Source organism: Thalassophryne amazonica, chromosome 11 (genome assembly GCF_902500255.1).
Source record: "Thalassophryne amazonica chromosome 11, fThaAma1.1, whole genome shotgun sequence".
NCBI classification, from domain to species: domain Eukaryota; kingdom Metazoa; phylum Chordata; class Actinopteri; order Batrachoidiformes; family Batrachoididae; genus Thalassophryne; species Thalassophryne amazonica.
The window spans coordinates 82029405-82101493 of record NC_047113.1 but is presented as its reverse complement, the minus strand read 5'-3'; positions in this window follow the sequence as shown (position 1 = coordinate 82101493).

Below are 72089 nucleotides of genomic sequence, written 5' to 3'. Positions count from 1 at the left end.
TCACCTGCATTCACACCTACGGACAATTTAAAGTTTCCAATTCAACCTAACCTGCCTTTCAATGTGGGAGGAAGCCGGAGCACCTGGAGGGAACCCACACAAACATGGGGAGAACACACAAATTCCACACAGAAAGGACACAAGTGGGAATTGATCCCATGATGTTTTTGCTGTGAGGCAGTGCTAAGCATGAAGCCACTGTGCTGCCTGCTCAAGAAAACACCAAACATAATAGTCGTGATCTGCTTTCAGCTCTGGTCACCCAGCAATCAAAGAGGAAAACATTTAGACTTCTATTCAACTGCATCAGTGCAACTTGTTGGTTGGTTAACAGAAAAGTCACATAGCTTAGTTAAAGTCTGCAGGGGGGACTCAGATGTCAAAGCTTTCATTCAGATTCACCTCATCCTTTAACAGCTGTATCTCTCTAATAGGAAACAGCTCCTTTCCCCTTCAGTCCTCATCTTATGACCAAGAAAAGTGCACATCCTCTAAAAACGCTTTTTCTAACCCACATCTCTGCTGCTTTCAGCTGCTGACATGAATGCTACCTCCTCTACTCCACCACCACCAGTTGCTGCCTTTCTATCACCTGGGGTAGTCTCTGCCCTTTACTCCTTCTGATGGCAGGATTCAAGATCAATATGCCCTTCCATTGATGTGACTAGGACATCCCCAAAAGACTGCTCTATCATTTTGTGCAATATCACTACAGTCTCCTGAGACTTAATGGTAAAATAATCACACAACAGCACTTCAGCAAATCATGTCAGCCAGCCAGTTTATTTACCACTTCATATAAAGGTCATGGGTTTCATCCTGATTGGATGAAGGTGTCAGCAGTAAAGGTCATTTCAACAATTAGGGTCTGTTTTTTCTCTCGCTATTTTTCATCAGCATAATTCAGCTGATAAAAAAGACCACACAGTGATCTCCTCAAAGATTCAGCCAGGGACCGTACCCACGAAGCAACTCAAAGCCCTCTCAAAGAGCTCCTAACTTATCCTAAAAATTCCTGGCAAGGAATCTTTACCTAAAAGTAGTCCAGGTGTCTGAGAGCAACTCTGAGAAAGGAGGGAACAGAAACTTTTATCTTTGTGAGGAGGTGGGCTTGACCCTTTTGCTAGGTATGACACAGTCCTCTCAGAAAGAGCTGCGATTGGTTGTCACAAAAAGGGAAGGAGAAATAAAATAGTTATTAATTAAAATAGTTATAAATGGAAGGTGAAATCAAACGATCAAATAACCTGAACTAAGAAATGAACTGTATTAAGAAATGTGTGATCGTGAAAATAATTTAATGTCATGATGATGAAACTCAGCAAAAGCAAATGAATTGTTACACAGCTTGAAAATGTTTGAACGTATCTCATTCACGTGCCGATTATCTATATAGTAAAAGTGTGCATGCATGTGTGCGTTTATTTAGTAAGTTCAATGTAGTTACATAATATAATTGTGAATACATTAAAATACATGCATGTTATGAATTTTATAGAGTTTAGAATAGAATAGAATGTCCTTTGTTGCCATTATACAAAATGTACAATGACACTAGAGAGAGATTCTCCTGTGTCAATGCAAGCAAATGAAGCAGGTGATATTCATGAACAGGATATCGAGGTGTAGTTGGGGGGAGGAGGGTTTCCAGTTTGGTGGGCACAGGGTCTCATCACTCCTTTTTGCCGATGAAGTGGTCCTGTTGGTTTCATCAGACTGTGACATCCAACACTCACTTGATTAGTTCGCAGCCAAGTGTGAAGTGGCTGGGATGAGGATCAGCACCTCTAAATCTGAGGCCATGGTTCTCAGCAGGAAATTGATGGATTGCCTACTCCGGGTAGGGAATACGGTCTTGCCCCAAGTGAAGTAGTTCAAGTACCTCGGGGTCTTGTTCATGAGTGAGGGGACAATGGTGCATGAGATTGGCTGGAGAATCAGTGCAGCAGGTGTCATGTTGCATTTGCTCTACCATACTGTTGTGACAAAAAGGGAGCTGAGCCAAAAGGCAAAGCTCTCGATCTACTGGTCAGTCTCTGTTCCTACTCTCACCTATGGTCATGAGGGTTGGGTCATGACCGATAGAACTAGCTCGCGGGCACAAGTGGCTGAAATGGGCTTCCTTAGGAGGGTGGCTGGTGTCTCCCTTAGAGATAGGATGAGAAGTTCCGTCATCCATGGGGAGCACGGAGTAGAGTCGCTGCTCCTTTGCGTTGAAAGGAGCCAGCTGAGGTGGTTTGGGCATCTGGTAAGGATGCCTCCTGGGCGCCTCCCTAGGGAGGTGTTCCAGGATCATACATCTGGGAGAAGACCCCGAGGAAGACCCAGAACTAGGTGGAGAGATTATACCTCCACACTGGTCTGGAAACGCTTTGGGATCCCCCAGTCAGAGGTGGTCAATGTGGCCCGGGAAAGGGAAGTCTGGGGTCCCCTGCTGGAGCTGTTGCCCCCGTGACCTTAACACGGAAAAGCGGTTGAAGACGAGTGTGTAACATTATCCCTGCACCATCAAGCCGGCAATGTGTTACTAAATCACTGCCATCCTACATACAGTGCATACTTCTACTGTGTTTAAGACACTTTTTGGCTTCTTAAAATTCCTCCTCCTTCCTCTTACCAGTTTGGCACCTTAGTAGTTCTCTTAAGGCCTAAGGTGGTTTGTGGACAACTTTTACCAAGGGAAAATTCTAAGAAATATCTAAGAATATGAGGAATTCTAAGATTTTTCTTAGAATAACATCATTAGGAGCTATTTTTAGCTTTAGGCTGCTTACGAGCCCAGATCTTTATCTGGATCTGGATTATTTAATTAATGAAGTAACACCATCTTCAACATCACAAAATAAAGCTTGGTAGTTACTTCAGAGGTGATTGCAAAATATGATAATTGCAAAAATAAAGAAACTTCCAAGAAACATCTTCCAAACTTTGAGAAGAAGAGGACACACTAAGCACACTAGTGGAGAGAAGTAGAATCTCTGAACAACAGCAAGCTGGCAGCTGTTTGGTTCCCATTGCCTGAAAATAAACACACTGAGACAACAGGAGACGGCCGTTCTGTGCATGCAGAAGCCCTCCTTGTCATGAGGTGGTGCTTCTCCGTGTGTGTCCTTCAAGAGGTCATGAAGATTTGTAAACAAAACAGCATTTGCTCCTCAATTCTACCGTTCTCCCGCTTGTCATTCAGCTTTGTGACAGATCAAACAGGATCTTGAGGAAGCTGCAGTTGGCACTGATCTTGCTAGCTCTGAACTTTAGAAAGTTGAAACAACAGAGAAAGTGCAAACGATAAACCGCACCAACTAGGTGAGATTGTGGACAGCTCAGTGGGGCCTACCCAAACTTCTGCCAGGAGCTGGAGCAGAACCAAACTTCTAATTTTAAAAAGTTCTCTGTGCTTTTGTCTGATCAGTTCCACAGGATGGAGGAACTTCTGACTCTGAAAGTTTAGAGGTAAAACACAGACTACCGGAATTGGACCCCTGTTGGGTCGCAGCTGAAGTTGACACTGTGATTCTTGGCAGCAGATGAACATTCAAATATCTATCCATTGTCAAACCAAGGCTGGGCTGATGGACAGCACAGAGGTTCTGATCCAGATACAAGAGAATTTGGCCTGATGTGAACTCTGCCTCGGGTGTGAACTGGGTGTGTGACTAACCCTACCCCTAACTCTGGGCGAGGTTTTACCCAGGCAAGGTTTTACTCCCAAGGGCTGAGTTCTCTTGTCACCGCTCTTGATCGTGGTTGGAAAATAAGAGGCTCTGAGCACAAGTTCCTTAGAGTCACAGGTCAACCACAGTAGACACGACCCCATGGTGCCCCTGAGCCACTGCAGCACATTATGGCAAGGTGCAGGCACCCTAGGGACTGACTGCACTGCTAGATTCTCACAGAAAAATGACTAATTATCTGTTTGGCCTTTCATCCACACTAATCACACACTTTCCCGGCCCTCCAGAGTGGATCAAAATGAAAATGGCAGAGTTGGTTCTCTTTCTTTCCTCGAGTTTCCCAGAAATGCCCAGGATCCAAGTGGGAGGCAGATTCCCCCCCCCCAACACACACACACACACACACACACTCACACAAAATAAGTATGCATGTGTGTGGGGGCTCGTTGGCCTGCAGGGAGGCACTCTAATCACTGCTGCTTTTTTTTTCATTAACATGGATGCAGACGTGGGGACTAAACGCCAGAAACCACATTTTGTTTGTTCGCCTACCAGGCAATTAATGGAACAGTATGGACGGTCGCTGAAGTAAAACGTGTTCCAGTAGAAGATTTGACAAACAAAGAGGAGGAGGAGGAGGAAGTGGGTGATTTTCCAACTACTGGCAAAAGCATCTTCTGCATTTATTTTCGTGGTTGTGAATGTGAGAATAATTTCTCCCGTGAAAAACAAACAGCAAAACAAAAGCATTTGCTGCAGAACCAGCAAAGAGAAATCACCAGAATGATTCTGTTTGTGTGTGTGTGAAGTTTATGTGTGAGAGTCACAACACGCCGCAGAAAGTTTGCACGTGAAAGTTTCATCCTGATGCATGACTGCAGGAACGATGAAGGTCCAAGTCTCACAGATTCTTCTTCACCTTCCTCTGCTGCGTGCAGGTCCATTGTCTTCTCCTGCACTCCCGTCACTGCCCACATCTCATGTCTCAGCTCCAACACACACACACATATCTGCTGTCTTCAGCCTGTAGGTTCTGAGCAGGTCGTCTTTGTTCTTTTTGTATTTGTCTGGCCTTGTTTACATACTGTGGTGTATTTTTTTATTGTGAGATTACTTTTTGAGTTTTATTGTTAATGTTTTGTACTGTGTTTGTCTAATTTATATTTATTTTTACTTTATGTTACTGTCTATTAAAGCACTATGAATTACTCCTTGGTCCTAAAACATGCTACATAAATATAAGAATTATTATTATTGTTATTTTCCTTTATTTTCTCCATTGTCATTATTGTTGTTGCTATTATGATTATTACATTTGCATGTGAAGTATCAAAGTCCAGCTGAGACAGATGCATGTTACGTGCACAGCCGTGCAAGGTGGACAATAACTGCATCAGACATTAAAATAATTTGCATGTGTTAATTCAACACTTCTTAGCAAATTTCAGAATGAAGGCACATTTCTGTGTGTAAATGTATCATTTCCTTACACAGTACCTCACAGTACCTTACACAGCCCTCAGTACCACAGTGCACAGGTCTTGGTCTCAAGACAGGTATTAAAATCACTTTTTGAAGGTTCCAGTCTCATCTTATCTCAAATTTACTGTCTCTGACATGTCCTCCAAAACATGCACTCTGGTCTTGGTAATGCCTTGGCCTCAGTTTTGTGCACGGCACCAGAAAACAGATACAAGCAGCAAACTGAGCATGAAACACAGGGTTTCTCTCAATACTGACTCATTGAAATATGTGACAAATATTTTGCAATTGTCCCAAATTTTGAGCATGTTTTGTTTTTCCTGATTCAAGTACCATCTGTACTTATCTAAAGGTCCGTCCAGTACTTTCAGACACACACAGGAGCTTCCACGTGTCTGTGAACTGGCAGCGATAACAAGTTTGAGGACTCCTGGACTCGTGTGAAAAGCTTTTGCACAGCTTCGATAATAAAGTCCACTCACATTCTGAGCTCAAACAATCATCGACATGCGGTGGAAAAGACAAGGTAAATGAGGTTGGAGGTCACGGTGTGGACATGTTTGAGCGTGGGGTTTGATGAAGGTGCCGCTGCCTCCTCACTTCACTTCTCCGCTCACTCTGTAGAACTGTGAAAGTCCGGCTTCATCTGGTATGAGCTCAGCCAGCATGATTATCTGTCCGACAGGGTGGAACTTCATTTCTGCAGAGAAGCTTCACTGGTGCGCCCAGTTTAACCAGTCTGGTTCCACTGGGTGGTTCCACCAGCGCTGCTGCTCCTCCCGCTCGGCCCGTCTGTCCTAGTTTCTATAGATTTGAACTTTTCAGGTGAAGGGATGCACATTCTTCGACTCGCTGTTCAGCAGCAGCACACACTCTTTCTGCAGTTTTATTGATTATAAACAGCTAAAATTCTACTTTGCAGTTTAAAAAAAAACAAACAAAAAAACAAAAAGTTGCTCTAGAGACAGACTTATTTTATTTTTGCAGTTATTAATCACAAAAACGCCTCCATTGTACTCAGCAGCCACAGTTATTTATCTTCCTTCTCTGAGTGCACAGCGCTTTGAACAGAGCCTCAAAAGGTGCATTTTGCTGCAGGTTAATTGCAGTCCCACGGTGATTACGCTGGTTATTTGTGTGTGTGTGTGTGTGTGTGTTTGTCAAATAATGATCAAGTACATTGGAAAACTTTATGCATTCACTTAGAACTTTCCCTCACAGACGCATTTTCGTTCATTCAAGCAAACATGGTGGAAAGATGAGAACAGAACCAACAACATTCCAAAGCGTGCAACACACATGAAGAATTTTACATTTTTAATCATAAAAATGATCCACATCAACAATACGGGTCAAAAACAGTTACATGACAACTGCAAGTGTCCAGCTGAGTCACATGCCCAAAGCTGGCACACTGCCGTGTGCATGCCTGCATTTTGCACGCTAGCATGCACACTTTTTGCACATTCGATTGTTGCCTGTTTGCAAATTAGAAAGCCAACAGTTAACATGTTATCATGCTCAGAATTTGCACATTAACATGGTCGGAATTTGCACATTTGAATACCGGCAGGCTGCACTTTTATGTACTGACATTTAGAGCATTCGAATGAAAACAGTTAGCACGTTACAATGTTTAGACTAATACGCATTCCCATTGTTAGCATGCTCACAGTTTCCACATTGGCATGCCCACACTTTGCATGTTAGCATGCTTGCGGTTTGCACATTTGAATACTGACAGGTTGCACTTTTATATACTGACATTTAATGCATTTGAATGCAAACAGCACGTTACAATGCTCAGACTTTGCACATCGCCATGCTCACAGTTTGCAGGGTAGAATACAACAGCACATTAGCGTACCCACAGTTAGCACAACAGTATGTTCACAGTCAATATGCTAACAGTTAGCATGCTAAGAACATGTGGACATTGTGACCTGGTTCACTGTCTAAAAGGTATGTTAATTTTATAACCACCTCTTTAAACATGAAAGAAAGAGTTAAATGAACTTTTCACAAACGTTGGCTCTTTTACAGAAGGCAAACCTGTAAACATCTGTGCAGATCAACACAAAAGGTTTAAATCCAGAACTCATCAGACTAAATCACAGATGATGCTCATAAAACTCAGCACCATATTTTATGAAGAATTATTTTTTTCTGTCCTTTTTTTGTACTCCACAAAATCTTTAATTTGTCCCCTTTAACCTCTTGATGCAGACTCACACTTGTTGATGCAGAGCAGCTCAGCCGCGGTTACACACAACGACAACAGGAATACTTTATATTGTTTCTTCTGACTTGAATTTAATCTGATGCTAAAAAACAATAATCATAGTGCAAGCCATGAATTCTGTTTTATTGACAGCCATTGTAACATTTCAGCTGTGTCTCTATGAAATTTCCATTCAAGAATTGAATTAAATGCTATACTTTTAACAGCACATTAAAGTAGAATTTGTACCAGCTTTTTCCCACCCTCAGCTTGTGTCCCTGAACTCATCCATTTTAAATCCACCTGTATCTGTATTGATTTTTAGCACCATGCACGCTGCTGGAGTTACTGTTTCCATATAAAAAACTAACTGCTTTTGTGTTTTTGCTGCATTTAATTTGCACTTTTGTGCCTGTGAGTATCAGTGAAGTTTGAACAGCAATGCAGTCCGTTAGCGGATCGTCTGGAGAGGATCTGCAGGTCAGCAGGTCTTGTTTCTGCAAATCTGCCTAAAGCAAAACAAGAACAAAAAACTTTACCTGGACAAATAAGCAACAGAAAAACTTCTGGCAATAAAACCTCAACCTGCAAAAGTAGAAATCCAATAGACTGCAGTTTGTAAGACAATAAAAGAGAATCTAAACTCCTCAGGAGTCAACCCAGTACAGAAACTGAGCAAAAAATAAAATTGATAAAAGTGCTCATTAAACTATTAATTATTAAGACTAATCAGTGCTATTAGCCAGCTGTGGGTGCTTTTGAATGATTCACACTGACTTCTGACCTCTGGCATCAGAAGGATTTTTTTTTTTTCCCCACCAGCACCTGGTGCTTATGTCTAACATGAGGGCCCTATCTGTGCGTACAGCTCAGCACATCACGCTTCCAGCTGATGCGGTTAAATAGCACGTGCCTCCGCTCATCTATCCACCCTTTGGCATGTTGGTTTAAAAATGAGTACCAAGTTTTTTCTGCGATTTGTAGGATGTAGTTCTCAGACACACCTTACAGAGGTGATGCGTGTACACTCTGCTTGTACTTACAGTGATTCCCGCTCATCATCAGCTCTCAGGAAATTAAAGCAAAACTGAATGAAGGAGAAAAATTATAAATAAAATTAAGATATGAACTCATTGAAAATACAAAACTTTCATGTGGTTTGTCCTATATTTTCAAGACGAGGCTGTTCTGGAGCGCATGGCGGAACAAAAGGCTGAACTGCTTCATGTCAGGGAGCTGCTCCCATAAATGATCTATTTTATAACAATAGAGTCTGACCTATATAAGCTGACGATAATATCAGCCGATATGAGCATTTCACAAACATATCAGTATCAGTCCAAACTGCAGTCACTTTAAATAAAATATTATTACTTACCTCATCCATGTCCCATGTATGTCGAGTTTGTGTCTCATTATCTAGTTTGTTATAGTACTGTGAGCAAGTGCAAACAGAGTCAAATTCCTGTGTTGACATATTTGGTCAATAAAACTGATACCAATTCTGACCTGTTACTTTTGCCAATATGAAAACATATTTTAAGAAACTAGAAGCACTCAGAGAGTGCAAACCTCCACCAAGGCCATGGGGTCACTGATGCCATAACATCTACATGCCGTGGAATCATTGAACCTAAAAAAGTCTAACAATGATGTTTGCTCAGTAGTAAAAAAAAGTTTCATCTGCTGTGACTGGATAGCATGTATCCTTAGCGCTTGGCATCACAGTTTATTGCAACTTGCACCTTTCCCAGAAGCTACTGTCATCTGAGCACTGATATTGATATTGCATGTGCTTATAGACAAAAAACAAATAAGAGACTAAATTCAATTTATTATTCAACTAAACTGCAAATATATGAATTTTTTAACATTTCTCTAAGCAAGGCCATAGGGTCACTGACCCAAAAGAGATTCCCTCCTTGGCACAGTGATCTATTTTTTTTTTTTGTCTCTTTCTCTAAAATTGTATATAATAATCATTAGATTATTAATATATAAACAAAAATAAATGTAAGAAATATTACAATTTGAAAACAAATGCACCCGAACATGATGACAGCTGCAACTGCTTAATGCTGACTTTTAACATTGAAAATGTATAGACATGCTAACACGTTAGCATCGTGATCCGGATCGTGATCCGGATCACCATTAAAATTTAATCACTTGTTCCTCTTGTCATTTCCAACCTCCTTGGTGGATGTAAAAGTAAATTTAAGAAATATTACAATTTGAAAACAAATGCACCCGAATGTGATGACAGCTGCAACTTCTTAATGCTAACTTTTAACATTGGAAATGCCATAGACATGCTAACGTGTTAGCATTGGGATCCGGATCGTGATCCGGATCACCACTAAAATTTAATCACTTGTTCCTCTTGTCATTTCCAACCACTCCACAAAATTTCAGCAAAATCTGTTCAAAACTTTTTGAGTTATCCTGCTGACAAACAGACAGACAAACAAACAAACCTGACCGAAATCATAACCTCCTTGGCGGAGTATGTAATAACCAATGCAGAAAAGAAATTTGGATGCTGGAAATGATGTCATTACAGAGTGTGTCCAGCAGAGGGCAGTTAAATGGCATTGTTTATAATGCTATCAAGCATGGCTAGGGTCCCCATTACCCCTTGGTCACATTAGCTACAAAAGACAGAGGGAAAGCGACCAGCTGTCATTAATTTTAAATGAAAGTGGATGTTTTACAGCAAAAATAAACACGTGGTTGTGATGCTGACAACTAGTATATTTCATGCAAATGTAGAGTGATGCCACACGGTGACAGCCAATCTGAGTAATGGCAGAGTGATGCACCCTGCTTGGTTGTTGGTTATATTTTAGATATTTATCATAAAATTCAGACAGGGACCAAATGGGGGCAGTGGAGGGGACGTCAAGTGGAGAACTGAAAAATAGCAAGAGATGAGTGAGACATTGAGTCATATTTGAGCCACGACCGTTTAAGCTATGTGTCCTGACCTTGTGCTCTGATTATGGTTAAGGTGAGATTCACAGAGTCCCCACAGCAGCTCAAACCATTTTTGAGAATATCGATGTTCCAAATTTCAAAATGTTACAGCATTGCTTGGTCAGATGACATAAATAAATGCATGATCTGAAATTATCAAGAAACATCAGATGGTTATTGCCCAAGTTAGCTACCTTGGTCTGCCGTTGTAGCATTAGTGTTAGGATAGCTGGTAAAATACACTAAACTTGCACAGACCAACCCAGGTGCAGAATAGGAATGTCTCCACCCAAATCCACCGGTCACCCACCACAGACCTGCTCCTACATCTAGGACCAGTCCTCCAGGACCAGTGCCTGCATCATGCTGCTGTTGGTTGCAATACCTTCACTCTCTAGTTGGTTGGACTGAACACAGGTCGTGTTTTCAGATTTTTAGATATATTCTGTAGCTGTTCTCAGGATCTTCTGGTCCCTCCTAGATTAAGGATCCTGTTTTTATATGGCCTTTTATCTTTTGGAAGGTCTTCTTTAGGTTCCTTTCAGAGCCCGTCCAGATTGTTGTACCCATAAAGAACTTGGGCACGTGCTTGCTCCATTCAAACAGGAAACCTGTGACCTTTACAGGGGTAACAAGAGATCGTAGGAGAACTTGGCCTGGGTTAGTGGTAGGGTCAGGTTTATTGTTGGGTTTGGGTTAATGGTAGGGTTAGTCCTGGGTCCAGTTCACACCTAGGGCCGAGTTCTCTTCTATCCTTCATGAGGAGGGATCACTCCACCTGACGGACAGATTTACTCAAAGTTTGGACTCTGTGAAGAAGTTTTTTGGTCTGGTTCTCTTCTTCTCAAAGCCACACTTAAATCTTAAGGAGACATAAAGTTCTGTCCGTGGATCAGGTCCAGATAGGATCTGTCTCGGTTTGAAGGCGAATATTCACTCCCCCTGCTCTGCTTTCATGTGTTAATCTCATGTTAATTCAATATTAATATTCCAAATTCTTTCAAATTTGACTTAGTTTAATTTAATTTTATCTGCAGTTGATGCAGTTAAACTTGTGGCCCTGACATTTGACTCATTTACATGAATAATAAGAAGAAACTCTGGCCGTGGAAAGACTTTAATCTGGTTATTTTAATGTTGGGAAGGTTAGAATCAGATTAACACAGAGGCACAGCTGTTCTCTGGCTTTCCACATCCACAGAGTGCTTTCGCTCTTTCAGGTCAAAGGTCAGAGGATTCTTGGAGACAATCAGAGGAAATTTACACAGCCGTCTTCAGTTGGATGCCTTGAGCTGGATTAAAACACTTATTGTTTCTCTTCAGCTTCATGTGTTTGTTGATGTGATTTTGTTGGTTGGTTTCTCAGTCTGGACTGACCTTGGACAGGATGGACACACAGTAAAACTCGCCTAAACCATCATCATATAAACCAGATTTTTGCACCCACCGGACCAAAGCAAAAGTCCTCCACACAGTAGCTCAGATACCGTAAAATAAGCGACCAGTCGATCATATACAGTTACTTATATTTCAGTATCAGTCTATCTTTCCCCAGAACTGCCAAACTCCTCACCACCTTTGATTAAACGTAACGTGTAATGTGGGATTTCCAGCTGATTTTGTGGTCCAATATCACACTCAGAAATTTATTTCAGACAGTACACTCACTCAATAATAATTTCGATTTTGATTTGCACCTCTGCATCTATACCACGTTTTGCAAACAACATAAATTTTATTTTGTTTAAATTTAAAGACTTTTTTCAATCAAACTACTTTTGAAATGTATTAATTACTGTTGTGATATCTCTCAAAGCAGCTGTAAATTTGCCCCAGAGCAAAAAATAAATAAATAAATAAATAAATAAATGGTTGTGTCATCAGCAAACATAATAAATGTTAAAGTTCTGGATATGCAGCATATGTTACTTTTGCATATAAGGAACAGTGTTGGACCCAAAACTGATCCCTGAGGTACACCACAGGTGATATTCAAACATGATGTTTTATATTCACCCATCTGTACGAACTGCTGCCTGTTTATGAAATATTTTTTCAACCAGTTTAGTACAGTGCCCCTGATGAAGTACCTTTTCATTTTTTATGAATATTTTGTGGTTAATGGTGTCATTTTTTTATGCTATGACTATTCCGACTGAGTACATTTTGTCTTCAAGCTGTTTGTGTGTGTTTTCATGTGAAGTTGAGCTGTTAGTTCTGAATCCATACTGACCATCTGCTAACAAATTTTGTTTATGAATGAAGTTGCTGAGTTGAGCAAGTAGAGTTTCTCAAATATCTCAGAGAACTGAGAAAGCAGACAAACAGGCCTGTAATTTGTAAAATGGTGTCTGTCCCCAGTTTGTATCATGGAGTTTCTTTAGCGTTCATGTTGTTGAGAAATGTACTGGTTTGAAAAGACAGATTAGAGCTATACAGCACATCCGGAAAGTATTTGCAGCGATTCACTGTTTTTTATAGCCATATTCCATAATAGATTAAATTCATTTTTTCCTCAAAATTCTGCACACAATACCCCATAATAACAATGTAAAAAAAATGAGATTTTTGCAAATGTATTAAAAAAAAAAAAGAAATCACATGTACATAAGCATTGACAGCTTTGACCATGGATCTCAAAATTGAGCTCAGGTGCCTCCTGGTCCACTAATCATCCTTGAGATTTTTCAATAGCTTAATTGGAGTTCACCTGGGGTAAATTCAGTTGATTGGACATGACTTGGAAAGAATTTGGAAGGAATTATTTACTTACTAACATGTTACATACATGATGAAACCATGATGTCTTAAAACAAAATGGAACGTGATTTTAATTACAGGTCAAATTCCTTGTATGGAAGAACTTAATTGGCAATAAATTAAATTCTGATTCTGATAATTTAATATCAGCATTTTTAATATGTACATATTCAATTATGTAAAAATACATAATGTTGTTGCAGAACTCTACGATTGTTAAGAACTGATTTATACTCACATTATTATTCTGTCCTGTTTTAACAGACGGATGGATGGAGTTTAAACGTAACTGCCCCCCGCCTTTTATGGGCTTCACTGACCGGGGGCATAAAAACTCAGGCTTGGAGCAAAGCTTTGCCTGCAGAGCTGCCGATGATGTCATAAAAAGTGAAGGTCTCACTCTTGGAGTCGTAGAGGTTTTGTGTGCGCAGACAGAAGGCTGCAGCTTCATAAACCGTTTACTCCGGTGAGTTTTCAGTGCGCTTCTTCAGATACGACTTCTGGACTCCACACTTAAAATCTCACGGTTAAATATATCACCACTTTTGACATGTTTTAATTACTTTCAGGGACTCCCCTCATTTGCACACCTTTTCTGACCAACTGTTATTGAGCAGTTTCTGCTCATATGACCTACGACCCCCCAATGGATTGAGATGGGCAAGGTCCAAACCAACGAACCAGGTCCAATAAGGTGACTAGTCCTCAGTCCACCCTAACCAACATCTAAAGAGTTCAAATTAAAACATAAAGTATCCATCGATTACTTTTTTTTTTTTTTTGACAAATGGAAATTAGAAATGTGACGTTCATGCGTCTCCAGGTTTGAGGGATTAACCATCAATGGTCTGATTTTCTGGGACTTTGTCCTTGTGACTCGTTCCCTCGTGGACCTTCTGGTGTCGTTTCTTCACTGTTTTCCCTAAAAATAAACACTCCGCAGACACCCACCCTCCACGTCATTTCTTTTAAATTTTTTTGTTCCCTTGAGCTTTCGGCTGAATCATGACGCGGTGATCCGTTAGCGTCACCGCTGCACCCGTCCTCCACACATGGCAGGAAACTGTAGAGATTTTGGCAACACTTATTAATGTTACTTTAATAAAAACACTCACTTTTGTGTCACTTTTGACTTCCTGCAGTTTAGAAACTGTTTTCATTTTTTTGTCAAACTGCACTTTTATTTCCCAGTAGGTTTATAAAAAAGAAAAGATTTGATGGAAATGATGATGAGGTAAATTAAACCTTGTTTATGAGACAGCGGATGCTAAGTGTCAAGGCGAGCGCGCCCGGCTTCGGGTCGTCACCGGCAGATTGTTCCAGAAGTATCGACATGATTGGCTAAGTGAAAACATCTGGCGGGGGGACAGCGGGACGGCCCCGGGGACCTTCAGCGCGCTGGCTGCCGAATACCCACCGTTCTTTTGTCCTTTTACCTTCTCTCCTCCTCCTCCTCTTTTTCCAGCCGAATGGCTCCTAATTGAAGAAGGCGTGGGCTGCGTGTCAGCGGACGTCGATGAGGTCATATATCGTATATGAGCGATCCGGCGTTCCTGCTGCTGCATGGGTGGTGGTCCTGTCCTTTCGTGATTTCAATTTCAGATCATAATTGTACTTTTTACAACATGAAGAACTCCCCTCTGCTGCTGGAAAACCATCTGCTTCAGGGCTCATTAAACGTTTCTTCACCTCCCTCGCTGTTTATTCAAATCACCAGCCAATCATGACGCCTTCCCAGACCAAACCGGACCGACACGGGAGTCTTTTTGTGTCACACAATGAATTCTTCTTGATGGATTTTCAAAATAAACTCGACAACAAACAAAACACATGACACAAGAAATGTTTGTGACATGTGACAACATTCATGTTGATGCACAGCAGAAGCTGTCAGATTTTTGTTACCGAGACATCCAACCATCCATTTTCTATGCCCACTTAATCCAATTAAGAGTCACAGGGGGGCGCTGGAGCAGCAGTAATATGGTGTGAGGCGGGGTACACAGGACGCCAGTCTGTCTCAGGGACACCTACAGGCAGACATCGGGGTGAATGTGAGGCATTATTGTAAAGCGCTTTGAGCATCTGATGCAGATGGAGAAGCACTATATAAATGCAGTCCATTTACCATTTACAAACAAACACATTCACACCTACGGACAATTTAAAGTTTCCAGTCCACCTAACCTGCTATGGGAGGAAGCCGGAACACCCAGCGAGAACCCACGCAAAGTCCACACAGAAAGGCCATAGGTGGGACTCGAACCCATGACCTTCTTGCTGTGAGGCAGCAGTGCTAACCACTAATCCACCGTGCTGCCTTGTTAGAGAGACATAACTCTTTAAATTATATAATGTTGTAATATACTATTTACAAAACTGTACTAATGGTATTCATAGTAATATATCTGTGCTTTCACACACCACAGCCACCAGGGAATTATGTTGTGCATTCATTCATTCATTCATTCATTTATTCATTCAGACAAGCATTCAAAAATGCAGGCATGGCGCACAAGTGGTTAGTGCAGAGGGTTCAAATCCCACCCTGCCACATTTCTCCATGTAATGTGGAGCTGCATCAGGAAGGACATCCGACGTAAAACGTGCCAAATCAATATGCAGTTGCACCTCGGGTCCTCTGTGGCGACCCCTAGTGAAAAACAAGGGAGAAGCCGAAGGGACTTACTAACATGCATTCAAATATGTATTCATCCATTAATTAATTCAAATGCATTTCATCAGACATTTGTTTATTACGTCCACCAAGGACGTAATAAAATCATTGGTGTTTATTTATTTGTCCCTCTGTCTGTTGGCAGGATTATGTCAAAACTACTGCACAGATTTTGACAAAATTTGCACCACAGACAGATATTACTCCATTTGCATAGCAACAGAATGGTTGTTGGTTCTTGAATTGGAATGCTTCCACCTGGTGGACATTTACCATAAATGCAGGTACAATCGGATTTCGCCAAGAGCTCGACTTCAACATATTATTGTAAACGAACGTGTCAAGCAGTGTGAGACTTCCACTGGCCTGTTACAGGTCTTGACTTAGTCTCAACTCCACAATGTTTTGGTCTCATCTCTGTCTCCATAAATTCTCTTCTTGGTCCCACTTTAAGCGGTTTTAACTATAACATTGCTTTCCTGGCATCACTTGGATCCAGTGATCTGGGGGTTTAGCTATACAGAGAGTAGAAAGGATGGATTATGTACTGAATTATAACTATGGAAGAGGTCAAAGGTTACATTTTATTTGCAGTTATGTGCTCAGAGTAGAGTGAGCATCCATTCAAGTCCCAAACCAGTTTAAACATTCAACAGTAGGTGCACCTGGGTCACCTGACCCTCATTGATCCTTTCAGTTTTGTTGCCGTCACCATGTCAGTCTGATTAGTGCTGTTACCAAAGCAGTGAAAGGCATCAGAGGGCTGATGCACATTCTACGTTATCAATCACAAATACCTTGCTGATCAATATAAACTTGAGATCATCTCCTTAGCCCTATTGGTTGTGGATATACAGCAGAAAGTATATTTTTGCATCATGTTTCTTATTGACCTTGACCTTTGTCCAATCCTGCCCAAACGTTTTTCATCTCAAGACGTGATGGAGTAGAATTCGGATCAAGTTTGGTAAAAATCCATCAGCTGTGTTTTTTTAATATCTTGTTCACAGAGAGATGCACAGAGGACAAGCAGGCAAAGACATGAGCCACATGTTCCCATCACATCTCAAGGAAAGCTGAGTAGGTCCTGGATAGTGCTCAACTGGGAGACAGCTTCGGAAGACCAGGGGCCACGTGTGGTTGTTCAGGTAAAACTGGAGTTGCATCAGGAAGTGCCAAAACCTGTGTGCAATACTAATCCAGGTCTGTAATGGATCTGCACCCAGAACAGCTGAAAGACAACAATGAGCAAAATTACTTTATAATGCAAGACCTGGCAATGCTGCCCTTCAGGTTGCTGCTGAATAATTTATTGTTAGCACCTGGCAAAAGTGAGGTGTAAAAATGGGAAGTCTCTATTTTTATTTACACCACAAGGAAGCACTTTAAAAAGAAAAAGAAAAAAAAAACAAAAAAAAACAACGGACTTGCACCTTCCAAATATCCCATGATGCACTTGACACCTCCACAGTTGCTGCATGCACAAACCTGCTAAATGGTGTGAAATGACAGACTGAATGGGATGGTGATTCTGCAGGTGCTTCCACAAAGACGTCCATAAAGACACTTTTTTGTTTGCAGCAAATTTCACTTTATGTGCAGACGGAAGGAAATTAACAGCCGCCACAGCTGTCGGCGAGGCATCGGCGCTGGCAGGAGGCCGGCGGGTTACGGCTCGCGGCCTACAGAGCACAGAGGGAGACACAAGAAGATATGATGAGGAGGATGTGTTGTGTAAACAGATGGCAGTAAACAAAGTAACAAGTAACTAAACTCAACACTCCACAGCCAGCTGACGGCTCCTTTCAGGGTCTCTGAGGAAAATTGCGCTCACATCTTCTGTGTGTCTAAGACTTCTCTTTGAAACTCTCTTGGGGTTCTCCTCCTCTTCTCCTCACGTTTGGGAGGTGACATCGCCCTGTCGCTGTGGCACTAAGAAATAAATAAACCAAGGCTGCTGCCGCCACCGCCGCTGTTGCTTCTTGGGTAGAACTGATCCCTGGCGAAATGTGGACTTTCTTCCATCTGCTCACCGCTAATTAACAGACAAGAGGTTCCCAGAAGATAAACTTGAGAAACTCCTCCTCCTCCTCGACTGCAGATCTGCGGGGAAACAACACGCCTCTGAGGTGAGGCAGCCAATCAACAAGCAGGATCACTTCAATCAGCAGGTACTGCGGAGGCGACGGCGGGTCTACAGGGGGGAAACTGCTGCAGATTCAGTCGTGCATCTCAATGGGATCAACACATGTGACCTCATGAGGTAAAGAGAGCTGCTGCATCTGTGAGCGCCTGCCTGCATGCAAACCAAAGTAACATGGGCCTGATTCACTAAAGGTTTGTGGGTGTTGAAATGTATGCAAACACCACAGCACTCACAACACCACCAAAGAAAACTGCATGTTGATTTTACTAAGAGCACACTGAGGACTGTGTCTTCCAAATGTGCAAAATTACACGTATTGTCCACTTAACACATTTGCTTTCATGTATATACAAGTTGGCAGCACAGTGGCGTAGTGGTTAGCACTGTTTCCTCACAGAGAGAAGGCCATGGGTTCGATTCCCACCTGTGTCCTTTGTGTGTTGGAGTTTGTGTGTTTTCCCCGTGTGTGTGTGAGTTCCCTCCGGGTGCTCCAGCTTCCTCCCACATCCAAAGACAAGCAGGTTAGGTGGATTGGAGACTTCCAGTTGTCCGTAGGTGTGAATGTGTTTGTTTGTCTGTTTGTGGCCCTGTGACAGACTGGCGTCCTGTCCAGGGTGAACCCTGCCTCATGCTCTATGACTGCTGGGATAGGCTCCAGCCCCCCGCGACCCTTAATTGCAGCAAGTAGTTGAAGATGAGTGAGTGAGTGAATATGCACGTTAGTGCACATGCTGTCCATATTCTTGAGCCGCTTAGGTGGGTAGGGAGAGTTCCCATGGACAAACAAGCTTTTCAACCTACCATCCCTGGTACTCAAGACCAGGCATCTAAGTGGCTCTACTTTTTTTAAAAGATATTTAGATGTACCTTAGTATACACTAGTAGAAGTCCACCTTAGATTTAGAATGTACTGTATAATAGAAGTTATTATATGTTATGGGATTTTTGCCAACTTCTGATTGGCCCATTCATCACTTTCTGAGCTGTACCACATGCCGAGTTGACCGCTGGTGGAGCCGAGTAGACCGCGCATGCGAAATAAGTACACTTCGCGTGCAGCTTAGCGCTAGCTAATCGAGCGACGCCTTCTTTCGATAACGACCAATCAGATAACACTATACAACACCGACTTTGGCTGTCAGTTTGTTGACAAGATGGCAGAAAACAGGTTTGCATCTGTTAGCGACGCTGACTTTAAACAAATTTTACACAGAAAAGATGTGAAGAACACCCGCAGAAATACACAGTCAGCAGCCAAACTGTTTCACAAGTACATCACTGAAAAGGGAACTTTGAAAGGGTAACTTTGAAACTTATGACAGACGGATGCTTGACAGAGTACTCGGTCGATTTTACGTGGAAGCTAGACAGGCGAATGGCGAACTTTATAAGAAAACAAGCCTGATGACTCTTCATCATGGACTTAACAGGCATCTCTAGTTGATAAATGGGATGTCAGTTGGTGCAGTATGACAGTAATAATAAAGAGTTGAAACGTGAGATTGATTTTTCAGTTTTAGTATGTTTGACAAACTCCCAATTTTCTTGTTTACCATATAATAAAGCAGTTATATAATTTTGATTTCGGTGTACCCGTGATTATACGGTTCACCTCGGCCAAGGCCTCGGTCAAGGCCTCGGTGAACCCCATCCTGACCAGGTCTACATAATCACAGGTACACCTCATCAACAGTCTATCTCGTCGCTACATCTACAACACACACACACACACACACACACACACACACACACACTCATCTTCAACCGCTTAGTCCAATCAAGGGTCGCAGGGCCTGGAGCCTATTCCAGCAGTCACAGAGCGTGAGGCGGGGTACACCCAGGACAGGACGCCAGTCTGTCACAGGGCCCGCTACATCTACAAGTGCAAGTTAAAACTCTACCATGCAAACTGAAAGCCATATATCAACAACATCCAGAAATGCCGCCACCTTCTCTGGGTCCAAGCTCATTTGAAATGGACAGATGCAAAGTGGAAAAGTGTACTGTGGTCTGATGAGTCCACATTTCAAATTGTTTTTGGAAATCATGGACGTCGTGTCCTCTGGACAAAAGAGGAAAAAAACCATCCAGACTGTTACCAGCGCAAAGTTCAAAAGCCAGCATCAGTGATGGTATGGGTGTGTGTTAGTGCCCATGGCATGTGCAATTTACACATCTGTGATGGCACCATCAATGTTGAAAGGTACATCTAGGTTTTGGAGCAACACATGCTGCCATCCAAGCAGCATCTTTTTCAGGGACGTCCCTGTTTATTTCAGCGAGACAATGCCAAGCTACATTCTGCATGTGTTACAACAGCGTGACTTTGTAGTAAAAGAGTACAGGTACTAGACTGGCCTGCCTGCAGTCCAGACCTGTCACCCATTTGAAAATGTGTGGTGCATTATGAAGCGCAAAATATAACAACGGAGACCCCGGACTGTTGAACAACTGAAGTCGTACATCAAGCAAGAATGGGAAAGAATTCCATCTGCAAAGCTTCAACAGTGTCCTCAGTTCCCAAACGCTTATTGAGTGTTGTTAGAAGGAAAGGTGATGTAACACAGTAGTAAACATACCACTGTCCCAGCTTTTTTGAAACATGTTGCAGGCATCCATTTTAAAATGAGCAAATATTTGCACAAAAACAAAAAAGTCTATCAGTTTGAACATTAAATATCTTGTCTTTGTGGTGTATTTAATTGAATATAGGTTGAAGAGGATTTGCAAATGATTGTATTCTGTTTTTATTTACATTTCACACAACGTCCCAACTTCATTGGAATTGGGGTTGTAACATGTTTCTCATATATTTTGTAAAATTTAGTGACAAACACTTCTAAATCGAAAAACACTGTTTCTGTTAAAAAACACAATACACGTATTTGATGCATTAACACTGTGCATGTGAGTCTTTAAAAAGTAACACAATACATGTGAGTAGCACTAACACCATCAAATTCAAAACCAGGAAATTTAAAAAAAAAACAAAAAAACAAACAAACCCTGGACTCAGGCTGAACGCTGAAGTCATTCAGGGTCTTTGTTCAGGTGTCCAGAGTCACATCAGGCTGGTCTGAGATCAGCGGCTGTGTGAACACACAGCGTCTGTGACAGAGCTGCTGAATCAGGCCGAGCTGGCGTGATTTAAAGTCGGCCTTCATTTGCAAAAATCATGACTGGCGCAATACACGAAAAGGCTGCAGGAGGCGCGCGCGCGCGCGTGTGTGTGTGTCCAAGAAACACACAGGAGAAATGTGGCAGAAATACAACCTCAGAAAACACTCGGATATAAGGAAAAGAAATGTCAAACCAAAGTGCTATTTTTGCCCAAAATAATCCCAATCTGGTGTCACAGAGTGAAGGTCTGAAGTTTTATTAAAATCTTCACTTCTTCAGGGACGGTTTCACGAAGAATTAATCGTACATTTCCATCGCACATCCTCATACACAGTGCAGGACTTCCTGCGGTGACGTCCTGTGGGCTGTGCGGCGATCAGGACTTTATCCAGGGAATCTGGACCATGAAGTGGGTGAGAGGCCCCTGAGGGGACACCAGTCCATCCCAGGTTGCTTCCCCAGCCAAGTCCGGTCTGGAGTGAAGCTGCGCATGAGGTTTACTGTCCGAGCATGTCTGGGACCGGGTCCAGACACAGCGGTTAGCAGAGAGGTGTTAACACGTCCACACAGCTTTACGCTTACGTTTGGAACTTTTGTGGAAATTGTTTAAAAAGGGTTAAAAGAAGTGTAAGTGAGACACTAAATATTGTGAGGCAGATTTCAGGTCACCACCAAATTTTTCACAAACCCTCAACATCTGCACACAAACTTACAGTTAAGCGGTTAAATACACTCAGTGATCTCAGCAGCGACACATACGCATCATGAACTTGTGGTACTTTAACAAGATTCTGCTTGGTACTTTTGGTCTAAGTGCCCCCCCCACGCGCACACACACACACACACACACACACACAATAACAGAGTATTTCTTTGAGAGATTAATGAGTTTAGCTCTATTCTAATTGGGTTAGTTTGGATAAGGAGGTGGAGTTATATGTAATATTTATTATGACCGAAGAGCACGGCATAAGAAAGCTCAATATTAATGACCGAGTGATCAAAAACAGGCTGTCACTCCTCAAATAAATCAATAACCAGCCTTTTTCTGTGTTCTCAGCTTTAACATAAAGGATTTGTGTCTGCAGTCACTTTCGTGTGCTTCAAACTTTCTGTTGGTTGTTTTTTGTTTGTTTTTTGGGCTGTGTGCTTCTTTTGCTCATATCAGAGCTGCTGGTCTGAACATTTCTCATGGAGACACAAAACAAAATTCCACATCACACTAATTTAGATATTGCAGCTGGTCTGCTCTTTGCAAGCCTGATCCTGAACCTGGTCAGTACTTGGATGGGAGACCTCTTCGGAACACCAGCAGCTGTGTGTGTTTCTGTCTGAAAAACTGGAGTTGTGTCAGGAAGGGCATCCGGCGGATCTGGATCTGGCTGTAGCCGCTGTATCCACCCCGAACAAAATGGAAGCAGCCGAAAGGATAACAACAGCTAATATATATATATATATATATATATATATATATATATATATATATATATATATATATATATATATATATATATATATATAATCTGCATGCAGTGCACATTGTGCGTGCACATGAGGGGGAGAGAGAGAGCTGACCCACACACAGGCTCAGCGAAAGGCAGGATTAGTGTTAAGTATCCATCAAAGGCCCTCTCACCTGACGCAGCGCCCTCTGTGTGAACTCTCAGGCTGAGCCGCGCTGCACTTCACCGTCACACAACCACAAAGGAGCCGCAGCGAGCGTTCTGCACGCTCTCTGACATTATTGGATGAAACTGTTTAAGGAAGACAATCTGCTGCCACATTCAGGGAGGCGCTGTTCACAATTACAACCTACATCTGCAGTTTACACACACACACACACACACACACGCACGTTTTGATTGCATATATAGATTCAACTGTTTTTGTTCTTGGTTTGTTTGAATATCGGAATTTTTAATTTTGCAGTTCACTTTAATTACTACAACCCCAATTCCAGTGAAGTTGGGACGTTGTGAAAAATGTGAATAAAAACAGAATACAATGATTTGCAAATCCTCTTCAACCTATATTCAACTGAATATACCACAAAGACAAGATATTTAATGTTCAAACTGATAAACGTTATTGTTTTTGTTCAAATATTTGCTCATTTTGAAATGGATGCCTGCAACACGTTCAAAAAAGCTGGGACAGTGGTATGTTTACCACTGTGTTACATCACCTTTTCTTCTAACAACACTCAATAAGCATTTGGGAACTGAGGACACTAATTGTTGAAGCTTTGTAGGTGGAATTCTTTCCCATTCTTGCTTGATGTACGACTTCAGTTGTTCATCCATTTCAAAATGAGCAAATATTTGCACAAAAACAATAAAGTCTATCAGTTTGAAAATTAAATATCTTGTCTTTGTGGTGTATTCAATAGAATATAGGAGTCAGGAACTGGACTTTGTGTGGATTGTGTTTGGTTTGCTTTTGTTATCTGTCTGTCTCTTGCTCTGTCTTTCTGCTTGGGTTTTCTCTGTCCTGCTTTTTCTGTCCCTCTCTTTTTCTTGGTTCTTCATGGTGGGCGTTTCCCTCTGTCTGGCCACACCCTGGTTCTGGAAGTTTCCTCACACCTGTTCTTGATTTGCTGCTCATCACCTGGGTGATTTATAAGCCTCACCGTTTGCCTTTATTCCTCGCATGATCGATGTGCCTTGTGCCTCTTTCTAGCTCTGTTTTTTCTTGCCTTGCCTCAACTGCCTCATCGTGTTTTTTGACAACCTGCCTGTTGGGAAAGTGTAGTGACACAGACCCACAACAGGGGGCGTAAATGAATGGACAATGGAAATACAAAAGACAACAATTTAATGTTGTGAAATGTGCACAACGGTATACAGATACGATTTTAGACAACAGTCAATTAAACAGTTGGTGACGTGCGGGCAGGCTGGAGGATAGGAGACGCCTGTCCAGAGAAGAGCCGGGTCCCACACGATTTCCACTGCCAGCGGAGACCTGCAAAACACCGGAGCCGCCAGGTCCTGAGTCCCTAGGTGGCCACCGCCTCCAGCTGTCAGATCGGGTACTGCTGGCAGGAAGCACAAACAAATCAAGTGGGTGTGTTCACACCCAGCAAACAGTTCAGCACAGACAGTCAAGTCCCTTCCTGAGGGAATAATCCACCACTCCCAGGTAGCAGGAAAACTGAATATGTGCAGTGCCTAATGTAATACTCAGGAAATTTAGGAGTGGAAACGCCAGCTCCTCCAAATTCCCACAAAACCAGCTCCAAGCTGTAAGTATGCAGAAGAACTGCAAAGAGTTCAGAAGCAAATATGTGCGTACGGCACAGAGACGGCTGAGAGGTTTACCTGTCGGGTAAGACGATTTCTCGGCAGGGATGTGACGTCTCTGCCAGGCTTTTATGGTGGACTGATGAGGGGTGATGAATGACAGCTGATGTGATGACTGACAGCTGTCTGTAGGTGTTCCAGGGAGGCAACTGCGCCCTCTGGTGCCTGAAGCCCGCTTTCAGGCAGGGAGCCCTCTGGTGTTGGGCCAGCAGTACCTCCTCTTCTGGCGGCCCACATATCACTGCCTGTGTACCTGGACCATGCCTTTGCCTGATGATTGTGTTATTGTTGCTCTTTTTGGAATGCCTTTCTGTGTACCAACCCTTGCTTTCGTATCAAGTAAATGCCGCAGTCCTAAAGAGCTGTTTGTCTGCATCTTGCAATTGTGTTCTGTCTGCTCTGCCAATAGAACCTGATAGATTGATCAGGCCAACAATGGACGCAGCAGACGCGGACCCTGATGCTTTTCAGCCGGTGGTATGCCACCACAGCCGACAGCTCGCTCAGCAAGAGGACCAGCTTGCCGCCCTGAGTTCTAGAATCGGTGAGTTAGCCAAACAGCAAGACTCTTTCATGGCCTCTGTGAGCTCACAGATGGAGGAACTCCCATTAAACATCAGGCCTCGACTAGCACGGTTCCCACTGCTACGCTGCTTCCAGGACCGTCGACTGCCCCGCTGGCTTCCGCCCCACCCCTGCAGTTTGTAACCAACTCTCTTGGCCCAAGTGTTTTTCCGGAGAGTCCGGGGACATCCGGTCCTTCATCACACAGTGTGAGCTGCACTTTGAGCTTATGTCAATGTTTCCATCTGAACGAATGAAGATAGCATTTCTGATCTCTCATCTTTCCGGCCATGCAGCTATGTGGGCAACAGCCGAGTGGAGCCACGATGTGCCATCTTGCTCCTCCCTTGTGGCATTCACCAACTCCTTGCAGGAGGTTTTCCAGCACACCTCTCCAGGCCATGAGGCGGCACGCTCCTTGATGAGGCTAAGTCAAGGAAATCGCTGAGTGGCCGATTACGCCATTGACTTCTGTATTCTGGCTGCAAAGAGTGAGTGGAACCCCATGATGCTCTGAGTGACATCATTCAAGATCAACTAGTGGCAGTGGATTTGCCTAAAAATCTTAATGAGCTAATCACACTGGTGATCCAGACCAATCGCTACCTGTCCAACCGTCTGCGCCGGGACACCCATCATCCATCTCCCCGGCCCGTCTTTTCATCCAAAAGCTCCGCCTCCAGTCACTCAGGGAGCCCCGCCTCTACTGGTGATGCTGAGGAGCCCATGCAAGTGGGAAGGGTCTGCCTCTCCAACAAGGAGTGCGAGTGACGGTGTGTGGAGGGACTGTGTTATTATTGTGGACAATCTGGTCATGCTATCACTGTCTGTCCTGTGAGGGGTGCGCCAGTGCAGCCAAAAGCGGTATTACGGGTGAGTCAAAGCTCAATTATTCTTTCTTCCCAGAATGTGTTATCAGCTAAATTCACATCTGAGTGTACCACATTGACCTGCCCTGTGTTTATTGATTCTGGAGCCAACTCTAACTTCATGTTGTCCTCTCTCGACAAGTCCCTCCACATTATATCGGCTTTCATGCCCCCGGTGGTTCATGCTGTGGATGGCAGAGATTTGGGCCAAATTGAATTTCACACCCAGTTGGTTCGCATGAATGTTCCTGATAATCATTCAGAACTAATCAGTTTCCATATTTTAGACAAGATGACTCACTCCGTAATTCTCGGGCACCCCTGGTTACAATGTCACAAACCCAGTCTAGACTGGTCCCTGGGTAGGATAGAGTCCTGGGGACCTGGCTGATTAAGCCTGTTGTCAGTACTAGTGTAAGTAAGTCAGATCTAGAGGGGGTCCCATCCTGTTACCACGATCTTGCAGAAGTCTTCAATAAAGCTAAAGCTAAGTCATTAGCTAAGCTGCCTTTAATGCACCCTCCAACCATTATGAATATTTGGTAACACCGTTCAGACTTACTAACGCACCTGCGGTGTTTCAAAACCTCGTTAATGACATGCTACACACGTTCCTCAATAAGTGTGTCTTTGTGTACCTTGATGATACTCACCTGATCTGGAGACTCACATGCAGCAAGTCTGTGCAGTTCTACAGATTCTGTTACAAAAGTTTATTTGTTAAAGCATAAAAATGCGAGTTCCACCGCTCTGTTGTGTCTTTCTTGGGGTTCGTGATTTCAGAGGGGGAGATCCAGATGGACCCAACCAAGGTTACCGCGGTTCGAGACTGGAAGGTTCCTACCTGTCGAAAAGATGTACAAAGGTTCCTTGGTTTTTCTCATCTTTATCGTAAATTTAAGAACAATTTCAGTACCATCGTGGCTCCTCTGCATAATGTAACATCCTCTCTTCATTCTTTTATTTGGACCCTGGAGTGTGAGGAGGCATTTCTGAACCTAAAACAATGTTTTACAATGGCCCCCGTGTTGCTCCTTCGTGACCCCGCCTGGCAGTTTGTGGTCAAAGTTGATGCATCAGACATTAGTATTGGGGCCATCCTTTCTCAAACTAAACCTGGTGACAATAAACTTCATCCCTGTGCTTACCTCAAGAAATTCACGGCGGCTGAGCAGAATTACAGCATCAGAGACCGCGAACTGCTGGCGGTAAAAGTTGCCATGGAGGAGTGGCGCCACTGGCTGGAGGGGGCACAGTTGCCTTTTTTAGTGTGGACAGACCATAAAAATTTAGCATACCTTTGTACAGCTAAGCGGCTCAACGCCCAATGGGCCATATTCTTTAGCAGGTTTAATTTTGTACTGTCATACCACCCGGGAACTAAAAACGGGAAACCTGAAGCGCTGTCCCGTCTTGGGGACAACTCCATTTCCACTCCGACTCCGGAAACTATTCTCCCCGATACCTGCTTCATTTCTGTTCTTACGTGGGATATAGAGGCCAAAATACAGTCGATGTAAGGGAACACTCCAATTCTGCCCGAATGCCCCGCGGGAAAGTTATTCGTGCCGGTCTCTCTTGGGGGGGAGGTTAACTGATGTAAAGGAGTGTGTTAATGTCTGTACTGTTTGTGCCATGCATAAGTCATCTACACGCCCACCTGTGGGTGCCCTTCTGCCTTTGCCAGTTCCGGTTCAGCCATGGACGCACATCTCCAGAAATTTTGTGACAAGTCTGCCGCCTTCTAGGGGCAACTCGGTAATTGTGACTGTTGTAGACTGATTGCCTAAAATGGTGCATTTTGTGCTGCTGCCCTTCTGCCAGGGAGACTGCTGAAACCCTATTAACTCATGTCTTTAAGTTGCATGGATTACTGTCAGGATACTGTCTCCGGGGTCCTCAGTTCATCTCGCAGTTCTGGAGGGAATTCTGCCGTCTTCTTGGGGTCTCGTCCAGCCTCATGCCAGGATATCACCCATAAGCGAACGGAGTGTTTGGTCATCAGCCGTCTCTTTTTCCCTCCACAGATTTATGTTTCTCCATACCGTCTGCCCTGGGACTCATCTTGCAGTGCCGGCGGGAGTGGGCCCGGAAAGCTCTGTTGCAGTCTTTGAGGGCCTACAAAACAGCTGCGGATCATAGACGGTCGGCAGTGCCCTCCTACGCCCCGGGTCAATGGGTTTGGCTGTCCACATGGCACCTGTCGCTGTGAGGTATGCAGTGGAAGATGGCTCTCAGGTTCGTTGGTCCGTTCCCTGTTTCCAAGATCATTAACCCTGTTTCAGTCGGTCTCCGTCTCCATGAAAATGGTCCATGAAAATACATAGACATTCCATGTCAGCCAACTGAAACCCGTCCTGTCCAGCCCGTTCAATTCACAAATGAATTGAATGGCTATAAAACTGCTGAAAATGCTGACGTTCAGGAATAGAACAAAATAAATATGACTCAGTCTGTTGATCCTTCACACAGAGATTTCTCAAATGATTTGCCATCTAATTCAAGTTTTATTTTAGATATGCATATTTATTCTGCATCATACAACTTTGAACTGGTACAGTTATTATTTGACTGTGTTTATTGCATTTGTCTAAGTAGGTCATGTTTGCAGAATTTTGCAAGACTAATAAAGTTATTTCTGACATTTAAAGTCAGTGTGATTGTATATCAAAAACAAACTGCTTTTACATAAACACACACACACACACACATATATATATATGCATGCACATATTCACTCACATACAAGCATGTATATACAGGGTCTGTTAGAAAACTATCCGACCTTTTTATTTTTTGCAAAAACTATATGGATTTGAATCATGTGCGCTTGCATCAGCCAAGCTTGAACCTTCGTGCGCATGCGTGAGTTTTTTCATGCCTGTCGGTTGCGTCATTCGCCTGTGAGCACGCTTTGAGTGAGCAGTGGTCCACCCCCCTCGTCGGATTTTTATTGTGAGGAAAATGTCTGAACGATTTGGAGCTTTGTTGCATCAAATTTTTCCAGAAACTGTGAGAGACAGCCAGGTGGAAACCATTCGGAAGATTCAGATGGCTTTCAAGGACAATTCTATGGGGATCACACAGATTAAGGAGTGTTGCAACCGCGCTCTGAGCGGCGATCGACAGGCTGAAACGACCAGATCATTTCCAAACTGAACTCTGTGTTAATCCGGGACGTCGTCTGACTACTACAGAAATGGCAGAAGAGGTGGACATACCACTTTTTCGGCACATTCCACTGTTACAGGAGTTTTTGTCATGAAAAGACGTGCAGAAGAATTCGCGGGTCGGGACAGAGCCGCTAATGGCGCTGGACAAAAGCACCTCCGTGTTGGTCTCACAGGACATGTTGTAACATGCCCAGCTCTTGCACCATTCGGAAGATTCTGTTGTGTGGGCCGCTGAAGAGGAGGTACTGCTGGCCCACCACCACAAGATGGCGCCCTGCTTGAAGTGCGGGCTTCAAGCACGAGAGGGCGTCGGAGCGACCGGGAGTGACAGCTGTCACTCATCATCCGTACCAGCTGCCACTCATCCACTACTCACCATCACCATAAAGGCCGGACTGCAACTCCACTTCCCCTCCGAGAAATCATCTACCAAGCAAGGTAATTTTCTCTGCTATGATTATCGTTGTCTAAAAATATTGGTCTGTGTGCAGCCGTGTTCCTGCAGGCTCTATCGGAGGCTGGATTGGCGGACAGTGAGAGGACGATGTTCTTCGCCTCTCACTCCATCCAGGAAAGAGACCAACAGGAGCTGCACGGGTGACGTTGTTTCTGGAGGTGGAGGTTCTCCCTCCCGGAGGAACTACTCAGCGGACGATTACTGGGTGTGTCTTCACACACCCACCCCTAACTGTTTCTGTTTCTGCCAGCAGTACCTGGTCTGACAGCTGGAGACGGTGGCCAACTGGGGCTCAGGACTTGGCGGCTCCGGTGTTCTTCAGATCCGCTGGCAGTGGAAGCCGTGTGGGACCCAGCTCTTCTTTGGACAGATGTCTTCTATCCTCGAGCCTGCCCACATGTCACCTTGTATACAATTGACTGTACTCCTCTAGTTGTTTCTGTCTGTATTCTGTTGCGCAATTCACAACATTAAATTGTTACTTTTTGGCTTATCCATTGTCCGTTCATTAATGCCCCCTGTTGTGGGTCCGTGTCACTACACCTTCCCAACAGGATTTCTCGGCCAACGTCATGGATCCCGAAGGGCGTCAACCATCGCTTGAACAGCCAATGGAAGAGCGAGGTGAACAGGCATCAGCAGGAGGTGTGTTAGGTGAGCTGCAGCAAATCTTAACCGCTTTCACTGCTCGGTTGGACTTAGTCACTGAGCAGAATGTTATTCTCAATCGGAGGATGGAGGCTCTCACCGCCCAGGTGGAAGCGCAGGCTCAGGGCGCTGCTGCAGCACCGCCTCCTGCTGACCGGAGGCCTGAATCAGACAGTCCGCTGGTCGTTCAACGAGCCCCCCCACCATCCCCTGAAGCTTACATAAGCCCTCTGGAGCCGTACGGGGGCTGTGTCGAGATGTGCGCGGACTTCTTAATGCAGTGCTCGCTCGTCTTTTCACAGCGCCCTGTCATGTACGAGTCAGACGCCAGCCGGGTGGCTTACGTAATAAATTTGCTTCGAGGAGAGGTACGCGCCTGGGCTACGGCGCTCTGGGAGCAGAATTCACAGCTCCTAATGACGTATACTGGGTTTGTGAGGGAGTTCAAACAGGTTTTTGATCACCCCCATAGAGGCGAATCTGCTTCTAATTTGCTGCTGACAGTCAGACAGGGGCGTCGGAGCGCAGCTGAGTACGCAGTCGACTTCCGCATCGCGGCAGCGAGGTCCGGCTGGAACAACGTTGCGCTCCGTGCCGCCTTCATAAATGGACTGTCTCCGGTCCTGAAGGAGCATTTACTGTCTAAGGACGAACCGCAGGATTTCGATGGGCTTGTTGATCTGGTTATACGATTAGATAACCGATTAGAAGAACACCGTCGGGAGCAGGCCGGGCATGAGCCGTCCCTCTTCTTTCCAGGTCCGAAAGGGTGCCGCCTTCCCCACGCTCCACAGCCCGTGACTCCCGTGTGGCAACAGCTCCCCCTGCTGATGAAGCTATGGACACGAGCAGGGCCAAAGTTAAATCAAATAACAGACAACGGAGGCTGGCCCGCGGGGAGTGTTTTTTCTGTGGCTCGAGTGAGCATTTACAGAGGAACTGCCCCAAGCGGTTAAACGACAACGCCTGCCCTTAGAAACTGGGCTAAGGGTGGGCCATAACATGCACGCGGGGAAACCCCGTAAATCAGCACGCATCCCAGTTACGATCCTGAGCGGGGATCTGACCCTTCACGCCCCAGCACTGGTAGACACGGGGTCGGAAGGGAATCTGCTGGATAGCAGATGGGCAAGGGAAGTCGGGCTCCCTCTAGTGGCTCTACCTTCACCTTTGAAGGTACGGGCACTAGATGGCACCCTTCTTCCACTAATCACACACCAGACACAGCCAGTGACAATGGTTGTGTCTGGAAATCACAGGGAGGAGATTGTGTTTTATGTAACACCTTCTACCTCCCGAGTGATTTTGGGTTTTCCATGGGTGTTAAAACACAATCGATTGATTGGCCGTCTGGGGTTGTGACGCAGTGGAGTGAAACCTACCACCGGGAGTGTTTAGGATCCTCGGTTCCACCCGGTGTGACAGCTAAGGAGGAGGTTAAAGTCCCCCCCAATCTGACGGCGGTGCCTAAGGAGTACCACGATCTTGCTGACGTCTTCAGCAAAGATCTGGCACTCACGCTGCTCCCGCACCGTCCGTACGATTGTGCCATTGATTTGATACCGGGCGCTGAGTACCCGTCCAGCAGGCTGTACAACCTCTCACGTCCGGAACGCGAATCAATGGAGACCTACATCCGGGACTCATTAGCTGCCAGGCTGATCCGGAACTCCACCTCCCCGATGGGTGCAGGTTTCTTTTTTGTGGGCAAGAAAGACGGCGGACTCCGTCCATGCATTGATTACAGAGGGCTGAACGAGATCACGGTTCGCAATCAATACCTTTGCCTCTGTTGGATTCTGTGTTCACGCCCCTGCATGGAGCCCTAATTTTCACGAAATTGGATCTTAGGAATGCGTACCACCTGGTTCGGATCTGGAAGGGAGATGAGTGGAAGACGGCATTTAACACCCCGTTAGGTCACTTTGAGTACCTGGTCATGCCGTTCGGCCTCACCAATGTGCCCGCGATGTTCCAAGCTTTGGTAAATGACGTCTTGCGGGACTTCCTGCATCGGTTTGTCTTCGTATATCTAGACGATATACTCATCTTCTCCCCAGATCCTGAGACCCATGTCCAGCATGTACGTCAGGTCCTGCAGTGGTTATTGGAGAACCGGCTGTTTGTGAAGGGTGAGACTTGCGAGTTCCACCGTACTTCTTTGTCCTTCCTGGGGTTTATTATCTCCTCCAACTCCGTCGCCCCTGATCCGGCCAAGGTTGCGGCGGTGACAGATTGGCCCCAACCAACAAGCCATAGGAAATTACAGCAGTTCCTCAGTTTTGTTAATTTTTACCAGAGGTTCATCAAGGGCTACAGTCAGGTAGTTAGCCCCCTGACAGCCCTGACCTCCACAAAAGTCCCCTTCACCTGGTCGGATCAGTGCGAAGCCGCGTTTAGGGAGTTGAAACACTAGTTTTCGACTGCGCCAGTTCTGGTGCAGTCCGATCCAAAACGCCAGTTTATAGTTGAAGTGGATGCCTCTGACTCAGGGATAGGAGCCGTGCTATCCCAGAGCGGGGAGTCCGACAAGGTTCTCCACCCATGTGCCTACTTTTCCCGCAGGTTGACCCCGGCTGAAAGGAACTATGATGTCGGCAATCGGGAACTTCTTGCGGTGAAGGAGGCTCTGGAGGAGTGGAGACACCTGTTGGAGGGAGCTTTGGTACCATTCATGGTTTTCACGGACCATCGGAACCTGGAGTACATCCGGACCGCCAAGCGTCTGAATCCCAGGCAAGCCCGCTGGTCACTGTTCTTCGGGCGTTTTGACTTTCAGATCACATACCACCCCGGGACGAAGAACCAACAGTCTGACGCCCTGTCCCGGGTGCACAAGAAGGAAGTCAGGACCGAGCTGTCAGACCCAACGGAAACCATCATCCCCGAGTCCTCTGTCGTGGCCACCTTTAGCTGGGACGTGGAGAAGACCGTCCGGGAGGCCCTGACATGGAACCCGGACCCGGGGACTGGACCCAAGAACAAGATGTACGTCCCACCAGAGGCCAGGGCTGCAGTCCTTGACTTCTGTCACGGTTCCAAACTCTCCTGCCACCCAGGGGTGCGAAGAACCGTGGCAGTGGTCCGGCAGCGCTTCTGGTGGGCATCTCTGGAAGCCGATGTCCGGGAGTACGTCCAGGCCTGCACCACCTGCGCCATGGGCAAGGCCGACCATCACAGGACCCAAGGCCTACTCCAGCCTCTGCCCGTGCCTCATCACCCCTGGTCTCACATCGGCCTGTACTTTGTCACGGGCCTCCCGCCGTCCCAGGGCATGACTGCCATCCTCACGATAGTGGACCGGTTCTCCAAGGCGGCCCACTTCGTGGCCCTCCCGAAGCTCCTGACGGCCCAGGAGACTGCAGACCTCTTGGTCCACCACGTCGTGCATCTGCATGGGATTCCATCGGACATTGTCTCAGATCGTGGTCCTCAGTTCTCCTCCCAGGTCTGGAGGAGTTTCTGCAGGGAACTGGGGTTCACCGTAAGTCTCTCGTCTGGGTACCACCCCCAGATGAACGGGCAGGCAAAGCGGACGAACCAGGAACTGGAGCAGGCCCTCCGCTGCGTGACCTCTGCGCACCCGACGTCCTGGAGTGACCATGTGGCCTGGATCGAGTATGCTCATAATAGCCAAGTTTCATCTGCCACCGGCCTCTCCCCATTTGAGGTGTGTTTGGGGTACCAGCCCCCATTGTTTCCGCTAGTGGAGGGAGAGGTCGGGGTGCCCTCAGTCCAGGCCCATGTGAGGAAGTGCCGTCGGGTGTGGCGTACTGCCCGCTCTGCCCTGCTCAGAGCCCGGACGAGGGCTAAGGCCCATGCAGACCGCCGGCGTTCCCCGGCCCCTGCATACCAGCCTGGGCAGGAGGTTTGGCTATCCACAAAGGACATCCCCCTGCAGGTGGAATCCCAGAAGCTAAAGGACCAGGTACATAGGACCATTTACCATACCATACTCAAAGTCCTCAGTCCGGTGTATCCGCAGTGAAGCTGGCAGCTTCAGCTTCACTGCGGATACACCCCGTTTTTCATGTGTCAAGACTCAAGCCCTGCCATACCTCACCACTGTGTGCCCCTGGACCGGCACCGCCTCCTGCCTGGATCATCGACGGGGAGCCCACGTGGACAGTACGCCAGCTCCTGGACGTCCGTCAAAAGGGCCGGGGGTTCCAGTAACTGGTGGACTGGGAGGGTTATGGACCCGAAGAGCGCTCCTGGGTGAAGAGGAGCTTTATCCTGGACCCGGCCCTCCTGGCCGACTTCTACACCCGTCACCCGGACAAGCCTGGTTGAGGGGGGGGGGGTCCTGTTGTGTGGGCCGCTGAAGAGGAGGTACTGCTGGCCTACCACCACAAGATGGTGCCCTGCTTGAAGTGCGGGCTTCAAGCACGAGAGGGCATCGGAGCGACCGGGAGTGACAGCTGTCACTCATCATCCGTACCAGCTGTCACTCATCCACTACTCACCATCACCATAAAGGCCGGACTGCAACTCCACCTCCCCGCCGAGAAATCAGATACCAAGCAAGGTAATTTTCTCTGCTGTGATTATCGTTGTCTAAAAATATTGGTCTGTGTGCAGCCGTGTTCCTGCGGGCTCTATCGGAGGCTGGATTGGCGGACAGTGAGAGGACAATGTTCTTCGCCTCTCACTCCATCCAGGAAAGAGACCAACAGGAGCTGCACGGGTGATGTTGTTTCTGGAGGTGGAGGTTCTCCCTCCCGGAGGAACTACTCACGGGACGATTACTGGGTGTGTCTTCACACACCCACCCCTAACTGTTTCTGTTTCTGCCAGCAGTACCTGGTCTGACAGCTGGAGATGGTGGCCACCTGGGGCTCGGGACTTGGCGGCTCCGGTGTTCTTCAGATCCGCTGGCGGTGGAAGCCGTGTGGGATCCGGCTCTTCTTTGGACAGATGTCTTCTATCCTCGAGCCTGCCCACACGTCACCTTGTATACAATTGACTGTACTCCTCTAGTTGTTTTTGTCTGTATTCCGTTGTGCAATTCACAACATTAAATTGTTAGTTTTTGGCTTATCCATTGTCCGTTCATTAACGCCCCCTGTTGTGGGTCCGTGTCACTACACCTTCCCAACAGATTCAGACGGCTTTTGGTGGCTTTTCAGTCGTGTGACTATCTGAGAAATTGTGGATGAGCTGGACATGCCAGCTCGTCATTCCATGCAATCTATATATGCATGGAATGACGCAACCGACAGGCGTGAAAAAACTCAAGCATGCGCATGAAGGTCCAAGCTTGGCTGATGCAAGCGCACATGATTCAAATCCATATAGTTTTTCCAAAAAATAAAAAGGTCGGATAGTTTTCTAACAGACCTCGTATGCGTGTGCACACACACACACAAACACATATGCACCAATGCGCATATACACAAACACACATATTATATATAGTTGTAACATTGGTCATCCTATTAAGGTATAGACAGTATCGACATTGGTCATCAGTTATAGACTGGCACACATTTCATTTGAGGCGGGGCTAAAAAAACAGTACTAAACCAGGAATGAATGAATAAATAAATCAATAAACAGCCACTAATTGAATGTGATTTCCTCCATTTACTGTTCAGAATGCAAGATATCTTAAACAGCACTGCAGAGATTCCATCAGCATTTCATGAAGCTGGTTTCTGGGTCAGATATATGTTGATTAATTTTGGGTGGTGATCCAAAACAGTTTCAGAAACTGAGCTCCTCCTTTGATGGGAACAGGAACAAAAATGCAAATTTTTTTTTTTCCTGTTCCCATCAAAGGAGGAGCTCAGAGGTCTGATTGGAACCTCCAAAATAAGATTTAGGACACGAGTGCACAGAGATGGTCTGTGGGTCAGGAAAGAGTCAGACCCCAGTCTGCTACAAAATCCTTTCTTTTACTATATCATGAACCAGCTTTATGACATCACACAGACCTGCACATATGTTAATCTATTTATATATAAAACACATCAAAGGCTGGTCTGCAGGTGGTGCCATCTGCATAAATTGGTGCAGCCAGGAAAACAAATGGATGAATGAATGAGCCATGTATTTTTTGGGGGGAGGGGAGGCTACCTTTTTTTAAATAGACTTCAAATGTGGCCGTGCAACAGACTGGCATCCTGTCCAGGGTGAATCCCGCCTCATGTCCTATGACAGCTGTGATAGGCTCCAGTCCCCCTGTGATCCTTAACTGGAGTGAGCGGTTGAAGATGAGTGAATGAGTGAGACTTCAAAGCCTTGGCAAAGGTATGCACGTTAACGAGTGGCACCTGAAAGACTTTTATTACATTTATCTGCACAACTGGTGCGAGACAAATAAAGACTATATTTCTGATATTTTTATTTATCAGGTGATTACTGAGCTTTAAGCTTTAAATTTGACTCAAAGGAGCAATGTTTTCTTTAAATGTGATGTAAAACTTCATATTTCCAGCTTCTGTCAGAATAAAGCAGGAAAAAGTTTCTTCATAACTAACCTTTTCTTCAGGTTGGAAAGTTTTGGGAGAGAAACAACAGCAGCAAAGTAAATACAAAGAAAATAAAGCACCAAAACAAAACAATAAACAGAACCCAGAGCCAAAAGTGCAGCGGTGAAAGTGTGCATTAAGAAAACAAAGCCTGATAGTTTGAGGAAAAAATGTCATTGAAGCTGCTATGTGCTGAGTTACGTCGACGGCGCGCACTAATTACCGCGGCTACCTGCTAAAACTGTAATTTTCAGAGGTGATCACAACTCTTTTAATCAGCTGTGCATGCATAATGCTGCAGCCGCAGCACTATAATAATAACAATAATACATATCTCAAAACAACGGCTGCTAAAAGTTTCAATGGAATGAATCATTTGTTAATTTTCATGAATAAATTAACTCTTCACTCATTAGAAATGCTCTTAATGTGGAAATCACTTTTGTTCATTTGGGATGGAGTGTGTGTGTGTGTGCGTGCGCTGAATGAGTTGCTTTGTCATTTTACTCTTTAATACACCTACACACAGCAGGTACAAAGGCAGAGTATGCAAATGCAGTGTGCAGTACACACAAAGTACTACAACTGGGTGAAGCTGCAAATCTGCCAATGTCAAACCCAACTTTCATTATCAACACAGACACACACACACACACACACACACACACACACACACACACACACACACACACACACACACACACACACACAAACAAAGCAAACTTCATCATATTTGACTTTGCTGAGCGGCAACACAACTTTCAGCTTGTGTTTGAATTTCTACTCAAATTATTCTCTTTAAAAAATAATAATCCGGAGATGTGACTGAAGCTGCAGTTTCCACCTCACATTGATTATTTCACTGTTTTGTTCTGTACCTCAGATGCTTCACAAAATTGACAGTTAAAAATAAAAAAGAAATGTGAAATCTCACTGTTATAAAGTACTTTTTCTTTAGTATATAAAAAATGACAACACAATTTTTGTTGCGGGAGGGATTTTGTGGAAAATAGTGAGTTTTGAGATTTTGCAAATGAGATGGACTTGCAGACTGATTTGAGAATAACTTGACAGTGACTTTATACCACCTCTGCCACTGTCAGTGTTAATTTAACACTGGTGATTTTACTGTGCACACTTTGAACACTACGGCTTAAACAACGACACAACTATTGTGTGGATTTTTACAGGTTTTCCTGTAATTTACGGATAAGTCAAAATAAGTCCATTAATTCACTGATTGGCAGAGTAAAACACACGGAGTAAATATAAAGTCTTACCTGTTAGTTTCAGTGGGATTCTGAAGAAAAATAATCCACATAAAGCATCCTGATTATCCAAAACAGCATCTAAAAATAAGTCTTTTCACACTCTTGCTCTCTTCTGGGTCTCACACGTGAGGTCAAACAGCAAGAGGTGTAAACTCCAGTCTTGACGCATCATGACTGACTGTGTGGGCAGCGAGAATGACAGAGAACTTAAATATTTTTCCCGCTGGAGCGTTGATTCCTTGAAATATTTTTTTGGAATAATAATGCATGCAATAATAATGAATAATTACGCTGCACACGAATTGACAATTCAGGTTTTGCTTGACTTGTTAACCGTGACCCAGGCAGTGTCTATTCGTAAACACAGAATCAGCTAATCACTGTTTCACTTTGCAGACTTCTACGTGCACAAGTTTCACACTACTTTCACACAACTATTAGTGTGAAATGAATTATTTGTAAAGAATAAAATAAAATTAATCATGGATCTGGTTGGTGAATGGCAGCTGAATGGTGTCTCTTGTAAATACACATGAAGTAACTGGCTGGCCCGTATCCCTGCATATTCTCCAAAAATGACGCATGCTCACTGAAGGCGGGGGGCAATTTTTAAGGGGGTACCGATTGGGGGAGGAATTGGCGGCACCAGCTTGCCAATGACCTCACGAATGAACGAACCGTATCATCAAATCCACCAGGTGTGGAGGCTCACATGTGCTGAATTGAAAATAGAGCAGTCAGGTAGGTGCTATAAAAGGCAGCAGGTGAGTTCACTTGTCTTCAAGAAAAAATGGAATGAGTTAGAAGAAGAAAAAGAAGAGTGAGAATGAGAGGGGGAGCTCAAAGAGGAGAAGAAGGCTGAATCTCAATTCTACCCCTCGGCCCTTCCCCTTACCCCTTCCCCTCCGTTTTGCGTGGGGACGAGAGACAGAGGGGTGTCTCAATTCTCTTTTTGGAGCAAGGCGGAGGGGTAGGCGGAGGGCTACAAACCCCTCCATTTGGAGTGAATCTGGATGCACACTCCATTTGGAGGGGTAGGAGGAGCTTACTGCTGTCGCCGAAAAAACAAACATGGCGCCGAAAGAGCCGCGCAAATGAAGTGGCTTTCATTACAAATTACACTGTTTAGAAAGTTATAACTTACCAAAAAAACTTTACAGGCAGTTGCCTATGACAGCAATGTGTATGCTGCTGGATGCATGTTGCGTATATTGTCGTTCTGAAGAATATCGTAACTACGCTCATGTGCTGAGGCGTTATAATGCATATACACACAAACGCTACGATGAGACACTTTTATATCTCACAATGGAGAAAATCATGATAAAGGATAAGCACGTTAATTTGTATGTTCATAAATCTTTGGATAATAGCGACCCCTGCTGTTGGATTTAAAGGTTTGTAACGTGTGTGTACTTTGTAAACAAACAGGGAGCCCTGAGCACACTCGTCTTCTAATAAGCTTTCAGGTAGAAAATGAGAAGTTTCATCAAAGGGAATAAGTTGGAAAATATATACACACACATGTATATGTGTAACACATAACCTGACGTCCTAATAGACTGATATTATTTTTGTCAAGGAAGTTTCTAAAGGAAATAGGGCTGGATGTAAAAAAAATGGGAGAATTTGAAAAAGAAATATAAGGTTAACAGAACTTGATGCAGCCCATAACATACATACAGGTCGTGGTCATATAATTAGAATATCATGAAAAAGTTCATTTATTCCACACAGACTGATATATTTCAAGTGTTTATTTATTTTCATTACTAATTAATTAATTAATTACTAATCAAAAATTGATTAATCAAACAATATTAATTATTACTATTACTATTATTGATGAATTATTATTAGTATTATTAACATTGATTAATTACTAATTAATTCATGATTAATACTATTAATTATTATTATTATTATTATTATTATTATTATAAATTACAAATTAATTACATTAATTAACATGACATGATAGCGATGTGTCAAAGAAATCTGCGACTTCTTCTATTTCTTTGCATTTACACAGAAAGGCGAGAAAATAAAAAGAGCAAACAGTCTACTGCAACAAGCTGCATTTTGGTTGCCATGTTAACAAACAGTGAAGACGGCAGTTTGAGATGGGCAGTTTTTTTTCCTCCTAAGGCGGAGGGGTGTCTCAGTTCATAGGGCTAGAGGCATACCCCTTCGCCTTACTCCTTGGTTTAAAGGGGTAGGCGTAGGGGTAGGTGTAGGGCCAAGGGGAAGGGGAAGGGTTACAAAAGAGAATTGAGATTGGGGGAAGAGGAGAAGAAGGAGGGAGAAGAAGAAGGTAGAGTAAGAGGAGAGGGACCTGAAAAAGTGGTAGAACCTGAACAAAGAAGACCTCAAGAAAATTTACCTCAAGAAAACTGTGCAACACTTATTGACCACGTATCAATGATGGATCGATACAGAGGGAAGCTGGACCGAGAGTTCAGCCAAGTCTCAGCAGAAATACTGTAGTGACAGAAGTTCAAACATTTCATTGAGAAAACAGGTAAACTAACTGCACAGTCCTTTGAAAGTACAGCTGACTGGACTTGTCATCATTTTGATGTCCTTTCCTGTGACGTGTTTTTTGTCTACATAGGACTGAGGGTCGAGGACACTGGGGTGGGAGGGGCCCCATGTTCACTGGAGTCGACAACTGTATCAGGCTGAGAGAAACTCAAGCCAATGTCATCAATGATCACAATATTTTCAATAACATCCATCAAGTCTCTCTGTCAACATTAGGTTTAATCTTTATAAAAACAAATCAAGTACACATGAAGTAAGTGTATCGAGTAGAATCTGACAGAAATTCAGAGAGAGTGAAACATCTGATGAATGATGTTACTCTGAGTTTGGTAAGAAATAAATATTTTCAGTCTGCAGCGTCAGTGTTATGCGGTACTTGGTAGTACTGCATAATAGTATTTCAGATAGTATTTCTGTACTTTCTTTGTACACGTCATTGTAATAATGAAGAATGCTAAGGGTTTGTCAGTATGTTTTTATAAGCTAAATTAACCCTTAGATAAAAATGTCTGGGAAAAACATGCTATTTTCTAAAATAGGGGTTTTTACAGATGTGTTCTGTATCGATCACAGTTGTGTGTCTGATCATGTGAACACTGTGTTAGTGAGATGAAAACAGCTTTTGTATAAATACATGTATGTTTTTAAACTATGTTTTGACTGAAGTGTGTCATTTTGCAAACAGTCTGGGAGTGATGCAAATTGAGTGTGTGTTTGGATAATTGTGTGAATATTTTTAAAAAAGGAGCACTGTTTTCAAAATTGAATGAAAACAATTGACAAAAAAACTGCAACTACACATGAACACTTCCAATGATTGCTGAGTTTTCACGGTTAACATTGAATACAATCCAGTGCCATTACACGAGTGTGTGTCCAATTACACAACACTACTCTTGTGCTATTTCAACACTTTTCCATAAAGCAACAATCTACGCTTATGTCTTAAAACGGTCTTCTGAAATGTGCAACATGCTTTTCTTGGGATTTATCTCAGCCTATCAGAGAACACAACCTTAAGAATCTCGACCAATCTCCGTCCGAATATTCAAGGTATCCTGGATGACTTTTGGACAACAATTATGGCCCCTTCACACATAGTGCGAAGTTTGGATGACGTTTGGACGAAAACAGCGAAACAGCGCGAAACAGTTTGAAATTAGCACACAAAACATGGCGCACAAACCATCATGCCGATGGTGCTGCTTATGTGGAAGAAATAAAAATCAGCTGGTACATGTGGAACCACATCACGCCACTTATGTGGAATAATTAAAAAAAAAAAAAAAACACCACCCGAAATGCAAACTCATGCCTTTCAAAACCTCAGATCACCAGTCAGAGACTTTACCACTGAGCTACAGAGCTATTCTTTGAAAGCTGCGGGAAGCCGCCTCATATCAGGAAGGACATGGAAGTATTACAAATAAGATTAAAATCCCACACCATATAAAAACACCGCATTTATCAAGCGAGCAATACAAATATGATCCGTCTATTCCTCTGGTGATGACCCATGATCACAGACATACAGTCATGAAATGACATGAATGAGAAGCAGTGTGCTCTGATGTCCACATCTACTGGTCAGGTGCGTCCAGTCAGCTGCGCGCATTCCGCCCAACACGCGTGTCTTGCGGACGGCGTGCCACAGCACAGACACCGCGTCATGTGGAACAGAGCTCATGTGGGTGGCGTGACAGTCAGATCGTCCACTGTGTGTTCTGATCTGACGGTCCGTTTCAACCTGGGGGGCTGTCAATGTCCGCTCCGTGCACGCACTTGCTTGCTGCAGCTTGTTGCTACCTCAGCAATATATGTTTTTATTTATGTCCACGTAAATACAGCAATCAGACACACACGCCTCAAAGTGGAAGGTTGTTATTCCATGTCTGTCCAAATACAGTAGGTGTTGTGTAGCTGGAATATCCAGAATAACAGATCTGTCAGAAGCCATGCCTCCTGTGAGTGGAGCGCACATACCCACGTGTCAGGGCCCCTTCACACATGGCGCAAAGCTTGGATGAAGTGCACACTTAGTGCACATGATGCAGGAATCGTGTGCAAACCGTGTAATGTCGTCCCTGCCACGCATTGTCTAAGTGCCATGTGAGCAGATGTTCATGCGTGCCACCTGGAATTTGGCCGACATCTGCCGCGAGAGAGTGCAATGGGATCACACAGCGCACACTTTGTCTTTCAGGCGCTTGTATGCGCACGTAGTTGTAGCAATAGGCATACGAGGCGTTGGCGGCAGGGATGACATTACACAGTTTGCACACGATTCCTGCCTCATGTGCACTAAGTGTGCACTTTGTCCAAACTTTGCACTATGTGTGAAGGGGGCCTTACTCATGAACTATAATCAAACTTTTTCTTTTCTTGCTTTTCATGTTTGGTATTTCTTTGTCTATTTGACCTTTGTTGTTGTTAGTTTGGTCAAAGTAGTGGGGCATATACAAAGACTTGCGTGGACTTTCTACTAAAAGTTGGCGTTCGCCAAAACCCTGAATTTGGCATAATCACAAATATATTCATGTGTATGAAAGTGTGCGTAGGCATGAATCCATGTACGCTCTGTTTGTACATCCCACTGAATGTGGAATTGAACATGGAACTAAATTCCTCCTTTGCCACGCCCTATTTAAATATCCAATTTCATGTAAATAGGCCCTTTGAGCAGGAATTCCCCACGACGTCACATCAGACAACATGAACACAGAAAAGAAATGATGCTATAGATGACTGGAAATGACGTTGAGACACGCAGGGACAGTTTATACAGTACACTGATAAATGGATTAATCACGAAACTGGAAACATGTTTGTGAGAGCTACGGAACACGAGTGTGTGTGTGTGTGTGTGTGTGTGTGTGTGCACGCACACACTGACATTAAAGAGGTGATGCACACCTCCGCTGACAATCTGATGTTCACAATTTACACACACATTTATTGACAAAGACTGAACACAGGAAGTCTGTTAAGAAGCTCTGCAGATTACAATCATGCAAAAATAAAAAAGACAATGATAATAATAATAATAATAATAAACATATGTGAATGTGCACATGCACAAATGTGTCTGCGCTGGTTTTCGTTCGGAACAATTACACAAATAAACTATTTTAACACAAGCACCACCACCCCACCACACCCCCCACATGGCTCGCCGTGCAGACATCTGCACAGCGATATGATTTGAACATTGATGGAATGAGAATGTTTCCTATTAACAGAAGCAAATTCATCATGTAACAGTGCCTTTATACCAACATGTGTGCCGTTAACAGCTCCGATTACATTCGGGAAACCGACTCTGGCTGCAAAATGCGCTGTAATGTTGGAATGTACCTGGATGAGATTCAAATGATTGTGTTCCACACAGCTGGCTTGACCCGGCTCAAGGTTGATTGGCATAAGCCAGACCGATCAGCCAGCTCACACGAATGCTCCTGATGCCAGGATGCCCAGCATGGTCAGCACCTGTGGGCGCAGAGACAACCCCTGGCTCCTCGCCGTATTACGCTATGGGCCGACCACAGATCTGTGTGCAACTCCAGTAACAGTGGCCTTGGTAATCAAAATTGCTGCCAGAATGGTAGTTCCCCATTACCACAAATTATACCCAGATGTCCATCACAAGTACATATGACTACTGACTGTTTTACATAATGATGCATTCCAATGAAGTTTGTCAGGTACAAACATTTCATTCACAAAATTCTACAAGACTACTGTTAACACCAGTTAAAGTGGAAGGCTGCAATGAGGTACGTCTGTTTTTTTGTTTTTTGTTTTTTTTGGGGGGGGGGGGGGTGCAAAAAATGCGGACAGTTGGGCATCACAAATTGGCAATGGGAGTCTCTCATTCAAAGAAGTGATCTGTGATTTACCCTCAAAGGGATGCCAGTCCATCACAGGTTACTTCCAAAGCCAAGGCTGGTAACCATTTACAACTGGGTGGACTGAGACGACTGAGATGAAGTGTCTTGTCCAAGGACATACACAGGTAGCATGACCAACAATCAAACCCAGGTCTCCATATTGGCAGCCCAAATCCAACAATCAAGATCAGGTCTACATATTGGCAGCCCAAATCCAACAATCAAAACCAGGTCTACATATTAGCAGCCCAAACCAACAATCAAAACCAGGTCTACATATTAGCAGCCCAAATCCAACAATCAAAACACGGTCAACATATTGGCAGCCCAATCCAACAATCAAAACCAGGTCTACATATTAGCAGCCCCAATCCAACAATCAAAATGAGGTCTACATATTGGCAGCCCAAAACCAACAATCAAACCAGGTCTACTTAATGGCAACCCAAATCCAACAATCAAACCCACGTCTACATAATGGCAACCCAAAACCAACAATCAAAATGAGGTCTACACATTAGCAGCCCAAAACCAACAATCAAAATGAGGTCTACACATTAGCAGCCCAAAACCAACAATCAAACCAGGTCTACCTAATGGCAACCCAAATCCAACAATCAAACCCACGTCTACATATTGGCAACCTAAAACCAACAATCAAAATCAGGGGCCTCATGTACAAAGACTTGCGTTGACTTTCTACTAAAAGTTGGCGTACGTCAAAACCCTGAATCAGGTGTAAGCACAGATATATTCAGATGTATCAAAGTGTGCATAGGCATGAATCCACACACATTCAGTTTGTACATCCCACTGAATATGGAATTTAGCGCAAGTCCACACACACAAAACTCTTCCCTGGCCATGCCTCAATCTGAATATGCAAATGTATTCAAATAGCTTGGTTGTGTCATGCTGATGGCACCATCAGTGTGGAGTGTTGTGTGTTTGATGATGTCCGCCAGCATCTCTGTGTTGTTGTGTGTAAAAATGACAGTGGCTGACAGTGTGTGACATTAACATTACACACACATTTTTTGACAAATACTGAACAGAGTCGGGGGCTTATTAAGAAGCTCTCTAGTTAAGAAAAAGAAAACATATTAATAATAAAAAAACACATTTGAATCCGCACATGCCCAAATATGTCTGTGCTGGTTTTCATTAGGAACAATTACATGGATAAACTATTGACCAGCAAGCAGCCCTCAGCCTGATGTGCATTTGCGCAGCACACATGAATTGAACATTGATGGAATGAAAATGTTTCCTATTAACAAAAACAAACTCATCATGTGACGGCACCTTCATAACAATATGTGTGCCGTTAACAGCTCCAAATACATTCGGGAAACCGACTTTCACTGAAAAATGCAGTGTAATGTTGTAATATACCTAGATAAGATTCAGATGATTGCATTCTACACAGCTGGCTTGACTCGGCTCAAGATTGATTGGCATAAGCCAGACCGATCAGCCAGCTCACACGAATGCTCCTGATGCCAGGATGCCCAGCATGGTTAGCACCTGTGGGCGCAGAGACAACCCCTGGCTCCTCGCCGTATTACGCTATGGGCCGACCATAGATCTGTGTGCAACTCCGGTAACAGTGGCCTTGGTAATCGAAATTGGTTTATGAACCAATTATCATCATTTGCAAGTAACTCCTTGCGTTCTCTGAGTACAAGCCCAATTCCAGTGAAGTTGGGACGTTGTGTAAAATGTAAATAAAAACAGAATACAATGATTTGCAAATCCTCTTCAACCTATATTCATTTGAATACACCACAAAGACAAGATATTTAATGTTCAAACTGATAAACTTTATTGTTTTTCTAACAACACTCAATAAGTGTTTGGGAACTAAGGACACTAATTGTTTGAAGCTTTGTAGGTGTAATTCTTTACACCTCTGTTGTCAGAGGTGTTGCGTCTCTGTTGCATCTCTGTTGTCATATTTTGTACTTCATAATGCGCCACACACCAATCTAGTACCCGCACTCTTTTACTACGAAGACACACTGTTGTAACACATGCAGAATGTGGCTTGGCTTTGTCTTGCTGAAATAATCAGGGACGTCCCTGAAAAAGACGTTGCTTGGATGGCAGCATGTGTTCCTCCAAAACCTGGATGTACCTTTCAGCATTGATGGTGCAATCACAGATGTGTAAGGTACCCATGCCATGGGCACTAACACACCCCCATACCATCACAGATGCTGGCTTTTGAACTTTGCGCTGGTAACAATATGGTTGGCCTTTTTCCTCTTTTGTCAGGCATCCATTTCAAAATGAACAAATACTGTATTTGCACAAAAACAAAAAAAAACAATAAAGTTTATTAGTTTGAACATTAAATATATTGTCTTTGTGGTGTATTAAATTGAATATAGGTTGAAGAGGGGTTACAAATCATTGTATTCTATTTTTATTTACATTTTACACAATGTCCCAGCTCACAAAGCGGATCGGCGCGGCGCGGTCAGAGGTGGCATCTGTCTGGCTGTTTCGAGCTGAAAACATCCTAATTTAAGGCTCTGTTCACCCAGGTCATCGTCAGAGAACAGAGAAGTTTCAGAAGAAGTCAGCATGAGGAGTTTATGTGGACATTCCACTGTTAAAGGAGATTTTGTAATGAAAGAACGTGCGGGCAAATTCGCCGAGTCCGTTCCGTGACGACGATGCAAATCCGTCTGCGCCGCGACAGGAAAAACACCTCCGTGTTGAAAACCATTTGTAAAATTCAGGCGGCTTTTGATGGCTTTCAACAGGTGAGTATCTGAGAAATTGTTTAACAGCTGGGCATGTTCCAACTTGTCCGTTAAGGTTTCCAATGGAGGTGTTTTTCCTGTCGCGACCCGCCGCGGTCGGGTCCGGCCCGACATGCGAATCTGCCAGCACGTTCTTTCATTACAAAATCTCCTTTAACAGTGGAATGTCCGCATAAACTCCTCATGCCGACCTCTTCTGAAACTTCTCTGTTCTCTGACGACGACCTGGGTGAACAGAGCCTGAAATGTGGAAGTTTTCAGCTTGAAACAGTGAGACGACGGTGCCTCGGAGCGCAGATCGCCGTCAGGCACCGTGGGCTGTCCTTAAAGCGACACTTACAGACCAAAATCTCTCATCAGCCGTTAAAATCTTTACAGAAAACCAGCTGAATTTATCGAATGGTGTCCACTCAGTTGTGCCTTACAGTTTTGAAAAAATTTTGATCAAACAAAGCAGCAGTCTCTGAGCCATTCCTAAACAATGAAAAAATCGACGAGAGGGTGGGCTACTCCTCACTCAAGGACTGCCCACAGGCGAATGACGTAACCGACAGGCATGAAAAAACTCTCACATGCCCACGAGGGTTCAAGCATGTCTGATGTAATCACACGTGATTCAAATCCATATGGTTTTTGAAAAAAAATAATAAGGTCGGATACTTTTCTAATAGACCTCATAGTTGCATATAATAGCAGAATGTGAATGTAAACTTCTATTTTTACATCTTGAATTTGTAAACTTTGCATATCATGGTATGAGTGGAGAAAATACCTATTTGTAATAAATATATTTTGGTATAAAAAAAAATTTAACACAAGTTTTTCATCAACTTCTGCGTTTAGAATGCTCGATTTGATAACCTCACAGAATGCGAAGATACTTAAAACTGTGCATGTTAGCAGTTAACTTTATGCTAATAGTATGTTCTATCAATTAATGTAGTCACAAAATAACTAAATTTTATCATTTCAGGTGCTAAAATGTCCTGTTAAGCACAAAATATATCTGAAAAATTGTAAAATTTGAGAATGACCTTGGCCTTTATCAATGACCTTGACCTCTAATCACCAAAATAACTGGATAAATTGATTGTGCAGAATGGAAAACAGGAAAGGACATATTATTTGCTGAAATAAGAAGAAAACTGACTGATTTATGAAACATTTCAAATTTCCCGCTCACCCAGATTTGGCCCTGAAAGTGCTCACCTATAGGATTCAAAAAGTGTCAATTACAGAAATATAGGGAAATGCTACAGAACAAACAGCGGTTTTTGAAGGCCACTGGCACCCTGTATGAGGAATCACACTCACTTTTTCTATCTACCCGTTGAGAACTGAGAACCGATATGTCAAAGCTGGCCATTTTTACTATATTTTTAATGTAACAATATCTGAGGCCATTTTGACATCAAATTTTGAACTGCCCAAAATTAAAGTAAAATTTTGCCTGATGGAAAAACTAACTTTGCCATTCCCAATCAATCTACTTGAAGGGTATATGGTGAAAATTTAATCAAAATCGGAGTCGGTCATCCAGCCACCCTACATGTTTTTCTCTGAGATGGCTCATTAACCGTTCCCAGCATCACCTCTACGTGTCTGCAGAGGAACAGCAGTTGTAGAAACGTACATACGCCAGCCAGGATTTTTGCCTGACAGTACATTTCCACGGTCATTTCACTTTTGATACATCTGAACGTTGGCATGGAGACGGATGTACGCCAGGTTTATGTGTGTAAGCATGCTTTGTACATGAGGCCCCTGGTCTCCAGGAGCTGAATGACAACCAACCAGGCAGACAACTGAATCAATACCCACCTCTTGGAAGTAACCTTTGACCTGATTCAGACAGGTGGGTCTGGGTTCCTCAACACTGAGGCACCTGCCCAGAGAGATACACCACATGGACAATAAACTGTCTGACAGACATAAATGAGATGCTGCTGTCTCAGATCCATCAGTACCATCAGTTTCGTCCACCAACCAAAGAATTGTGAACCTACACCGAGAAGTGAACCTTGTACCCATGACCTGCCCAACACACCACCTTTTTACTTAATTTTGCTTCGGTGTTGACAAACTTTGAATTCAGACCTCTTGATCTGTTTCCTTTCAGTGTGAATAAAGTTTATAGAATATTGAAAGACTGATCACGTTGACGCTGCAGCTGCTCCCTCTGAGATCTCAAGCCACCACTTGAAGGATCGACTCTTCTCACATAACTGACCAACAGGAAACCTTCGTCCTGAGGAGCCCGGCCGAGCTTCTCCTGGATGTCTGAAATATGTATCACACATTTTATATTTATCATCGTCTGCGGCGGCCTGTCGCAGGAAGGAGCCGAGGTGGGAGGTCCAAGGGAATAAACTTTAATTATACATGCCAGTGTCAGGGATACAGAGCGGCGAGCGGACGGAGTGATTGATTTGCCGTCAGCAGGGAAGGAGCTGGCATTGATGGAGGTATCCGTGGCGACGAGCAGCAGGCCCTTCATCACCTGGGAGGCCAGCAGCATTAAGGCAGCTGTCAGCTACTTTGATTTGGAGTGGGAATTACAACATGCACACATGCTTGCATAACGCGCAAATGTGCAGAATCGCCACGTTTGAATAATATACGTGGTGCACTCGTACATGCTGGGGCCGCCCCCGCAGGCGGACGCTGCTGCAGCTCCTTGACGTGACATCACATGAATAATGTGTAAGTGGTGGTTCACGCCGGAGGTGAAACACAAACAACAATGAAATATCCCAGGATTCCCAAATGCACCTCATGTTTTACTGATGATACGTTAAAACGACCTCACCGCACAAAACCTAAAGAGAGCCAAAACAAAGGACTGTAAAGTCCACATACCTGTAGCCAGCGGCGGTGTGAGAGGGCGGGAAAAAGAAAGAGACCTTAAAAAACATTTACAAAAAAAAAAAAAGAAGAAAACCAGAAAATTCTGCAACATTTTTTTAAAAAGCCGCAGATTGTTTGAAATGTTCGAATACTGGCAAGCATTTAAAACAAATGCTACAACTTTTTATTTCATGACTTTTCATAACCCAGAGAAAGTGCAGCGGCGGGTTGTGGTTGTGGTGGGGGGGCTGCTGTCCTGAGAATATGTATTAAACATTTTGCATAAAAGATTGTTGATTAATAGCAGTGGTTGCAGGCATAATTAGAAGATTTGCAGTGTTTAAAATTTAAAAGAATATTGTTTCTTAAAAATGACTGAACAGTCAGTATTTAGTTTTGCAGATTGTCTTTGATTGCAGGAAAAAGGCTATAATTTTTTAAAAAATTGCGAGGGAGAGCATGCTCTCAGTCCCTCCCCTCGTACGGGTGGGTTTTCAGCATCAACACACCCAACCAAGTCACAACCCACACCCGCCCACCTGAATCTAGATTCGCCCCTGATAAGACACTTTAACCACTTACTGTAAAAATCAGTGGTTGCCGGTTTAAAGTCCATTTACAATATTCAGAATTTTGGACTTGACCAAATGATGTCACTTTAAATCCAGATCTAATATGCCTTGAATAAGGATGGCATTTAGAAAACATCAGATGGTTCAGAGCAGTGGGTCAGGGGAATAATGAGTTGTACTATCTATACTTCAACATGGGTTTGACTCCCCATCACACTATGTCCTTGGGCACAACACTTTATCTGCATCATCTCAGTTTATGCACCTGTAACACAGTACCGGCCTTGACTGGGGAAGCAACCCAAGGTGGACTGGCATCACATCCAATCCAGTCATGGACTCACATCCACTTAACCCTGAAACCTGCGGTTAAGGGCTGGCATAAGTGGGCCACAGGATCTACGTATTGTTGTGTGTTGGGGGGGGCGTGGCTGGATGTTTTGGTGTTCTTTTCTTTTCTTTGCTCTCCAGGTGGCATGAGGGCTGATTTGTCTGTGAAGAAGGTGCTGGCTGAAGAGTCTTCACCCTCATCAACATCATGGAAAGCACCTGTGCTTGGTGCTCACGTGCAACCTGGACGACTTGCAGCTGAAGCAGATAATTGGATGGCGTTCTGCATTTAAGTCATGTGTGATTCAAGCAGAACTGCCGGGAACTCGACCTTGTGACGTTCGTTTGTGAGACGCTGAGGACCGCGCCTGGGTTTGACACATCGAGCCCGTGAAGCAGGGAGGGGTGAGGACACATGCTGTCAGCACACACGAAAGGTAATTAAGTGTTTAAGTACTTGTTGATAGTAACTTGGTGTTTTGTTACACAGTGTACTGGAATTGTAAAGAGAATTGCGTAGTTTGCTTCTCACTGCTGTGGCGTGAAGGATAAGTGATCCTCCACTTGTTGTGAGAGGCTGCTCATTTGCATAAAGTAAAAAAAAGGACACTGACCTGAGTGTGTTGCTGGCAGCGTGTGTTTATTGGAAGATATAGTTGTATCTGTTGATTTACCTCACCGTCTCTTTGCTTCACAGAGAATCAGTTTGTCGTGTCCACCTGGGGGGTGTTTGGCGGTGGTAGGAAGTCCAGGAGCGCCGGCTTTAATCCTTGCGGGCGCTGGAGAGCGAGCCGCGGATCACTCCACCAGAGGGACGTTGTTTTTTATGTTTTTACACTTTTAAACACAGGTGTATAATAAATAGTTTTTGTTTGGAACCGTTTTCTGGTTATTTTTAGCGCTGGGTCCTGTCTGACGCAGGTTCGCTCCTCAATCCGCGTCGACACATAACAGTAGTTCCCGGCCATTCCATAATGGACCCAGCGGCAGAAGCGGTTCCTTTTGTCGAAAAAGTTCAGGAACACTTGGAGAACATACGGGAGCAATTACAGCATCTCGCGAACCAAATTAAACAAACAGATGCCCGTGTTATGGAGCTGGCAGCGCAAGCTGTTCTGCTTCCTGCTGCTCCAGCTGCGGCACTATCGATATCGGTGCCGATAACTCCGTCACCCACAGGTTGGAATGCCGCAGTTTTACGAGGCGTATTTGTGGACGGGTTAAATGAGTCATTAAAAGACGAGCTGGCGGTCCGTGATGAGCCAAACGATTTAGACGAGCTAATATCGTTGGTGATTCGTCTAGATGATCGGATGAAGGAGCGTGGACGCGAGAGAGGACGCCCATTAGAGCGTTTTTTTTTTGTCTCGGGGCTTTCCCCGACACAAAGCTGGGCCGCCTCTTCTTCGCCCCACTGCGGCTCCTCCGACGGGACCTCCGGCTCCTCCTATTGACGAGCCCATGCAGCTCGGACGAGTCGAGATTCCTGTATTGCCCCCACACGTAAGCGTCAAGAGAAATAACGGTGACGTAACTCCAAGTGTTCTGGGACAGGCAAAAGAACCCACATAAAAAAAAAAAATAATAAAAATAAAAATAAAAAAATAAAAAAAAAATTTCTACCACACGTAAATGTTTGGTTTCTTTAATCAGGGGTTATACTTATTTGGGGAGGTAGGGGCGTATCTGGTGGAGTGACAGGCGGTTAGAAGCCCGCCTGGGCTCACTTACCTGTCAATTGTGTATGTGTTTTTAGGTATTTTCTGTTTGGGTTGTTGGGTCGTTTTGTTTTGTTGTTTTTATTTCTCTACATTCCTAACCCCAACCTCACTTGCCCTTAGACCGCTTGTCTTGTGGGTTGTGGGGTGGTGCAGGTTGGTCACGCTGAGCATTCTCAGAAGACCTCTGCACCTAGGGGGGGGGGTGTTAGAGGCGTTCTTTTTGGTTTGGTTAGGGCCCGGTTCCACTCCAGCCTCGGTGAGCCTTTGGACCGATTGTCATGGGTGTTGCCGGGGTGTGGTGCAGCGGAGACATGCCTCAGTCGGAGGGGTGGGCCGATCTGTTGCTGTTTGCCATTTCGGTAGTTCCACCCCTCCCGAGTGGCTGGGGTATGGTCGAGTTGGGGCGCCGGACGTATTTCCGGTTCTCCGCTGCGCTTTGGGGTTGGAGCTGGGTTAGTTTTTACCTGTTCCCTTCTCCGGCTTACTATTTTGAGCCGTTTGCCAAAATAGAGCCGCCAAAGGGCTCTGGGAGGGACCTGGGGTCTTTCGGGGTGCCGGGGAGGGCAACGGGGTTTATGGTCGTTTTATATCCCCCCGGGGTTGTTTTTGGTTGTCCTCCGGGGGTTGGTTTTTGGTTTTATTTTGTTTCCTTCCGGGTTCCGCCTCCAGGGTTGATGGGACGGTCCTCTGGGGGGGGAATTGGCTTGGGACCGACCGGCCAAGTGTGACCAGATCTGGGGTTCCGGGGTTGTGGGGAGGGTGCCTCCTGGGGTTGATGATACGGTCCCCTGGGGGGCACCGTTTCACTCCATGTATACCTGGGGACCTTTGTGGGATCACGGTTTTGGCTGTTCCTCCTGGAACTGGCAATGAAGGCCTTCTGAGGGGGGGGTTGGGCTCTGCAGGTCATTCTGGGGGGGTTGTTTGTTATTTTTCTTTTATGCATCTACGTTTGTACTGTGTTGTGGGACTGTGTTGGGTTTTTGTGTTTTGGAGTTTTTCTTTTCCTCCCGGGGTTTGATGGGACGGTCCCCTGGGGAGGTTTTGGGTGGGTTTTATGTTTTTTTTTGTGTGAGTGGACTTGTTCTGGGGAATGTTTTGGGGCTTTTGTTGATTCCAGCCGGCCTTCCAGCTGCGGTGCCTGTCTTGCCGTCTGCTTCCTGACGTGGACCCCGGAGGGAGGGGCTGTTCTCGGGCCTGGTCTGTTCGGTCGCCGGGAGGCTTCCCGTTGATGGGGGGGTACTGTTGTGTGTTGGGGGGGGCGTGGCTGGATGTTTTGGTGTTCTTTTCTTTTCTTTGCTCTCCAGGTGGCATGAGGGCTGATTTGTCTGTGAAGAAGGTGCTGGCTGAAGAGTCTTCACCCTCATCAACATCATGGAAAGCACCTGTGCTTGGTGCTCACGTGCAACCTGGACGACTTGCAGCTGAAGCAGATAATTGGATGGCGTTCTGCATTTAAGTCATGTGTGATTCAAGCAGAACCGCCGGGAACTCGACCTTGTGACGTTCATTTGTGAGACGCTGAGGACCGCGCCTGGGTTTGACACATCGAGCCCGTGAAGCAGGGAGGGGTGAGGACACATGCTGTCAGCACACACGAAAGGTAATTAAGTGTTTAAGTACTTGTTGATAGTAACTTGGTGTTTTGTTACACAGTGTACTGGAATTGTAAAGAGAATTGCATAGTTTGCTTCTCACTGCTGTGGCGTGAAGGATAAGTGATCCTCCACTTGTTGTGAGAGGCTGCTCATTTGCATAAAGTAAAAAAAAGGACACTGACCTGAGTGTGTTGCTGGCAGCGTGTGTTTATTGGAAGATATAGTTGTATCTGTTGATTTACCTCACCGTCTCTTTGCTTCACAGAGAATCAGTTTGTCGTGTCCACCTGGGGGGTGTTTGGCGGTGGTAGGAAGTCCAGGAGCGCCGGCTTTAATCCTTGCGGGCGCTGGAGAGCGAGCCGCGGATCACTCCACCAGAGGGATGTTGTTTTTTATGTTTTTACACTTTTAAACACAGGTGTATAATAAATAGTTTTTGTTTGGAACCGTTTTCTGGTTATTTTTAGCGCTGGGTCCTGTCTGACGCAGGTATATGTCTTACTTCTTCTTCTAATACAGTGAATGAGCATAAACTGGTCAAAAAGAGAAACGGTTGAAAGAAGTCCTTCCAGTAGTAAATGTATTTGAGTGGATGACCTACTTTGGACAACTGAGTTGCTATTGTGGACAACCAAGCTAGTAAGCATGAGTAACTAGGATGTACCAGTGTTGAAATAATGTTGATGATTGGGTAAATTTGGGCTCTAACTAACTTTCAAAAGTGTAAACTTGTAGTTTAAGTGTGACTCATTTGTGTTTGGCTCCACACTGACAACACGTGCACAACCAGCAAGAAGTTACATCACCACAAGTTACATCACCAAGATTCCAGCGCTGCCTGTTTTGCATGATATGCAAAACAAATTTTCCTGGCAAATTTTGGATAAGGCCCCATGTTTTCTTCTGGCAGAAAAGCGCAGAGAGGGTGCCAAGAAAGGTGTCATCCCACCAAGTTTAGTCTGGGTGCATGCCACATCCACAATACCTTGTGGATATATCTCTGGATGGCAACCACACAGACAGACAACCAGTCCACAACTGGTTCATGCCAAAGCTTTCTTTAAATAAATAAATAAATGCTAGTGACATTTGTTTCTATGACATGACAACAACAAACAACTAACAATTACCTTATAATGTGCAGTGATAAAAGTACTCACCCTTAGCAGGAACACAGTGTCTGTGTTGTGGCTGTGTCCTTCTTCTCTTTTGTGTATTTGATCTGCACAGCTGCATTTCATCTATTCACGTCCCAGCTGTTGCTGTTTGAACCAACACACCTGCTGTATATCTGTCCTAGTGTTTTACCATGACACCTGGTTCTGTTCATCACATGTCCTCTCTTCTCTGTTCTCAGTTTTTCCCCTTGTCCCTCCACCTGTCGGCCTTCCCTGCTCCATCCAGTGGCACCAGGCACTCATTTGGTGTCACCCACTCTGTCATCGAACGCATGCCTCCAGCTTCTAGTTCCCATCTGCTTCTCATTTTCTGTCACTTTTCCAGATCCGGCTCACAGTGGCAGTTGACCAACCAGATCAACCTCACACATCCCTGTCCTCAGCCAGCTCTTGTAACTCTTCCTGATGGAGTCAGAGGTGTTTCCAAGCAACCTGGGAGATCTAATATCTTCAGCATGTCCTGGGTCTTCCCTGGGGTCTGCTCCCATTTGGATCTGCCTGGAAGATCGCCTGATGGAGATGATCAAATGATCCGACCCAGATGCTTGAATCAGCTCAGCTGGCTCCTTTTGAGTTCCTTCCAGATATTCCAGTTTATTCAACATGTCCCTGAGTATAAATCAAGATACCCAATGGAGGAACTTCACTTCCACTGCTTGTATCCACAAGCTTGTTCTCTTGGACTTTACCCAAAGTCCATAACCATAAGTGAGAATAGGAGCATAACTAAAGTCTGGTTCACATGACAGGATTTTAAAATTATCTTTAGCTTTCCAAAACCTGAGAGACCACAGATCTGACAGGTTTGGTTGTACAGTGTGTGGTGTTCAGCCACACGGTAATGACAACAACACCACACACGAACAGATTTCACACACGAACATTCCCAGCTCAGACAGGAAATCTTGCAAAATCTCTCGAGATTAAACGTGACTTCAGAGTAAACAAACGGACATACTCTGTGGACTATTTAAAACAGAGGGGGAAAAAAACAATACAAAAAGAAAAAGAAAAGGTGTTCTTTAAAGGAGTGGAGACAGCATGACCACCGGACTTTCTGGTAAGTCAGAACAGCTGTTTTAATTTTACTTTCCACTCTGTACGTCCATCACCTCTCTTTCTGATTGGCTGCACGTCACCTTCAGCAGGCTGCGTGCTCGTTTGTGGCTGGAGGACACAACACACGCTGCGATATTGGGCCAAAAAAATCCAACATGTTGAATATTCCCGATTTGCGATCGGAGCGCTGCTGACACCCTTCCGAGCAGATCAGAGCGCTGTTAGCACACCACACATGGGAGGAATATCTGATAAGATTATCTTTAGCTTCATCACAATTGTCAGGGCGTCCTTAAGATTGTCGGAAGGGGAAGATCGGGTCCGATATCAGCCTAATAATCCTGCCGTGTGAACCCGGCTTAAGTGATAAATTGAAAGTCTTGCGTTCTGGCTCCAATCATATGCATATTTGTCTGACTGTGAAGATTCCAAAGAAGTATATTTTGGAGAGTATTATATGAAGCTGTTGTCACCTCAGGAAGTAGGACAAAGTCTGCTTTGGTTTCACTTCTTGTTCAGTGTCCTCCGACATGCTGAATGATGCTATCAGTGCAGAAGTGACGGCTCTATGTTATTTACTTTGGAGGCTGTGGCCAGAATGTGAATCTGCTCACATTCATGGTGATGGAGCTGCAGATCAGCGAGTCATCAATCAGAGAGGCAGAGTCAACATGAGCAGAGAGAGACGCCTCATTTACAGAGTGAACGTACTGTCGTATTTATCCTGACGTACTTTATGATTACCAACCCCACTGATCTGCTCCCCAAAGACTGATGAAGGAATGATGAAAGAGGGAAAAAGTCAATATCCCGGCTTGCTCACAATAATGTGGATGTCCATATTGCATTTTTTTTTCTGCCTCGTTTTCCCAAGTGGACTGCTTTATTTTTTTTTTTGTGTGGCTGCTCCGAGGATTGGCAGCATGGTGACTTAGTGGCTAGCACTGTTGCCTCATAGCAAGAATGTCATGGGGTTGATTCCAGCCTGAGGCCATTCTGTGTGGAGACTGCATGTAATCCCTGTGTTAGTGTGGGTTCCGTCTGGGTCCTCCAGCTTCTTCTCACATCCAAAGACATGAAGGTTAGGTGGACTGAAAGCTTTAAATTGTCCGTAGGTGTGCATGTGAGTGTGAATGCGTTTGTCTGTATGTGACCCTGCGACAGATTGGCGTCCTGTCCAAGGTGAACCCTGACTCACACCCTATGACTGCTGGGATAGGCTCCAGCCCCCATGTGACCCTAAATTGGAGTAAGCAGGTATAAAAAAATGGATGGATGGATGCTCTGGGGATTGTTAAGTTGGAAATCGTGTCAGAAAGACACCATGACATCACTGGGGCACCTTTCCAGGCAAACAATAAGAGATGTTTGTTTTTTTCTGATTTGTCACTCAAAATCTACACAGTAAAATCACAGTTTTACACTGGTGACTTTACTGTGTACCACAGCAGAGACAAAACCCATCTGTAACAGCAGATTGGGCAGGTGCTTGTGAGGGTTCTAGTGAGGCTGAGTAATTCTTAGTCACCTTTCATTATACCTATCACAGGTATCTGAAGACCCTCAAGTAGTTCCACCAATGATGCCTGAAGAGTATCCACCACATCCTGTGGGAAGACCACAGTGCCAACATTAACATCCTGGCAAAAGATAAGCTTCATAGCTTCAAGTGTGTCATCATCAAGAACCAGGTTCAGTGGATGGGTCGCATTGTTTGGATGGATGGCAGCCAAATTCCCAAGCAGATCTTCTACTCCCAGCTGAGTGAAGGAAAACAATCCAGAAGAGATCAGAAGAAACACTACACAGACCTCCTGAAGCACAACCTGAAGAACTGCTCAGTCAACTGGACTAGCTGTGAAGAACACATGAGGTTAAGAGCGAGCTGCTGAGCATTGATCCTCATGGGAGTGGAAGCTTTCCTCTTTCCATGACAAAAACTCCTGTAACAGTGAAATGTGCCGTTCATTTCTAAACTGGACGCTGTCTTGATCCGGTATGTCATCTGACTTCAACAGGAATTGCGGAAGACATGGACATCAGCACTTTTTCGGCACACTGAGACAGACGTGCGGAGGAATCCCGCGAGTCGCGGCAGAGCTGCATGGCGCAAAGCAACGCAGTGATGAAGCCTCACAGGACATGTTGGGGCATGTCCAGCTCATGCTCAATTTCTCGGATATTCACACGACTGAAAAGCAACCGGAAGCCATCTGAAAGCCACCTGAAAGCTGTCCTGAGAGACCAACACGGTGGTGGTTTTGTCCCGCGCCATTAGCGAACGGTGGCGCATTCATCCGCTTCTTTTTCCATGAAAAAACTCCTGTAACAGTGGAATGTGTTGAAAAAGTGCTGATGTCCACGCCTTCTGCCTTTTTTTTGAAAGTCAGATGACGTCCCGGATCAACAAAGCCTTCACGTCGGAAATGATCTGGTTGTTTCAGCGGGGTGTCAGCTTGTCGATCGGCGCTCGGAGCGCGCCACACTCTCAGACGCTGTGGGCGGTCTTTAAACCGGCTGGAGCACTACTTAATCTGTGTAATCCCCATAAAATCATCCCTGAAAGCCATATTAATTTTCCGAATGGTGTCCACCTGGAGGTCTCTCACAATTTCAGGAAAAAATTGATGCAGCAAAGCGCCAAATCATTCCGCCATTTCCTTAACGACGAGAGGGGTGGACCAGTGCTCACTCAACGCCTGCTCACAGGCAAATGACGCAACCGACAGGCGTGAAACAACTCACGCATGCGCACAAAGGTTCAAGCTTGGCTGATGCAATCACACGTGATTCAAATCCATATGGTTTTTTGAAAAAAATAAAAAGGTCCGATACTTTTCTAACAGACCTCATATTCTGAACCACCATGACATGGGCTACAACCTGGTACTATTTTCAAACAAAAAACTTAATATTAAGACAACAATATTAACAATAATCTGATACATACAGTTGAACCATATGTACCTCAGTGGCAGTTGTACTCCAGCACAAATCTCTCAGCTTTAATAGCTGGCCGCTGGCCCTATGCATATATGCAGGAGCTCAGTAGCCTACCTACTGCTATAAACAGAGCCCAGGCTCCTGGGCTATCTGCTGCTGGCTGCTGGCTAGCACACATAGCGTGGGTGTGCATGCCAGCTTGGTTGTATAACCAAGCAGATTCAAATATCCCCCTTGATATGAATGCATCCTTTCTCTGCACATGCTGCACGTGGGTGCTACAAACCTGTTTGACTCTCCTTGAAAAGATTTGAACAACTCTACAAACTTTAGTGTTTTCAGACCTGTTTATAGCAAAAACAAATTTGAGTATTCTGTCATTTACTGACTAATCATATACTGAACATTTTGATTGTAAGAATATAAATACACAATTCAATACAAAGTAACTTTCTTCCATGTGCTTTGTTATCCCCATACTCCCCTCTACCAATATTACACCCATGATATTTGACACCATGTGTGAATGAGTAGATATGCCATCCTACTTAAAAATAGTCCTTAAATCTGGTTTAATCATTATGGCAATATGCACCCTCAAATTGAGATTTTTCTGTACCTAATGGCCAATACTGCGTTATGTTTATCAACTTCAAAATAAATACAGGGTAAACTCTTCATAATGCTGTCCCCAGGAACAAGGATTTAGACCTGCAGATAAGGTGCCAGCTCAGAGATGTAGATGGGTTCTCCCCATGCCAGGCATTGGTGGCTGAGAAGGGGGGGGGGGTGTCAATCCACATGAATTTTGATAAAACTTATACACAATCACTATGATATAATACTTATCAGAATACAGCCTATTCCTTCTTGGAATGAAGGTTTTCACTCTTAGCAGAGAGCTTTTAACCACAGACTTTAAATTAAACTTTAAAAGTTTACTGGAAGGCTGTAAATTAAACTTTAAAAGTTTACTGGATAAAATATCAAGCTTTGTCTTTTCTTACAATTTGTACATGTATTTCTAAACATTTGCACATTTTCTAAAAATAAAGGTGTAGAGTGTACATGATGTGTATCACTTGCCTGGCGCTGACCATAATGTATCAGGCAAACACGTTTTCTGTGTCACAATGGCACTCTGCAGATCATTTGAAAAAGTGATGTAGTTCTAAGTGCTGATGGGGCAGCACCCTTTCAATCAGCCAGTAAGCGGGCATAGAGCCTGTGTTCTCCAATGGCGCGTTGTATATAGGCTGCTCATTATGATGTAAATATCATAAATTAAATTTAGTTATTTATCAACTCTTCACAACCTGCTGTCCTATTATAATAGTGCACTAGCTTTGGGGTTGATCTAATAGTATTGGTATGTTGATGTTTCATGGCTCAAACTGTTTTTAGTGGTCAAACCTCTTTTTTTACAATTGAAAAGATTGTTTGTTCTCTAAATATACCAATGAATGCATAACTTTAAGAAATATGCAAGGCAACATTTGCACCATTTAAAGATGGAATGCCTCAAAGTGTGCAAAAAGAAACCACTACTTGTGCTGATAATGTGGCTGGCCTGAATATGGCAGAACCTGCGATCTTCCACAGTTAGTTAGTCAGATGCTCCAGAGTTGGTAACCCCAATCAGCTGTATATCCACTTTCCTGACAGAAGGACAAGGAAATTGTCTACCAAGAGGCTCTTCAGAACTATTGGTCAGTAAAAGCTACATTTAAATATATATTCAGCATCTCAAATCCAAAATTAACATTTGCTTAAAAAACATTTTATTTTTGTAGCATTCTTATAAACTAGATTTGCAATGTATCAACAATTATAAAGGTCATAACATCAATTCTGATTAATGATTATGAGCATACTTGATCTGCAATATAAAGTCTGAAGAACTTCATTGTTGTTTCTTGCATGCAGCAAAATTCAGTTACCTCTCTTGGTTTGGGGATTCCACCTATTTGGGGTTTTTAGTTCAAACCTTTGCCTATTCAGACTACATATATACTTATAAGATATCTACAATTATGACAAAATATAAACTTTGGAATATTTTGTAGATTATATCTTAAACAGGTTAACCTGGGCAACGCCGGTTACCCCAGCTAGTGACATTATAAAATAGCATTCAGAAATGTTGTTAGATCCAACTGAACTTCAGGATTAGCACTAAGGGCCCTGTCCCACTGGGGAGAGGATTAATTGCGCATGAATTGAGTAAACAAATTATGGGTGTTCGTTGTCATCCACAACAAAAATGGCTAAAAATGACAAATGTCCCATTATGAATTATGGATATATTAATAATATATAGCGAATATATGATGAACAATCATGGTTGTATAATGCATGTAGTGAGGAAACGGATCCGACACATTGCAATTATCACGGCAGTATTACGGGTGTATTATGAATGCATCGCACACATGTTTGCACGTGCAACAGCATCCGCATTGCGGTCATAAAACAAGCGCACTCGCTCCTTTCGGCATCACTATTCACACCAACAATACAGCCTCTGGAGCAATTGCTGGACTTGGACAAGTTGATTGGAGTAAAGAAGCAGTGAACAGGGCAAGTGGTGACGTCAGAGCGCATCAGAGCGCAGCTCGTCTGAATGATTATAACAAGAAGTTAAATCTGTTATAAACATAGGAATAAATACTATAACAGCTGCAGACAAGAAGGAAAAAACACGCAACTGTTTTATCAAGCCTTGACAATGTAAACAAGTCAAATAATTACCTTTTTAGACGGCTCAAAATGCTTTTTGCAGCTGTTTTCAACAGCCAATTTTCAGCACATCTGATTTGCATCTGCCGCAGATCAGATGCTTTATTCGTGGCCAATCTGTATGCAGTCGCTACAACTTATTTTAGTCCATGATGTGGACATGATGGGCACGCAAAATATCCGTTTTACACACTGTCCCAGTCCGCTGCCAAGCCGCAAATCCCTGTCAGTTGCGGATATCAGCAAATGACGGCGAATATACAGCACATAGATTGATTATGTTTGTGTATGTATTGAGTATGTATGGAGTATGTAAGGCGGATGTCATCCGCAGCCAAAATTTTGTGCAGCTCAAAAATCCTGGTAACGGAAAAACATGCCTCTGCAGATAATTGCGGACGTGTGCGAGTGTCGGCCGATTCATACAAGCATGTTTCACGCATATTGCGGATGTTAAGCGAACATGAGCCAATTTTGTGCGCAATCCATATGCAAATCCTCCTAACCGCCAGTGGGACAGGGCCCTAATGAACTGATGAATGAGCTGAAGGCATCAGATAAAAATGTGACCTCATCCATCATTAAGGGAGCTCACCATCACCATGACAACCAGCAAGGAAGACAATCCAACAATTTGTACTTATAAATAAATGCAGTTAAAGTGTGTGACCACTTTTCAGTTTCTTTAAAACATCATCACTTCCTTCAGATGGTTCCTGACATTCAAAAAAACCCAATAGATTGTGTTTAATTGGATTTTACTAAGATATTATTACAGAGAAATTAACAGCAGCTGTCAGTGTATACATATAATTTTCTTTTAATTGCTTTCATTGAAAACAAGATTTCTGCCTTGATAATTATATTTTAGATTTTTTGAAGCATGTAGATTTGGGAACAGACTGAAATAAAAAAAGCAAGCCATGCTTCTTTTGTAACTTTATTCTCTTTTTCTCCTGTGTGTGTGTGTGTGTGTGTGTATATATATATATATATATATATATATATATATATATATTATATATATATATATATATATATATTATTATTATTATTATTTTTTTTTTTTTTTACTTTTCCATCTTCTCTGGATGACGCTGCTACTCACATTTTTCAAAATGCTGAATATTAACTTTGATGTGAGCTGAGAGACTTGGAGCCGGGAATCATTGGTATCACAGCCCATGGAGACGTATTCCTGAATTTCAGGCGTATACTTTTATAAAAACACGCAGCAAGCTGTGTTTAGATTACCGGGGAAGTTGTCCATGAGAAATAGAACACCCACAAATTGTTTGAAAAGGAGTGATTTCCTCCTGTGATTTTTCTCGCTCTACTTCCTGCTGTGAAAAACAGGAGGACAAAGTTGGTTTACAAGAAAGCTTCTCTGAAAATGCTGAGCAGCAGAATACTCGGAAGAGTACTCTGGCTTATTTTACCAGCTGTGTTGTTTTTTGTACAACTTAAAGGAAAATTGCATCAATTGGCTTCTAGAGTTGGAGGAAGATAAAGAAGGCGTGGGTGATGAAGAGGAGGATGGGCAACATGATGAAGGAGGGGTTGACACAAAGAGGAACATGAGGTGGAAGGAGAAAGAGATGAATGACTTAAAAGGTGAAATAGAAAGATGTTCAGCGTACGAAAATATTCTGGGTCCATTCCACGTTTGGTTAGCCTGATTACTTTCTTGAGGTATTGATGGACTGTCTGTCTGTCTGTCTGTCGGTTGGGGTTTTGCCATCCAGGACCCAATGCGGTTCCATTGTGTGGTGGATGTGGTGACAGATCAGCACATGCTCTCAGATCTGACCTTGGTTTGTTTGCAGGATTCCATTATTCTTCGGATTGATTTAAAATGTTGCCTTGTGTTGGATGCTGGTGTCCACCTCCTTCCTGGTCTGTCCCCATGGCTTCATGAATAGATGATGTCATCGCTGACTTTAGAGCAGGATGATGGGTAATTGTGCACAGATCAACCCTAAAGCCACTGGATTGGACTTGAAGGATAGTCATATCTCTGTTGATGGTTCTTCAGCAGCCTATCAGAGATCTTGTACCTCAGAGCGCATTTATCAGTTCCTGTCAGTTCTGGCCAGTTTTCCGGGCAGGTGTGTCTTGCACCTGTTGTGCATTCACAGAAAAGTGGACCCCTGACCACAGGCTCTGAGCCATGACGGTTATCACCCTCTACTTGTTTGCATGCGAGAAAGTGTCATTCCTTAGTACACCAGCTGCTCTGTTCAGCCTCCGTGTGAGGGAGGGGCTTTAGCGACGCCTCAGAGGTCGATCTTCCATTTAATACGTGTTTCTATTGAACTTTCTAGAATTCGTTCTGCATGTCTGACGCAATTTAAAACCTCTAACCAGAAACGAGTCGATTCAGGGCTGATTTTCAGGGCGGCTCCTCTATGTGATGAGACATGTAATTATCTGTAGCCACGGCATGTACAAACAAATTTTCACTTTTATAATGTCATTAGAAGATTAGGAGGGCTCAGGAACGGGTTTAGGCATGGCTGTCTGCTGGGGGGCGGCTGGAAAAATAACTTATTTACTACTTAATGGATTTTATTTTCACTTTCTCTCTCCAGCTGCACAATCAGTTTGCAAACATCCCTCAGGAACATGTTTGGCTGGTGAACACGCGTGCTTTAGCCTCTAGATTATTTGCAGAAAATGACAAAGCAAAGATGGGGTGGGCTTTGTTGCCCGAATTCCAACGACAATCCAATACCAGCAACAACAAAGGGGACGAGAAAGAAGAGTGTATGAAAATAATCCTATTAAAACAGCTATTTGTTCCACTTCAGCAGCATGCGCATTACTGTGCTGTGACGACACACGGCAGCAAAACAAAAGCAATGCCAAACAGGTCTGAGAAAATCCAACCCAGTCTCAGGGATTGTTGTGATTCAGCAGCACAAAATATACATTAATCTATTGGTTTGTCATATTGTCACGAAAAGTATGAAATTTTCATCATGGCAGCACAAATTCATTCTAATTCATTTTGTGATGGCTGCACATAATTAAAAGTGCAGCGGGGGGGGGGGGGGGGTTCGAGGTGGTTATGTTTAGGGTTGGGGAAGGAGTAGGGTTAGTAAAAGTGAGTTAAAAAAAAACCTGTTACGAAAATTTGCATCATTTCATGATGGGAGGATGAAAAAAACATGAGACTGGGTTGGAAAATCACAAACAGAAAACAGTGAGACAGAGATGCAACAGGAGAACTGAGCTGTCAGCATCGCTGTGACATCTCTGTTTAAGTGGGGGAAGCGGGTGTGGTTTATGTGACCTAAGTGGTTAATGTGACCTAAGCGGGTTACATGTGTCGGAATTTTGCAAAAGTGTGAGCCTCAAGTCTGGACAGTCGAGACAGTTTTGGTGCCAACAAAAATCTGTGCTATTTGTTTTTATTTTTGTTTTGTGAGATCACTTTGCCTTTTTCCTTTTGCCTTATGACATCACAAAGATCAGAAAAAAAAATAGTTTTCTGCCCTCTTTTGTCAGTTGGCCAGACATTTCACTGACGAAGGTACACACCCACAGAGTGCAAGAAAGTTATTCATTACAATCATGAAACTAAATATTTTTAAAAAAGTGTCTTCTACTGAGGGGTCACAAAAAGAAAGTTTCATTTTAAAAGATAAAGTAACACATTTATCATCAAGTCTCAGTGATATAATCACTTCTGAAGATCAGGTTATGTTAGTGTCACTTGGACATCTGTAAACCTCTACATAAAGTTAGACCTTAAAATTACATAATTGTTGAATCCTAATGACTCTTTACAACATATCTTCAGGTCATGTTTTGTCTTCAGCTCATGTATTGTCACTGCATCCACCATACAATTCGGATTCAGCACCCCAAAATTACCTTAAATCAGTTCTCAAAGTCCATGCAAGAATTTTTTTATTTTTTATTTAATTCATCAGTGTAATTCAAGAAGTACCAGGACCCCAACAAGATGGACATTTGATCTCCTGCAAAGATGTCAGCATTACCAAACACCTCTGTTTAGTGACCTCATGACTCCATAAGCTGTTCTCAGGTGTCTGGCTTCATTATTTGTGTGCAGACTGTTTAAAGTGAGACACATCAGGGATGAAGAAACTGACCAGAGTGAACTTCAAGAATAGATGCAAACCTGACATGAAGCAGTAAAAAGCACACCAAGCTGAGTATTTTCTTAGGCTGGTCTCCCGGTGCCAATTTATGATACCCAACTGATTTGTGGTTTTGGCTCAAAACGTAATCAGATATCCAATCATGGCATGATATTCAGTGTCAGATTCATTAAAAGTTGCATTGTAGAACACAGTGGACAATCTGGAAATTTCTAAATGTTAAAAATATTTTTGACGCAGGGATACATTGTGATCCAAACAGTGAATAATCAGATGTAATTTGTGCAGAGAGCGGATGATATATTTATTATCGTAAGTTAGGACATATGAGTGGAACAGAAGTGAAAGTGGAACAGAAGGACTTTGGCCTGGAAGTGGAACAGAATATTTATCTTTCATCCCACTTTTGGGCACTGGAGCAGTACTGGACCTGCACACACTATGTTCATTTCACTTTTAATTTACAGATGTATATATATATATATATATATATATATATATATATATATATATATATATATATATATACATTGAAGGGTGATTCTTAGACTACGGACACTTATTATGTCCTTTGATCATATTGTATGAAAAACAGAAAAAAGGGAAAATTTCACACTTTTATAGTTATCTTTACAATGAAAGTGTGTTAAGAAATTTGTTCTAATAGTCTATGATGACTTTTTCACCTTTTTTCAGCATCATTATATGCAAATATTGCCATTTTGTGCTTGTCCCACACCCAGACTTTTGATCTTCAATGATAAAAATGAATGGTAAAGAAACGTTTTTTCTAATGTTTTAAAATATCTCTGAATAAAATATCAGTAAAATAATCAAAACATAATTGGGGTATTCAATGTCATACAACTGTTGTGATTTTTTTAAACAAAATGTAGTTGTCCCACACTATTGCTGTAATTTCCACCACAACACTGTAATGTCCCTTTAAACAGTTTGTATGAAAGATTGTTTGGGTAGTTTCTATGGAGATAAACAGTGACATCAGAGCACATGTATATAGCACCAAATCACAACAAACAGTTGCCCCAAGGCGCTTTATATTGTAAGGCAATGGTGTGGTGGAAATTACATTTACAAGGCCAATAGTGCCCGTAGTTAAAGAATCACCCTTAACTCCTTAGTGTGTCTTGAAAAAAATCTCCTTTTCTGCTTAAATGTCGACTTGGCTGCTTAGTTATTTTGATGCTAGGCTACAGTTCATGCAAAAAATTAAAACACAATGCAGATTGTTTTCCATTTTGGAGTAAGTGGTGAGCGATTTCATTGCAGTCGGTTGAAAATGAACTGAAGTGGGGATGATAATCTGCCTCTTGATCAACAATAGCTGTGACTGGGGGAAAGTGGGGAGGGCAAAGCTCCGTGAGTGATGAGCAGAACTTCTCATTGCACCGCTCCACTCACATGCTTTGACAAAAGCACAGATATCATATACGTGTGTATTACAACATCAATCCCAGGAAACACATGTTGCACTCTTGAAAAGCAGACAGTTTTGGGATGTTAGTACATACATTTTAGCCTTGTGGAAAAGTGTGATAATAACCATAATAATGCAGGTGTTATGATTTGAGCTTAGCAAAGTCAAATTGAACCCCCAAAACAGGCAGCTAGGACACAGGAGTGAAGGACAGCAACCAGGGTGCTTTAATAATCCACATTGGAAATAATATAACAACAGTGATGTGGAGATCCGCAGTGATAAACAATCCAATATATTAGTGAAGGGGTGAGGAACAAAACAAGGATTAAACCACTGAATGTCAAAAACACAGCGGTGAGCAATGTACTTACAAAAGGGTGATCAAGGTGGAGACAAACGACACGTGTCACAATCGATCGATCTGCAAATGAACAGTGAAAAGGCAAGGCGAGGGGAAACCAACATAACAATAACATGAGTACAAGATGAAACATGGAACTCAGGGAGACGTAAAATTTACAGAAATGTAAAGACCACAGAAGAATACAAAAACCAGGAATATAGACGAATGATGCAACCAACAGATAAGAAACAGACACTGACAGACACAGATGACAGATCATGGACTGATCACACGGGCATGGGTGAGTGACAACGGAGCACCAACACACACACACACATATGACTGAGACATGAAGTGAGGGTGCGCACACAAACACACACACACACACACACAACTGACAGAGGAGGATGTACATAACACACTGACATAAGACTCAGACAGGAACCAAGGGTACAGACACAACTAACCGGGCATGACCACCACAGCGTGAGAAGTGCATACACAGGACGGAGTAATGCTCCAAACACTTCTGCAATGGGACTCAGGTGTATTCAGCAATAAACAATAACAGTCATCGGTTACACTCAATTGTAACCAGTCATAATCTAGTACGAAATAGTAGGTTTTTTTCATGGTTCTTAATAAATTGGGTCTGATTTCTTTCATTTTGAAATTTGGATGCAAATTATAGCCAAAAATCTGCAGTGGGAGACCAGCCTTTGGATGTTTTGTGGAGTTAACTTAATCTGTAGGTCAATGGGGGTTTGTTATTTTTACTGAATGGTTGGTTTTTTACTTGAAGGATGGCTGCCGTGTTGACTCTCGGATAGAGCCCTGTGCGGTACTAATTTCTTCGTCCTGCTCCTGCTGAAATTCGGACCGTTATTGCCTGCACCCACAATGTGTGTTTTAAACTCCCTGTCATTCCTGCAATGCATAGTTCCAATCCCTCCCGCACTCGTGAATCACTGAGAATTTATGGCCGCACAGTAATAGACATGCATTGATTTTGTGCCTTCTTCCATCCCGCGGGAGACAATATGTCATTTATGCTATTAATGAAGAGATTCATGGAGTTGTTAGTTACGTTTGACTTAGTTTAAAGACAGTTTCATAAATGTGTGCCATATATGAGCATGCGGTGTTGCTATGGTAACTCTCCCTGCATCTGTGTCTGTGCACCTGTTGCTCTTCCTGTCTGCTGTTCCTGTTAAATTAAAAACATTCTATTTACAGTGAAAGTAGCATGTGGACACCCTATACTTTTACACTATTCTCCTTTGTTGACTGAGTCATCCTGCTGCTTCCAAACCCGCAGTTTTTTCTTTTAACCGCCTGCTCCCTGCTTTCAAAAATGATTTGAAATGGACAACTGCATTTGATGGTTAGCAGCAGGTTTTTTTTTGTTTGTTTGTTTGTTTTTTTTAGATGTACCCATCAGCTAATCAATACCGTACAGTAGCAGGAAAGTTGATTTTGGGTCCCCTAAAGTTCCTGTGACTTGAGCGTGTCAGCGGCGTCAGGAGGTGTGTCTGCTGTAAGCAGCAGTCTGCACAGTGTGTCGTTGTTAGTGTGTGTAAGTGTTGTATGCCAACAGATGGGCCGGTCTATTTTTGTTTATGCTGTTTAACCTTTACTCAAAATAAATGAAAACAGACTGCGCCATCTGCTAACAGCGTCAACACCAGTGACTCGCTGAAAACCTCCCATAACTCCACCACGCCACGCATCATCATCTCAGACTTCAGCACAAAACTGAATCCACATCTTTTATTTCCACTCTCAGGCTGACAGCAAACAGAAAAGCTGTTTCTTTTCTCCTTTAATTTTATTGGAAGATTCTTCACAGGATGTTTCAAAACTAAAACTGTTTTCACTAAATTTAGTCCAAAGGCAGCTGAACACTGAAAGAAACGTTCAACAGTAATTAAGATGAAATCCAACCCTTGTCGGTCAGTAGTTGCTCTTTCACATGCCTGGAACACGGCCACAGATTTTTCACGTGAGACCCGTTGGCCTTCGCTAGAAAGACTCCATGAAGTTTTGGCGAGAGCTGAAACTCAGGTCTAGCATTTTGGCCATGTGGTGTGTTTCTTTGTTCATGATCTGGTATGCAGGTGCCTGAGTGTTGAGGACCCCAGGAGCTGGAGAAGGTCAATGGGACGCCCACCCACAACAGCCGCTTTTGTTGTGATACTTTTACCAAACACGTCATATTTTTGTGACACTGTAAAGTTTCAGTCACTATTTTATACCCAAACACTATCCATGACCTTGACCTCAACATCTGCCCCCCAACATCACTCCAAATTTTTTATCACATCACAAAAATTGTTAGGTATCACAAACTAAAATTAAACCACTTTTCATGATGCCATCATGAAACTTGGCATTAGATTGGGTTGCGCCCACATTTCACCTGACTGCGGCAGACAAATTGCTATTTTAGAGTTGCAGGAATGAACCAGTTGTGTGCCTTGGTGGTTGCTATCCAGGACCCAAGGCAGTTCTGCGGTATCATGGATGCAGTAAAGCACAGCACCAGCATATGCTCCCAGATTTGACTCGACTTCTTTTTAATGACCTTTCATGGCCTACTTGCAGTACGTTTATGGTCACCAGGGGGCCACAGCCCACACTTTTGGGACTCACTGGTTGAGATAACTTTGGGGTGGGAGTAAACATGTGAAAGAGGTTTTAAAATGACTCACTAAGGCTCCCATTAATACGTGTGAAAGTTTAATTGCTCGCTGCTTTTGTTCTTCCCGCGTGGCCATTTCAAGGATGGAGAATCTCTCGTTGCCTCTACCCAGACGTCTTCCTTTTTTTCTTACATAAAGTTTTTTGTATTGTTGTTTTTCCTGTTCTTATTAAGGAGCTGCAGCTGGGTGTAGAATCGTTATTGAACTGCTGTGTGTGTGTGTGTGTGTGTGTGTGTGTGTGTGTGTGTGTGTGTGTGTGTGTGTGTGTGTGTGTGTGTGTGTGTGTGTGTGTGTGTGTGTGTGTGTCACACAAATAAGACTTGATTTCTCTTTTAATTGTCTGATGGTTAAACCTGCACCTCCTTGTACTTCTCTTGGAACTGAAGCTTTTTAATTCAGAGCTTGAAATGTGTATTTCTTCCTCTGAAATTCAAATGCAACTGCAAATTAAACAGAAATAAGAGGTCATGCTAGTTCATATAAAGTACAGGATCATGGATAAGTTTGGGCAAACTTAGTTATTTTATGCCATCCAGTTAAAAATAAAATCAGCCTTCTGTACATTAAAATTTGTAAAATTATCCTTTTTAAACTTGCAGTGAAAAACTGTATTATTATTATTTATTTATTCATTTATTTATTTTGGACAGATCAAGGCAGAGATCCATGAACAATTGTTTGGACTTCATTTCCATCAATCATTAAGAAGCCCAAACAGCAAATTCCTGTTTGGTAAATCTGTCTGGAGTTGTCAGTTCTACCGTAAAGAACCAGGAGATGAGAAACAGTTACAGATTGAATTCATTGTATATTTTGCAAAATATCCCTGTCATGACATAGTAGATTAAAGCCTGGTTCACACGGCAAGATAATTAGGCCGATATCGGACCCGATCTTCCCTTTCTGACAATCTTAAGGACGCCTCGACAATCGTGATGATGCTAAAGATAATCTTATCAGATATTCCTGCCATGTGTGGTGTGTTCAAAGCGCTCTGATCTGCTCAGAAGGACGTCAGGAGCGCTCCAATTGCAAATTGGGGATATTCAACATGTTGGATTGTCTTGGCCCGATATCGCGGTGTGTGTTGTGTCCCTCTGACCACAAATGAGCATGCAGCCTGCTGAATGTGACGTGTAAGTGAGGTGACGGACGCATAGAGCGGAAAATAAAATCAACAGAAAGTCCAGTGGTCGCACTGTCTCCACTCCTTTAAAGAACGCCTTTTCCTTTTTTTTTTAAATAGTCCACAAACTGTCTCCATCTGTTTACTTTGAAGTCACGTTTAATCTCGAGAGATTTTGCGAGATTTCCTATCTGACCTGTTCATGTGTGTAATCTGTTCATTTGTGGTGTTGTTGTCCTTACCGTGTGGCTGAACACCACACACTGGACAACCAAACCTGTTAGAACTATGATTTTTTTTTTTTTTTTATCTCCACGTGTGTGGTCTCTCAGGTTTTAGAAACCT